Source organism: Citrus clementina, unplaced genomic scaffold, assembly GCF_000493195.1.
Source record: "Citrus clementina cultivar Clemenules unplaced genomic scaffold, Citrus_clementina_v1.0 scaffold_5, whole genome shotgun sequence".
NCBI lineage: Eukaryota > Viridiplantae > Streptophyta > Magnoliopsida > Sapindales > Rutaceae > Citrus > Citrus x clementina.
This window is the reverse complement of record NW_006262201.1, coordinates 7,122,405-7,194,493: the sequence shown is the minus strand read 5'-3', so window position 1 is coordinate 7,194,493 and position 72,089 is coordinate 7,122,405. Positions and strand designations below refer to the sequence as shown.

The window sequence follows — 72,089 nt, the reverse complement described above, 5'->3', positions numbered from 1 at the left end:
CATGAAACATTTATTCTCCTCTCTTATTAATGCCTAGCTGATTACTGAGTCTGACATTGTCAAATAAATATATAAATTCTCTCTTGGTATTGGTTTAGAGAGAATTGGGGGACTCCCCATATATATTTTTTTTCAATTTTTGTAATGCTTTCTCACATTCATTTGTCCATACTAGATTTTTTTCCCCTGAAAGAGTTTTAAAGAATGGCAATCACTTATCTATTACTCGCAAAATGAAGTAACTCAAAGTAGCAATTCTCCCTATCAGTCTTTGGATATTTTTTTTATTGTCTTTGGTGATTCCATATCCAACAGAGACTGAATCTTCTCTGGATTAGCTTCCATTCCTCGCTGACCAACCGTGCATCCTACGAATTTTTTAAGGATACTCCAAAAGCATATTTACTTGGGCTCAACTTCATATTAAAATACTTCTGAATCTTGAATGCTCCCTCTAAGTCTGTGATGTGATCCCCCATCTTTAATTTTGCTTATAACAAGCATGTTATCTACATATATTTATATATTTCTTCTAATATGTCAATCAAATATTTTGTTGACTAATCTTTGTTTGTAACGGATGTTTTTCCCTATCAAGATGGTGCATCTGAACTTGGTTATAACCTTAATATGCATCTATAAATGAAAGAAACTCATGCCCTGCAGTAGCACTAACTAGCTGATCGATCTTGGATAGAAGAAAACTATCTTTGGGACACGCTTTATTCAGGTCAATAAAGTCTATGCAAATTCTTCACTTTCCATTTGGTTTCTTGACTATCACTACATTGGCTAGCCATTTAGGATAGTGTACTTCTTTGATAAATCCTGCAATCACTACTAGAAAAATGAGTTTTACTGACACTAATTTAGCGTCAGTAATTACTTTTATTGACACTTGTTAATTGTGTAAGTGTTGTTCAAGCCAGAACACACTGACACTAATTTTTGGTGCCAGTGATTTTTGTGTCAGTAATTTGTTTCACTATAGTATCACTAAAATAATGACACGATGATGTTGGTATTTAGTGATACTATTTACACGTCAGTAATTTATTATTTTAAATAGGTAGTGTCAGTATTTAGTAATGTTATGCTGCTTTCGGTTAATAGTATATTTTTATTTTAATTATATTTTTTGTGTTTGTTGTACAACCAAAAGAAAACTCGAAATATATTTATTATTAAATATCTTGCAACACAATTCATATAATAAGCATCTCAAATAGATCACATAAATTCACACAATTCAACTACATCACTATATGTAAAAGACTTAACATAAGTATCAAATTAAATTTTCAACAATCTCTAAACAACAAGTGCTAACTACTACTCTACTAAGTTTCCAACCTAAAGTAAAAAAAAAAAAAAAGCACAAGGTCACTCAAGATCCATCCACGGCTTCATTTTTTTCCCACCTACAAATGCATAAAATCAATTAGTATACTGTGAAAAATAAATCTTAGTTATTTTGAAGCAAAAATACTCATAAATTACTTCAATATGGAAGAGTAGGATTAAAAGAAGCAAGTTAAGGAATCAGAAAAAGAAATTGTAGAATCTACACGTTCCCAAGTTAATTACAGCCTGCAATAATGATACCAAAATTGCTTCACCAAAAGTATAAAGAGAACACTTAATAAGTACATCAATATTCAGTAATGATGACATGAACGATGGTGTCTACAACTTGACGAGCATAAGTTATTTTTTTTGTAATCTATTTCATTGTCTAAATTTAAAGTAAACAATACTATAATATATGATCAAATACATTAAGTTAACAAGCACTATAACATTTATAGTGCCCACATTCAACGATGATCAGTTGGACCGAAAGCCATAAATTGAAAAAAAAAAAGATATTTAATGAGCTTAAAGAGGAAAAATAAAAATTAAAAAAATTTAAACGACTAGTGAAGAAATTAACCAAGCCGAGATGAAAAACAAAAATAGAAGGCCACTATAAGCCAAACATTACAAATCAGGTTGCTTTTTAAGACATGAACCCAGTTTCCAATTACAGTACTTTGTAATTAAATTGACGAAAGAAAGGAAAGTGGAGCAAAAATTAGATTCAAGTATGGGTCAAGTAAAAAAGTAAAAGATAAAAATCAGATTCCGTGCAAACCTGGGTTTCAAACGATTAGCAAAGGAACAACTTCTTCTTTCTTCAATCTAAGATTCTTCTTCGAACATGGAATACTAACAAAATACAATTAGTAATTCATAAACATATAGTAAAATGAGATAGGTATTTTTTTAGAGGAGATTGAGAAATACATATTTGATTGAACAAAGAAAAAACAAAAAAAAAAATGGACTAGGTTTCCTCAAAGAAAAGCAAAATGGGAAAATAGGGGCATAGTCTATAGAAAAACCAACCCACCGCCCTTGGAGAACCATCCTTCTTCTGAGCAAAAATCTATACAAGATTAGCCCAAACCTCCAATATAGTAAAATAGGTTCGACGGACTATTTCTAATCTTTCATTTGCAAAGTAAAACTAAAATTAGAATTGTCTACTAACAACCTTCCTATAGTTTGCCCACTATATTATTACTATATTATTAGATGTTCTCAATTAAACATGTGAATAATATATATATATTATTTTCATAAAAGGTAATTAATAGAGAAACTTCTCTGTAGTATTTTCATACCTGTGCCAAAACAGAGAAGAGAAAGAAATGGTGTCTGACCTCGGTGGTAAAGGAACCCCTATGGTAAAGGAACGAACATGGATGAAAAATAAACTTGTGCAAACGGAGCCACTAGCATTTTGCAAGAATTAAAGATTTTGGGTGAAATCCTCTCTTATAAACACTTATTTGTATTGGGAGCATGCATACTTCCGAGTATGATATAATTCTATAAAATTTAGACTCCCGATAGATAGATAACACGTATTAGCATTAATTAAATGGAAGCATCAACAATAATCAATAAATCATTATGGAAAAAAAATTAAAAATGAAAGGAGCTGAGGCACACCATTGTGATGCAAGATTGACAATCAAAAGAACCTTTCCCTTGTAGATGCTAAGATCAACATCCTGTCCCTTAGCATCCTGCAAATAAGATAAATTTTTATAAAAATTAAAAAATATATCTGTCAAATCCCAAATTGAATTAAAAATCAAAAAAAGGGAAAGAAAATGAAAGGAACACAAATAATAAAAATAAAGCTGAATTTAACAATGAAATCTTGAACAGAAGTTTTCAATTGGCTTGTCATTATATGATCCGATTTCAAAGTGAAAAAACAAGGCCTTGAAACCAAAGAAATCGGCTTAGTTTTTTATGGTCTCAAAAGGGTTTGCTTATAATTCCAAGTAAAATGTTTTGTCAAAAAAGCTGAAGCTTATCGTGGCGGCAGAGGAGCGGCAGCGGTGACCAAGACGAGCAGTAGCAGCGACGTACACGAATGATAGCAGCGACGTACAGAAACGTAATTAACAGATTAACTCCTCTGCAGTATTTTCATATCTGTGCCAAAAGAGAGAAGAGAAAGAAATGGTTCTTAATCTCGGCGGTAAAGGAACGGTGGCTGGCTAGGCTGAAGTTGATGTGACGGCATAAAAGCGGTAGCAGCGACGTACTGAAAGGTGGCTAGCTAGTCGTCGGTGGCTGAAGCTTGACAACAGCAGAGCAAAGGCGGCAGTGACGTCAAGGAACGATAGCCGACAGCAGTGAAAGTCGAGGAGCAGCGGCCGGCAGCAACTTAAGAAGTGGTGTGTTTGATTAGGTTAGATTTAGGGTTTCTTATTTTCATTTTATACTTTGAAAAATTATATAGTGTAGTTGTTCACATTGTAATTTAATAAAACAACAAACTATAAGTCGACACGTGGTCAAGTAAAATTATTATTATTAACAACGAATTACAAGTTGTCATGTGGCAAAATAAAAAATATTATTCTTAAAACTATTATTATTATTATTATTATTATTATTATTATTATTATTGTCCACAAAGTAATTGTGTAAAATTTAATTAAATAAAAAAATTAATCAAATTGAAATTTTAAAAACACATGCATCAATGGTTTGCACTCTAAACTTACAAATTTCAAGTTTAGAGATCTTGAGTTCGAGTTCAAATTAAAACAAAATTAATATTATTATTTTTTTATCACTGATGCTTTAGTATCAATAATCATTGACTTTTAAGCTACTGACACCTTAGTATCAATGATTTATGATACATACTTGTTAAAGGCGAAAAATTGTCCAAATGTACACCATTTCTGACACTTTTTACTAAGTGTCAGAAACAAAGTGTCAGTAAATGTCATTTTTGTAGTAGTGAATCAGTAGCATATCAACTTCTTCTGCAATTGCTTTATATCTTTATGATTAAAATACCTTCTTTTTTAGTATGCTGGTTTATAATCAAAATTAACATTAAGTCAATGGACTATTAGCCAGGGGTCTACACCAGGCATATCTTCATAGGACCATGCAAATGTGTCAAAGTTTGTTTTAAGGAAGTCTTCCATTCGTGCTCTTTTTTTGGGAGTTAACACTTGAGCAACCAAGGTAGCCTTATTCTGATCTCCTTGCTGGAAGCTAAACAATATCTAATTATTCTACTAGTGAGCCTCTTTACTTACTTTTCCTCTTTTGGGTCAAGTATGATCTGTAGGCTTTTATGCTTACCTCTCTCACCTTTCATGGCTGTGGTAGAGCATCTTCAAGACTCCTCTTTATTAGTTCTTAAGATTTCAACTCTTACTTTAGTAGGAAACTTTACCATTAGATGGTAGGTTGAAGTGACTACTCCAAACATGTTCAATGCTAGTCTACCTAAGATGACATTGTATATCGACGGATGTTCTAGTACTAAGAAATTTACCATCTTGGTAACTTGGTGGGGGGTTTCCTAATAATATATGTAACTCTATGTTGCCTAAAGGAATCAAACACTTTCCTCCAAAATGAATTAAAGGCGTGCATATTGACTTTAATCTCTCTATTCCAATTTCTATTATATCAAATACTGCTGCATACAGAATATCTATTGAACTTCTACTAGGACTCTATAGACTTCCTATTTGCTAAGGGTATTGAAATCATTAGAGCATCATCTTACCTTCTTATCTATAAATGTGATGTTTTTGTGCTTATTTTGGCTTCTTTTTCAAACTTTTTCATCAAATCTATAAGGAAAACCTAGGTGCGTTTCTGACTGCCCTGGCATGAGAGTTTTTAGCCCTATTAGATTTTCCTCCACCCAAGGTCCCACCAAATATGGTTCTTATAGGTGTATTACCCATTATCTCTTAGTTCTCAACCATGTAAATATTGCTATTTTTTGCATAACACTAGGTAGAGCCTCATCAGAAATTCTTTTACTATCTTTTTTAACAGATTCTTTAAGGTATCTTGTCTAGATCAGGGATTCCTTTTCTTCTTTGAGATCAAAACAATTTTCAGTGTTGTGAAGATGATCTTGCTAGAATCTACAGTATTTCCTTGAGTTTCTGCAACAAATCTGAACTTCTTGTTTGCATCAGTAGCTGCTCTCTTAACACATTGAGTAGTCTGTATTCGGGGTATTGCTTTGTAGAATCCTTGGACCCATGTTATTTAGTGGTCTACTTGTTCTCTTTCTGTTTTCAATAAGTTCCTTTTTCTTCTTTCTTTTTACTCCTGACTTTTGTGAATCTAGGCCAGTGCTCCTTTTTACATCTATTAAATCATCTATATTGGAGTATTTTTGCACTCTCGATAACAACACCGTGAAGGTTCTTAGTGCATTTTTTACGAGTAACTAATGAAACCTCCCTGATTGCAAACTGGCCATAATGGCAGTTGATGTGTATTTTCTCTAAGCTATGGATGTCAATGTCAAGTGTACACAACAAGTAATTTAATGATAAGTATTCGAGATCATCTCTACAGTGATTGATGCTATCATATTTGCTACAGGAATCTTTAATAATGCAATTTTTATTATAAATTAAGATAAGACAATTAATAGCTTCAAATCGGTACCTTGCTCAGCCGGTGAGGTGGTCGGAATCGGCGGCTGGAGTCGGGTCAAGGACGCGGGTTTGGGTCAGGTCGAGTCAAACCCAGTCAACAACTCTCTCTCTCTCTCTCTCTCTCTCTCTCTCTCTCTCTCCTCTTCTCAATTTATAGTACCGACCTTTTTTTTTTTTGCTTAATACAATTTAAGCTAATACTAGACCCTTGATGAAAATAAAATCCGACTACCCAACTTTTTAATCCCACTTGATTTACATCGTGACAAAATTAAATTTAATGAAAACACAATCCATTTATTAACTCAACCGAAATCCATTAATTCATAATAAGAAATTGAGCCACGTCAAGATTATCTGTAACAATTTGTAACCAATCTAACGACTTTAAAATTAATACCGAAATGAAAAATACATAATACACTTAATTAGGAAAACTTAAGGTGTATATGTTACAAATTATCCTTCCTTAAATGTGGAATCATTTTGAGTTGTCATTGATCTTTAACTCTAGATGGTTAAGTCTAAACAAAAGTATGTCACTCTGATACCAAATGAAATAATAACTAGGCAACCCAAGAAGGAGGGTGAATTGAGATTTTTAAAACTTAAGCTAAACAAACCACACAACAATTCAATCTATTACCTTAATAAAATAAAAAAAATAAATTTAATAAAGCACAATAATAAAAGAGTAATGGAAGAGAGAGCAAACACGTGATTTTTACGTGGTTCGGCTAATTGTACCTATGTCCATGCCTCCAAGCTCACCGAGCTTGAAGATTTCACTAAGCAAGCCTTCAAGGCTTCAACAACTCTTACAATTTACTTCCAAGGTGTCAATAAACCTTTAAAACAAGATATTATTCCCAATCTCTTAACTCAAGTATATCCCAACACTTACAACTTCTCAAGGATAAAGATTACAAATGAAATTTCTCTCACACAATGTGTTTGATTACAAATGAATGCTCAATGTGTGAATCAAAGAAACAAAAACAAGTTTAAAGCTCAATAATGGATGTACACTCAATAGCAAGCTCAATGATAATGGTTGAATCACTTTTTGTTTGAATTTGATTGACCCATTTTATAGATGGAGCTGAAAACTAGTCATTATTGACTTTCTGCACATAGTCGGATCGCCGTTTAGCATTTATCGGATCGTCGTGTTGACTTGAGTATGTGATCGTTGTGCCAAAATTCAAATTGTCGGATCGCCGTTATCAAAATGTCATATTACCGTTATCGCTCCAAAATCCTGTCCAAAGACATCGGTTATCCGTTTGACATAAACGGTTTACCATTTGTAAGATGACTGCTCTCTGGACTGTTATCAATAACCATTATCTGAGATTTACTCTCTAGAATGCAATCGGATTACCATCTTCAATAAATGGTTTTCCATTGTCTAAGATTTACTCTCTAGAATGCAATCAGTTTACCGTTATCCATAATCGGTTTATTGTTATATGAGATTTACTCTCTGGAATGCAATCGGTTTACCGTTATCCATAAACGGTTTACTATTATCTGAGATTTACTCTCTAGAATGCAATTGGTTCACTGTTATTCATAAACAGTTTATTGTTATCTAGAAACTTACTCTTTGGAATGCAAACGATTTATCGTTTTCTAATAAATGGTTAACCGTTTATTTCTAGAATGTTATTCTATGCTTCGAATATTATAAGGCTTAAAAATTTTGATCTGATTAACAAAAATTTTCAAACTTATCAATTTAAAACATGTTTGTTATCATCATTATTATATATACAAATAAGTTAACAAATTGCGTTACCAATCCTTTGTCTATGATATCTTTTTGTTCTAGTAGTAATGAGTTAAATGTTGTTAGTTTTGTTGAGTCAGATAGTAGGGGTTTCAGGACAACAAAAGAAATCAATCTCTGGTATCTTAGGTTGGGGCATCCAAACATGTCAATCCATCTTAATATGCTTTCTTACTAGAGTAATGATGGGCGTCCCAAATCTTTTCCCAAATTCCGTCCCAATGATATATCATTAATTGATTGGTTAATAATTTTTTACAATATGCAAGTGAATTGATTATATTATCCTCACCAACTAAAAGATGGGGTATTTCTTGGGATAAAAAATTTGGGATATGTACCACTAGTCAAGTAAATACAGTATAGTTGCCTCTGGTTTATGTAAAAAATCAAAACGTTATGTTTCACTTAAAAGTTGAAATTATGAATTTGCCTCTATGGATTAATTAAATGCTTCAAGTTCAAGTTCAATTTTTATTTGATATGATTTGTTACTAAAAGTTAATTGACATTTGCGCGAAGAAGATGAATTATTACTGAAATTTAATTGACAATTGCATAAAGATGAAGCGCAATTTATCATTAGAGTTTGAGAGTGATTGACTTAGAAGCTAAGAAATAAGTTTAAAACTACCTTTAGTCTAAAAACGTCAGATTTTGGCCGCAAAAAAATTAATCTTATCCTTATAATTCTTTAAATGCAGTTGTCCAGATCTCCTACAAAGACTAAGAATTACGAGAAGATCCAAATTCTATATTAATTAATTGTGCGAATTACGTGGGGACATTGGATCCCATGGCTCACTGACCATGATCATTACCTAAAACTTGTAGATAAAAAGCAGATAAAATTGAAAAAGTTATATAAAGCTTGTCGTCAATAATTCATGATTATCGGTAACAACTAATATGTTCATGATGACAGATTATTGAGATATAAATTGGCACTTTGTAACAATTTCAGATTTGCGTCCTTACGGAATTGTGGTTCTCAAATTGAAGTCTATATTAATTAAAAGACTTTGTGATTTACTTACTTTGGTATAATTAGGATTCATGTCTTTTATTTTAGGGAGAATACTTAAGGAATATTAACTCTACTGTGACTTGTCATGGCAGTATAACTCTTCGCTATGAATAGATGCATCCTTCACATGAAAGACAGTTTCGCCACAGGAGCAATAACTCTATTTTTAAAATAAACTAGATTAAGCTTAACTATAAATTTAGCTATAATTTTCAAATTATTTTTTACCAGTCGTTTTCAACACCAAGGGTGACTTGACTTACGAGATTTCCATTTCATTAAGAGCCTGGGCATAAGCAATTGAGGGCAGACATAAACGTCAAAGTAATTTCTGAAAAACCTAATAAACATGTTTTTAACTTCCTCATTTTTTCCCCAAAAAACACAAGACTGTATTTTATAGCATAATCAAATTTTTTGAGATCCTCTTATAATTTTAATTTTTCTAAAGATATGAAAAAGGTTTAGCCCCATTTCGGCTGCAATAGCAGAAAGCCTGTCTGCAGCATCCATAGCCATACGTGCGAGTACTCAATTTCTTTGATTTGAATTTGTTTGATGAAGTGAAGACGCTTACCGAGCCTCCATTTACAGAGTGGTAGAGTAGTATCGCCATGCAGTACGAATTGCTAGGATTGAATTTACATTGAACTTGCCTTATTAAACAATAAAACTCATTGTTTTACTGGCTAATCAGAATTCTAAAACTAACAGACAATTAGCCAACAAACTTTGAATTAAAAAAAAAAAAAGAGAGAGAGAAAAGTCTCCTCTTTCTCATATTTCTGGGTCACGCAAACAAAATTTGATAATTGATCTGCGAGATCATTTATTATTGTTATCTATTTTTACCATCATTCTAGGGACCAAAATTGAATTGAGAATAAGAAAAAGGAACGATTATTTATGTATGTAAAATAAATTGTAAACTAGCAGCATAAAGTTAAATTGCAGATACGCAACTATAAGAAATTTAATTCTAGTCGGACATAAAATTTTTTTTAAAGAAATTAAGTTATTTCGATTACCGGGCTGATGCATATTTAATATTTAATTCATTTTTAATATTTCATGAATGGTACAAGAAATAAATTATCCGAATTTTTTAATATTTCCAATCCTTTCCGTCCTAAAATTTCTTTTTTGCTCAAATTTACTCGTCAAAGTTCTTGGTCCGTGAGAGAGAAGAAAAAATGTGAAAGGGAGAAGAACATCAGAAGAAGCACCAGCAAGATGATAAGAAGTTAACGTCGGTTTTGGAATTACAGCCAAAAATATTATGCGATTTGGTGCGTAACAAGGAAAGCTCAAAGTAAAGTAAATCCTAAGTATAAAAAAATATGAATGACATGTGCCGTGATATCTTACAAAATTCAGAAAAAAAAAATTAGATTAAGAGAGGATCCGAATCAAACAGCCTTCTAATTTCAGTCAATGAATATTAATAATTAAAATGTAATTGAATAGGATGAAAACGCCAGATATTAAGTCCTCAATTTTCTTGATGAAGATATTATAGTGGGGAATTTTTCAAACAAAATACTACCAGACTTTAAAGATGGAACCATGCAAGTAGCATGAGAGCAGATTCTAGGAGTGGAGGTGACAAAATTACCCGGTCTCCAAGTCCAATGGGAAGTGGTCATATACCAAATGGCCTTTAAAATAGTGCAGCTTTTTTCATTCTTTTTCCTTTACCAAAATGATGATTAATTAATTAATCTTTGATGACAACGTCTTACAAATGAAAGCAATACTTCCGTTAATCACAAAGTGAATACATTTGTAATTTCTACAACCACATCATTTTTATCTAGAGCTAGGATTTGTGGTTGAATTGAAACTTAGTGCCAAAGTCTTGCAATGGACGCATACAATTAATCAATTGTGTAAATAAGTATATTAACGGCTATAATTCAATTGTGTGAATTACCTAGGAGCATATTTGCAATAATTGAATATACTTTTTTACTCTTGATGGGGTAAAAAAGTATGCATTTCTCAATAAATCATTTGTTGGCAATAATTCAATACAAGATAAGAAGGAAACAGCAATAAAAGGAGAAATTTTTATATGGTAAGTGTTATGTCTGAGTGGTAGACCTGTCGGTGTCAGAGCGAGACTCAATACCTTTTTTAATAATAAATTTAATAGGTCACAAAATAAGACCTATTGTTAGTGACATCTTGAGATCCAGTACGACAGAGCAGCTTTGGACCATCATGTCATTTAGAAAATATGGCCAGAAAATGCCAGAAATGTTCTAGCTTTTCTCGATCTTACGGCTACAAGCCTATAATAATTTGTAAAATTGTAAGATTTTCTTTTAATTGGTAAATTTCCCCATGCATGTATTTGTTTTTCTCTTTTTCTTGAAAGTCGAAGCATCATTGTTTTTGGTGTATGATATACCAAGCACCTCACCGTTCTCCCCAGATTATCTTAGAAGGGAGCTATTAGGCTTGAGACGAGACCGATTCTATGGATTGTGTACGGTATTGATATTAGTGAGGTCTACTACCTGAGGCTATTCTTGTTTGAGAACCCATTTTGAACAATCTGGATTTTATCCAGTCGCTTGAATTCTTCTATTGATCATAAATATTTCAGATTGAATCCCCTTGCTTTCTATCTCTCAGATAGGGATCTTTTTCTTTAAATTATTATTATTATTATTATTTTGGTGTAAACCATCCGATATCCGGCGACCGTATTAGGTCCTGACTAATCCGAATTCAGAGTGTAGTCACAATTAAGACTCTTTACCCCTCCCAAATGGTGTGTTTAGTGGGGATCGAACCCGAGAGCTCTTCTCACAAACTCAGCCTGCGCTACCAACTGAGTCACAACTATTTGGTTTTAAATTAATTTTTTTAATTATCGTATCTACGTTGGGGTTTATTCAATAAGAAATCAAGGTTATTTTTAGAATTATAGGGATTTAATGAGAAAGTTTACAATCTTTATACAATTTTAATGGGATAAGTAAAGAAAAGGTGTTTGAAGACATATTCAAGGGGGTGCCAAAAGTTCAACTCCATTAAATTAATCTGAATTTCCAAGAATTTAAAGGTTGACGATGGGTTGAAGCCGCTCACGGGCCTTAATAAGTTCTGCCCTGTAGTTGAAGGTTAAATATTGAACCCAATATTTATTCTCAATTGATGTGGTAAGATGGTGTGGATCCACTTATGTATGAATCTAATCCTGATATCATGTAAAAACTCATGAGCTCAACTCATATTAAAAAAAAGTTTTAAAAAAACAATCGATTAATTGTAAAATTAGTTTATAAATCAGAAAAAAAATTATTTTAATGATCGATTGAAATCATTGTAAAATTTTTTAAGTAGTTTTATTACATAATGAAGGTGTTCTTATCTTCAAATGCTGGAGAACGTCGGATTTGCTCTTGTCTTTAAGCAAGAGACTATTCTGCTCCTTCATTTATTTAAAAAGATAAAACGATATTTTAGGAGGATGATTTAAAATTAATCATTTATCTTAGATCTTTAATAGTGATTAATGTAATTAATGAAAAAATAATTGGTTGAATTAAAATTAAAATTTAAGGTAGTTTTAAGATATCATAAAAATTTTGTAATTATTATTTACAATTTCTATATTATTTTAGGTCGTTGGAGGATAATCTCTATTTTAAAAAATTTTAATTTTTGTGTCACTGGCTGCTTCCTCGGCGTTCATTGAATATGATTTATTTGTCCTATTCGAATGTCTTTACTAACACAAGTAGGCTCCAAAACGACAATGAAATAATTAATTTGTATCGAGCAACAACTGATCAACCTCGAGCGTCTAATCACTATATCCAAATAGACCAGGCATTAGCCTTCTAAACAAATATAAATGGTATATGCGTTAAAGAAAGTGTTGGATCTAAAACTTTTTTTTCGATGTATTAAATTATTTGGTATCTGAAGATTACATTGGATCTCGACTAATACAGATTCGAGCCGGGTAAGACCGCTAGGGTGGCAAAGCTCTGCCAACAAATATTTAACCCAGCTGTATTCTGAAGTTTTGAAGCGAGAACCTTAGTTAAGATAGAACAACATGTTGGTGGATTTTCGAATATGGAAGCAAATAACAGCAAGAGAATTTGATATGATTTGAGACGTGTTTGCACACTTTCCTTTAAGGTTTTATTTGCCCTCACAACTCTTGGTTTGCTATAGAGTTTAATGGCAAATTACCCCCAAGATATAACAAATCCTGAATACAATCTCTAGCAAATAAGATTGTATTCCAGAACACAAAAGAAATCTGTAAAAATCTGATTATCATCTAATGTGTGTGTCTATTTTAATGAAGAAGATGTTTATTTGAAAGAATACAACCATTAGAAATGGTACTTCTTCAATGACACTCTTTGGTTTGAAATTTTCATCCATTTACACTTCAAATTTTCAAGCCTGCTAACCGTTTTTCCAGTTGATGCGAAAACACACTCTCTAGAAGAAAACGGTTAGCCGTTTTCTCAATAACGACGAACCGTTTTATTCCAGAATGTCAAAATATGTTGCTTTCTGGAAATAAACGATTAGCCGTTTTCTCCAAACGGTTAGCCTTTTTCTCCAAACGGTTAGTCGTTTTCTGTAGAACAGAAAATATGCTCTCTGGAAGAAAATGGTTAGCCGCTTTCTCAGAAAACAGCTTGCCGTTTCCTGTAGAATCAAAAACCTACTCTCTGGACAAAAATGGCTAGCCGTTTTATCCAAAACGGTTAACCGTTTTCTTTCTAAATTTCAAACCATAAAATATTACAATCTCACTTACAATCCCCCACTAGATTGTGAAATGCAAGTTATACAACCCAAGAAGGGGGGTGAATTGGGTTTTTAAAATTTATGCTAAACAATTCGCACAACAATTAAATCTAATGCCTTAATGGAATTGAAAACGATAAATTCAATCAAGCACAATAATAAAAGAGTAAGAGAAGAGAAGAGAAACACACGGATTTTTACGTGGTTCGGTAATCCCCACCTACGTCCACGCCTCCAAGCTCACCCGGCTTGAGGATTTCACTATCCAAGTCTCCCAAGACTTCAAATGTTTACAATTGACTTCCAAGGTGTCAATGGACCTTTACAATCAAGAGATTATCTCCCCAATCTCTTCACCCCAAGTGTTTCTCATACTTGTACACTCACAATTTGATGAGAAATGAAAATTACAACAACAAAACTCTCTTTAATAGTGGATAAACAAATTATAACTCAATGATGATTCAATAAATAATGATTTGCGAAATGGAAGCTCAATATATGTTATATAATCTTATTTATACTTGTATTAGTTCTTAAAATAAAGTTGGAGTTGAGTTTTTATAGTTAAAGCCCGAAAATTAGCCGTTATAGGCAAATTCCAGCGCCCAAGCAGTTAACCGCTTAATTTATCCGGCTAGCCGCTCATGAACAGTGATATTATCGTTAAATTTGAATTTTGCTATAGTACTACTATTTATGAAATTCCATTTTGTCCTAAAACTTTTTGTAATTATAATCTAGCCCAAAATGTTATAAAACTTTACAAATAAGTCCAATTTTAGAATTTCTAAATAATCATTATCATTTCAAAACTTTCTAAAATTATGATATGACCCCAAATATATTATTACTTTTCAAAGAGATCCTTTTTCAAAATTTTAACATAATGCCCATATTTTCAAAGTTTTCAAAACATTTCACTTTATTCCAAAATGTTCATAAATTATAATATGGCACAAAATATTTCAAATGTTTGCAAAAAGGTCCAACTCCGAAATTTAAAATAATACTTATTAAAATCAACAATTGCAAAAATTTTCATTTAAGTCCAAATTACTCAAATCCACAAAATACTCTACCTTATAAAAATAAAACCTTTTAGTTTATGAAAAATAATTATTTAAATTAATCTTTTGAGCTTCTCAAATGCTAAATCATGCATCAATTAAATCATACCGGCTTTACAAGAATTTATCGCAATAATTTGTCCGTTGAGCTCTAAATTTTATTCTTGATTTTGTCTTTGTCCGTTGAGTGTCTTAAGCCTGATTTCACTTGATTCACTTGCATAAATATTACCCTTCAAAAACTAGTGAAAAATGAGAAATATAATATTTATTAAATCGCTTAAGACACATGTTTGTTATCATCAAAATTACATAATGTGTAACCCTTTAGGCTAACAATCTCCCCCTTTTTGATGATGACAAACATCTCATGTATTTTGACATTTATACTTCCCCTTAATACATGGCATATATAATTCAACAAATAAATCAAATTCAAAACAAAAACTCCCCCTGAATATATGATTTATAACAATTTGTACTCCCCCTTAATATTTCAAAATTATGCACAAATACTTCAAGATCAAAATACATATTATATGTCTCCATATTCAAAATACATGATCTCTCCCCCTTCATCATCAAAATTACTATAAATTCATGCTAAGACCGATAATATGTCAATGGTTAATTGAGAAACATATAATAACCAAACATCCAATTAACCATAAAATGATCATGAACAATCATTCCATCAATTACCAAATCAACACCTCATAACATAAAATTATCATATAAAACAACCATGTAATCAAATCATCATTATAATCAAAATAATACTCAAAGTGCATATTATTCTCCTCCTTTTGACAACATCGAAATGATATATTACTTTGTCTCTCCCTTTGGACAACAAAAAAGTTCAAAATGCATATTATCCAAAATCATATTATATGCTCCCCTAAATATATGGCCAATTGAAAATTTTAACCAAAAAGATTTTATCTAAAAACATATCATATTTATCTCCCTCTTCATCATAAAAAAGAAAAGATAGATAGATGGAATTCAAACAAGATCATCAAAAAAATAATCCAATGAAGATATTACCCATTTTGTGCGAGCAAAAATTTCGACAAAGTCTCCCCTTAAAAATGAACAAATCCTCAAATACGCAACATGGTTAAAAATACTTCCATATAAGCTTAAACAATTATAACAAACCAACAACTCCATCAATTCATCAAGCAACACACATATATGTTGGAGAAAAAGATCAGTTTTTAAATTTTTTATAAAACCTTTTAAGATCGCTCTCATACAATATATAAGAATTTGTAATCTAGAAATCGTACCTTGAAAATCCGATTTGGCTTTTTCCGTTGAAGTGATTTAGGCTCCCAGATCACGATCCATCACCACCACGCCTGTTAGATCACGATCCGTCACCACCACGCTTGTTAGATCACGAACTGTCACCAATGATCTTCCAGGTTATGACTCAGATTTGATCTGCACTTGATGTGTGGGCGTTTTTATCACTACCAAAGCAACTAGCCCAAGAAATTTTTTCTCTCAACGATAGAGAGAAAAATCTTTTTCTCTTATATGTATAAAGTGGCTGCCCGAAAATAAGCCCTTTTAAATTTCTATCTAGTGGAAACCTTAGGCTCCATATTTATTTTTTAATTCTATTAAATCTCTTTTGATTTAAATTAAAAAATAATTAAAACAAAAGTCATGTTACTTGCTCTTGTGTTATAGGGGCCAACCTTGTAAAATAACACAAGGGCCCTTACACTCAAGCATATTAATGGAGCCTCCCACTAAATAATATATTTAGGCTTTTGACCTAAATAACTAATTATTTTGCTTATTAATCCAGTAGTGGTGCAGTCAATTAAATGAGCTAACCCGGGGATCATTTGGGAACATACAATAGTGGCTATAATAATTAGGCCTGTAATTAAACTAGCCCAATTATTTAATTCCAAATCTACTCCACTAAAAGATTAGAACTGACCTCCATAATTGTATGCTCGAATAATAATTCGTCCCAAGCCACATTGATTTCTTTACTGCATAATCTTTTGTACCACATCATTAATTCTATGATCATTAATTAAATCGATATCTCTATCTCAACTGTCCAATCGATTTAATTACATCTTATTCCTTGATACTTACTTGTTTTCTCTAATGATCATTTTCAACATACTAAATATGTTGACACACTCTGGCCAGAGAATTCTATGATCAAGTGCCGAAAACCCATCAAGAGATGTGTTATACAAATTCTATATTGTTAATCTATAACTTCAATACTCATAATTGCGCCCATCAAGATATCGGGCAATCTTGACCACAAGTGTGTGTCGTGCTCATTGGTAACTCAAATGGAATAAAAATTACAATCATGAAATCATAACTAACTCAAGATTAAGATTACAGTAAAATCAATGCCTATGAGATTTAATAAGTCTGACAGTCATTTCAAGGTTAATTAAATCTCATATGTGATCCAGCTCAATGTAGTCAAACTACATCAGTAAATTCATATATGATTAAGACAAATCATTCAATGAATTTACTACAGTCTAAACTTAAATAAAGTGCCCAACTTTATTTATCAACTGCGAACTAAATTTATTTAATCATAAGATAACTTGTATTTATATCTTCTGTAAATCTACATGGTGATCACATAAATACATATAATATGATTAAATGGACTTTAATCAAACTATTAATGCATTTAAGATATTTGAATAAAATACCTCATTTATTTTATTAATCAGAAAAATTGTTTATCACAATTAAATAAACGTATGTGCTTTTAAAGAGCATATTTTCCCAACAATAATCATCAATCATCAATCATCAAGAAATCAATTTTAATAGTATTAATAACATGATTAGAGATATTAATAAATTTCATCATCCCAAGTTCATGCCGAATTTTTGAAAATTATTTTTTGCAAAGAGGTTTTGATTTGTTTACCAAGTTGGCATGCAAAAGTTATAAGAACGTATTATCAACTATCCAAGCTCAATAATTACTAATCACATTTTAGAAATCAAGACAACTAAACTCATCAAAGATCTAATGTGACATTTCAGTATAACTTAACAAATCTTATATCCTTAAAATTTTCTAAGTATATGTATTTTTTTTTTCGATATCATTTACAACAAGTAATGCATATTCAACAATACATCGATAAAGTATAAAAAATGCATCCATTCACCAATCATAGATTGCGTACGTAAAGAATAAGTACATAATGACAATATATGGATCATCAAAATCAACAACGTGATCAAGATAAGTCATCATTATAAGTTAAAAGGATAAATGATCAAATTCATAAGTACAATAAGTCTTATATGCCAATTTTATAAATGAATGATGATATAACACAATTAATGGCACAAGAATTCACACATACATAAGTGATGAACAATTAATGTTTTAAGTGATGGATAATGATTTAGAAATATCAAGCGAGCAAGAAAAACATAAAGATAATGGATTTTAGTGAGATAAATATTTGTGTTTTGGCTTCTTGGAGAGAGTGTGATGAACAAATAAGGAAGATGAATAAGTGACATGAAACATGATGATAGACAATTAAAAGGATGAAATCAAAGATCATATAATCATCAAAATCAAACAAAGGTATTATGATAAGTTGACATGCTACCATCATATATATCTATCCATGCATCATGATTACACACAATAATAATTTAATTATGTAAACGTACTAGCATACTTTCGCAAATTCAAGCTATTATCCATCCATCATTATCTATTCAACAAAATCATTATGGAAAGAATTGTTACCAAAGCAATTAAATCATCTTACTCATAATTTTCTCTTAGATCATGATCAAGTGATTATCCTCACAAGCTTTCATCAAGAAATTCTCCACCATTTCTTGATTATGGTACCTATAAAAAAAAATTCAAGTTGTGTCTTTTGGTACCCAAATACTCTTGGGTTCTTGAGTGTTAGATTTGGTTCCTTTTGGAACCCAAATACATTTGACTCCATAATATACATTTCTCTTAACTGGACATCTAAAACTCATATGACCATTTTGATTGCAATAATGACATACAATTTGATCATTAATGGAGGTATTCTTCACAAAATAGTTCTTATAATACTTTTATTTCAAATTAGGCTTATAGTCAATACCTCCTTTGTCAAACACACATTTTTGTGAATTAAGCAAGTTATCTAGCATCTTTTGCCCATTTGTAAATTTTAAGACAATCTCATTTAACTCATTGCTCTTCTTTTTAAGTACTTCATTTTCTTTCATTAATTCATCAACATGGGATTTCTCATGCTCATATGAAGTACTTTGTTTACATTTAAATGATGCAATCCTATCATGTAACATTTCATTATCTAATTCCAATTCTTTGATCTTTTCATTTAATGAAACATTGCATTTTTGCATGGCATCCTTTTCATTTGTAAGTTCTAGCAATTTCTTTTTAAGGCATGCATTTTTTTTTACCAATTTTCATCAACTCATCATGCATTTCTTTGAAAGCATCATATAATTCATCATAGGTTGGATCACTTACCTCATTGAGATCATCATCATCTCTTATTGCCATAAGTGCTAGGTTTGATACTTCTTGCGACTCTTCTTCATCACTTGAATCTTCATCGCTATCATCCAAAGTAGCAACCATAGCTTTCTTCTTGAGTTTGTTGAGAAGTGGGCATTCTGATCTTATATGGCCAGGCTTTTTGCATTCATAGCATATGATTACCTCTTTCTTCTCTTTTTGGTTCTTAAGGTTTCTAAATTTTCTTCGATCACCGGTTTTCTTGAAAAAATTTCTGAACCTCCTTGCTAGCATAGCCAACTCATCATCATCCGGCTCAATTTTCCCATCACTCTTATATTTTATGGCTTTGAGAGCAATGCTTTTCTTCTTTTCCTCATTTCCTCTTTCGGCTGCCAAATCTTCCTCATAAGAAATAAGAGAACCAATTAAATTATCAATGGGTAAGATATTCAAATCTTTGGCTTCCTCAATGGCAGTCCTTTTTGCTCTCCATTCCTTAGGTAGCGACCTAATGATTTTCTTAACTTTCTCGCTATTTGAAAAGGTCTTTCCTAGGGCTCGTAGAGTGTTCACTATGTCCGTAAATCTAGTATACATAGAATACACACTCTCGTTTTGTTCCATTTGAAACAATTTATATTGTCGAGTATACCTACTAATTTTGGACTCTTTCACTTGATTCGTGCCTTCATAAACAACTTCAAGTTTGTGCCAAATTTCATTAGCACTTTCACAACTAGACAGTCTATGAAACTCTTTCTTATCTAGTGCACAAAACAAGGCATTCATAACTTTGAAATTTAGAGAAGATTTTCTCTTTTCCAATTCATTCCATTCCCGTGAAGGTTTTGGAATATCTTCCGTGACTTCATTTTTAGTCAAGGGCATAAATGGACAATCACATACAACTTCCCAAATTTCATAATCTAGTGCTTGTAAATAAATTCTCATCCTAGTTTTCCAATATGGGTAGTCATTTCCGTCAAAGAATGGTGGTCTAGTTGTGGATTGTCTTTCCCTAAAGGTTGAATCATTTTGGGTTGCCATGGATCTTTTACTCTAGACGGTTAAGTCCTAACAAGAGAACCAAGCTCTGATACCAAATGAAATGCAAGTTATACAACCCAAGAAGGGGGTGAATTGGGTTTTTAAAATTTATGTTAAACAATTTGCACAACAATTAAATCTAATGCCTTAATGGAATTGAAAACGATAAATTCAATCAAGCACAATAATAAAAGAGTAAGAGAAGAGAAAATAAACACACAGATTTTTACGTGGTTCGGCAATCTCCGGCTATGTCCACGCCTCCAAGCTCACCCGGCTTGAGAATTTCACTATCCAAGCCTCCTAAGGTTTCAAATGTTTACAACTGACTTCCAAGGTGTTAATGGACCTTTACAATCAAGAGATTATTTCTTCAATCTCTTCACCCCAAGTGTTTCTCACACTTGTACACTCACAATTTGATGGGAAATGAAAATTACAACAACGAAACTCTCTTTAACAGTGGATAAACAAATTATAGCTCAATGATGATTCAATAAATGATGATTCAATAAATGATGATTTGCAAAATGGAAGCTCAATATATGTTATATGATCTTATTTATGCTTGTATTAGTCCTTAAAATAAAATTAGAGTTGAGTTTTTATAGTTAAAGCCTGAAAACTAGCCGTTATAGGCAAATTCCAACGCCCAAGTAGTTAACCGCTTGATTTATCCGGCTAGCCACTTATGAACAATGATATTACCGTTAAATTTGAATTTTGCTCCAGTACCACTATTTACAAAATTACATTTTACCCTAAAACTTTTTGTAATTATAATATAGCCCAAAATGTTATAAAACTTTATAAATAGGTCCAATTTTAGAATTTCTAAATAATAATTATCATTTCAAAACTTTTTGAAATTATGATATGACCCCAAATATATTATTACTTTTCAAAGAGATCCTTTTTCAAAATTTTAACATAATGCCCATATTTTTCAAAGTTTTCAAAACCTTTCACTTTAGTCCAAAATGTTCATAAATTATAATATGGCACAAAACATTTCAAATGTTTGCAAAAAGGTCCAACTCTGAAATTTAAAATAATACTTATTAAAATCAAAGATTGCAAAACTTTTCATTTAAGTCTAAATTACTCAAATCCATAAAATACTCTACCTTATAAAAATAAAACCTTTTAGTTTATAAAAAGTAATTATTTAAATTAATCTTTTGAGCTTCTCAAATGCTAAATCATGCATCAATTAAATCATACCGGCTTTACAAGAATTTATTGCAATAATTTGTCCGTTGAGCTCTAAATTTTATTCTTGATTTTGCCATTGTCTGTTGAGTGTCTTGAGCCTGATTTCACTTGATTCACTTGCATAAATATTACCCTTCAAAAAATAGTTAAATATGTGAAATATAATATTTATTAAATCGCTTAATACACATGTTTGTTATCATCAAAATTACATAATGTGTAGCCCTTTAGGCTAACAGATTGTAATATTATACCAGATTTAGCAATGATAAACTTATACATACAAAAATGTATCTTTCGATTTTAACCTTTAATTAGCGAATGTATCTCAAAACATTTACAAGACAATAGTGTGAAAAGCATTAAACTTTGTCTCTCAAGTAAATACCAGAGATAAATCACATATAAGCTATCCCAGATATCAAAGTTATGTTCCAATATTTAGCACTATTCCAGCCTTGTGCTCTATCTTGGATTCATGAACATTTACAAGATTAAACCATGATCTTGTTAGAACCGGCACCATTCATTATGTTCACTTATGTGAAGTTTCAAATCATGTCTTTAGCTATTATAAGACTTGAACTTCATTAAGAGTAAATACTCAACCTCATCCTCGTAGCTGTTAGAGTGCAATTTATGCACTAGTTTTGCATTGTTTACTTCCTTTAATATCTTTGTTTTGCACTTAATAATAGTGATTTACTTGTGTTTTTTTTTTATAGGTGCAATTCTATTGATTAGTGCTAAAATTGAGCTACAAGATGATGTTTGAGGATGATTGTTTTCCTGGAGAAATTATGAGCTTCAGAAGAACTTTATTAATAAGGCGTGGGCGCGTGCTGTCAACTAAGGACCTGCAGTTTTTATTTTAACGTGTTTTGTCTTTTTGGTTATTTTTGTAATTTTGAGCTTAATATTTAGATAATATTTTAGATATTAGTATTTTATTTTTGGAAAAACTCTATAAGAGAAAGAAGACATGAAAAAAAAGTGGAGATTTTTTAGGAGGGAAGAAAAGAAACCCTAGATCTAAATTTTTATCTTCTCTCTATGAAGAACTAAACCTATTATTCTGGTTGAAGGTTAATAAAGCTTTGATTCAACATTACTGTGAGATCTTTCTTATGCTTTAATTGTTTTATTGCTTTTTGGGTAATTGTTTATTCTCTAAATTATTGTCATGATTATGTTTGTTAATTAGATAATTGGCCACTATTTAATTATCAACTTAATCTATTATCAATTAAAAGATTCATCGTATGAAGATTTTAATGTTTGTGACAAATAGCATAGCAGTGCGTTGTGTTATGAGAATAAACAATCTAATTTAAATGAACCATCGTATGCGTTTGTTGATTAGGATTTGGGTCTCTCTGGTTTTTCAGGCTATCAATTGATTAAATCCTATGATTGTATCTAGGGTTGTCTATTGATTAGGGAAGTAACCAATGGTCTTACCTTGGTTATCGACTAGTTAAGGAGAGATTGGCTATTAGAGGGTCTCAGTAGCTATAACAACAATTTGTTATTACCCATTTAACTATGGAATAGCTGTATAACTACTACATAGTTGGGTTACTGTCATTGGTGACTTTATTAATGAAAGGTTTCAATCCCATTCCAAAAGATGTATCGTTAACTAAGTCTCTTGAAGGACCTTTTGTTAAAGGATTCGCTAGGTTCTTATTAGTCCTAACGTAAACAATATTAATAACACCATTTACTATTAATTGTTTCACATATTCATGTCTCAAGCTAATATATCTAGACACTACTAGAAAAATAGGCTACCATGACAAAGAATATCTGTCATCCGACCCCTCTTATGACAGAGTTTCCATCTGTCATTGTAGCCCCTCTCACATATCTATGAAGTAGCATGTGGAAGTATTTCAAAATGACTAGAGAAAGACTTGCTCTAGAACTATGAAAATTAGCATATAAAAAGAAATAGAAAAACACTAAATAAACAAACCACCCAAAGATTTCATCACATAAAGCAAGGGAAAATTATGTGCGATTTCATCACATGAAGCAAGGGAAAAATTAATATCACATCCCACTTCACAAAACTCATTACATACCTTACCTCAAGGCATTACCTCAAGAACAAATACTCTAAAAAATCACAAATATCATTTGGCCTGGAACGATCAGCAGAAAATAAAAACGTTAACAAAGTGCTGCAGCAACGATATCAGAACAATTTCAAACTTAGATAGATTCTCACTTGGGGAGTCCAATATTCTCATCAAACCTTCGACTTTTATAAAATTTCACCAGATGGAGCAAACCAACAATTTCCAGTACAATAGTGCGTATATATCATATATCAATATTGAGAACTGGTAAGTGCAACATGGTCCACAAACCAAAACATTGAGAACTAATAAAGCACAATACGTGACAAATCAAATAAAAAAAATATCTTCCAAAAAGTTCAACATGTCAATTAAGAGAAAAATTATAGGATTCATATCAGTGCATCCATAAATGGCCTAGTTTCTCTGTCAAGAAGTTAGTCATAAGCACAAGTCAAAATAAATCATTTCACTGAAATGCTAGAAGACCAAGCAAATAAGCACAATCACCACCACACAAAGCATTTGCATTTCCAAAAATGTAGTTCACAAAGATTTTACAGAAGATATCTTTCTAATAGAAAAACACAAGCACCAATCAATTGTAATGGGTTTGAGAAATACCAAAGTAGTTTTCACAGTTGAAGAATAGTCTCTCACAAAAATTCACTTTATACAAATACCTCTAGTGGATAGATTTTGCATACATTTTGGTGGACCTACCATGTGCTCAATATATTTAATAAATAAAGGTGAGAATAATAACAATACCTTAGATGTTGTATTAGCTAAGGCAAACTTTGCTTCAATCCGAACTCTCCAAAAGGCCTAGAAACAACAGAAAAATTCCTTAATTGTATTTCATTAAGAGTAAGTCAAATCAAAATCACATATACCTCTAAATTTGGTTAACTTGTCACTAAGGAAATTATTAGTGTGCCAACAAAATTGAAAGAAAGATGGGGCAGAATGTCTAGACTGCTGTAATTGCACGTGCTTGAGCAACAACATCTCCATTCTTCTCTAATTGATTTATCTGATAAATCATAACAGTCATGTAAGATTGTTATCCAATTAATTAAGTAAACAATGTTAAAAGTTTGTATGGCCACCATCTACTCAATAAAGAACAATGAAGAAGTAAAAACAGAGAAGCCATCACTCCACACTCAAAAAATTTCTCTCACTTTCTCGCCAGCCAAACACTCATTTTCCTCTCTCAAAACTTCGTCTTACCACTCAAAACCCACTAAATTTTAGCTCAAATTCTGCCAAAATTTTACCCTAATTCGAAGATGTAGTAGCTAACTCGCTGTCTTTCTCACGTCGCCAACTCCTCGTAGTACAATCTTCTCCGATCCGACTCCACGTAAATAGCACGCTACCACTTGCGTGTCACGGAATCGTTCCACGAAGGCCATAAAGCGGAGTCATTGGCACGTTAGTCCACGAACTTGAAGTCAGTCCTATAAGGCCATGGAGCGGCTTTATTTGTTTTCCTTTTTTTGGCATAATTTTAGGAATTTTGATAAATTTATGGTGATTGTTGTCTCTTCAAAAAAAAAAAAAAGAACTAATCACTTACCTCTCCCGAAAGAAGTCAGTAACAGTGGCTTGAACAACTGATCTTCTTCAAGTTCGAGTGGGGATGAAGATAACGACAAAGACGAACAACAACAATTTGTTGTCGGCAAGTGTGATGGTGTATTTTTGTGTGATTCGGTTTGGATGTAGAAATTAGGGTTTTCTATGTGAAGTTCAAAGGAGTGTCCAACACTTAGAATTTTTTTTAAAGGCTTCAAGACACGGTGTCGTTTAATGCCCAGATTGGCCAATCTTAAACTCACCGTTTCATTACTATATAATATGCTATCATGTGTAAGTGACAGATAAAGAAACTATCACAAATCTATCATGCCTTATTGATATATGAAAATTCTATCACATATGTGTCATATTTTTGTGATAAATGACTAATTTTCTAATATCTATCACAAAAATTCTGTCATAGTAGCCTGTTTTTCTAGTAGTGAGACTTTCCATTATACACTTTATTATAAGCTCTAGACAATGTAGCTTCACTATCGCAGTACAAAGAAATAGATGGCATCGGTTGTGGTCACAACATTATATTAAACAACAAATTTCTCAGCCATTCTGCTTCCTTGCCTGCAGCTGCAAGTGCTATAAACTCACTTTCCATTGTAGAGTGAGCAATGCATGTTTGTTTCTTTGAAGCCCAAGAAACGGCTCCTCCAGCAATTGTAAAAATCCAACCAGAAGTGGATTTATTATCTCTTGTATTGGTTACCCAACTAGCATCTGAATATCCTTCCAGTACTTCAGGATAATCATTATAAAACAAACCCAAATTAATGGTCCTTTTAAGATAATCAAGTAACCTACCAATTGCTTTCCAGTGTTCAACACTAGGGTTACTCGTGAATTTTGACATTTTACAAACCGCAAAGGCTATATCCGGCCTTGTACAATGCATAGCATACATCAAGCTACCAATAACACTGGCATATTCTAGATGTACTACTGCTCGGCCTGAATTCTCTAATAATTTAATACTAGAATCATATGGGGTATTGGCTTCTTTAAATTTCAAATAATTGAATTTAAGAAGCACTTTCTCTATATAATGAGATTGACACAACGAGTAACCCCCACTATGTTTCTTTACTTTGACACCTAAGATAATATCTACTTCACTAAGGTCTTTCATCTTAAATTGTGAAGTTAAATACTTCTTTGTATCATTTACTCATTGCATATTTGTTCCAAAGATAAGCAAGTCATCAATATACAAGATATGATCACACTAAAATCATTCGTAAATTTAAAATATATACATTTATCAATATTATTATGTTTAAAACCATGAGATAAGATTACCGAATCAAACTTCTCATGCCATTGTTTTGGTGCTTGCTTTAAACCATAAAGCGACTTGACTAACTTGCATACATTTCTCTCATTTCCAGGCAAAACAAATCCTTCAGGTTGTTCCATATAGATTTCTTCATCAAGATCATCATTAAGAAAAGCGGTTTTAACATCCATTTGATGCACATACAAATTGTTCAATGAAGCAATTGCAAATAGCACTCTTATATATGTTAACCTTGCCACCGGAGCATATGTATCGAAATAATCAATACCATTTCTTTGCTTAAACCCTTTGGCTACTAATCTAGCCTAAAAGTTTACAAAGAACCATTACTATTGTACGTTCTTCTAAACACCCATTTGTTGCTAATTGATTTAAATCCTGGAGGAATATCAACCAAGACCCATGTTTGATTTGACATGATCAAATCCATTTCATCATTTACCGCCTCTCTCCAAAAGAAAGCGTCTCTAGAAGACATAGCTTCGCTAAATGTCTTTGGATCCTTTTCAGTATTTAACAACAATGGTACTTTGTTAAGTACATTCTTTCTATCCCCTTCAACTAAGAAGAGTAATGCTTGTGATGAAATAAAATCCGGAGCTAAACTCTTTTATTTCTTTTCACGTTGACTCCTCCTTGGTTCGAAAGATGTCATAGACTCTTTTCTTTTATTGTTATTAATAGAGGTACCAGGTGTATTACTACATGGTTGATCAATGATTGATTCTAATTCAATATTTAAATCATGTTGAAATTTATTTTCAATAAATTCAACATCTCTAGATTCTACAATAGCATTAGAATCTAAATTTAGCAATCTATAAGCCTTGGAATTTTCAGCATATCATATGAAAACACTTTTCATACCTCTAGCACGTAACTTTGATGATTTAGGGTCATGTATTTTATAAAAGGCTAAACAACCCCGGACCCTTAAATAAATCAAGTTTGGTTTTCTTCATTTCCAAATTTCATAAGGAGATACATGTGTTTTCAAAGATGTGATTCTATTATGAATATGACATGCAGTGAGTAATGCTTGCCCCCATAAATTGTTTGGTAGTTTTGCATTAAGAATCATGGAATTTATCATATCCGTAAAGATCCTATTTTTCCTTTCAGCTAAACCATTTTGTTGAGGAGTAAATGGAGTTGATCTTTAGTGAATAATTCTAAATTCTTCACAATAATTATCAAACTCAATTGAGAAATATTCATCACCTCTATCACTTCGAACCATCTTGATTTTCTTATCTTTTTGGTTCTCAACTTCAGCTTTGAAAATTTTAAATTTATCAAAAGATTCATCTTTTGTTCTAAGTAAATACACATAAGTGTATCTAGAACAATCATCAATAAAAGTGATAAAGTACCTCTTACCTCCTCTTGTTAAAATGTCATTATACTCACAAATATCGGTATGTATTAAATCCAATATTTTAGTATTTCGTTCGGCTTTAAGAAAATGTTTCTTAGTTAATTTAGCTTGGATGCAGATCAAACCCCTAGTTTTATTCATTCAGATTTTTCAATAAAACTTATCATTATTTAGAACCCTTTATTTCTTTTATTAATCTACTTTCAATGTTTCTGCTTTGTCAAATATTAATTGTTTAAAAATTTTTATTAGTAACCAATCACAAGAAAAGATTTGTACTTTATTTTCATGTTCTAAATTCTCAAGGATCAAGATGTGATACTGTATAAGCTCTACCCTCAATCACTTTTGCAGTATGAAGAGTCAAGCGTGTTCTCTAAGAAGCCTTTGATTCTAAGAAATGAATTGGACAAATGATTGTGAGACCCTACCCTAAACCATTAATACAATCTATATTAAATTGTTAAAGTAATATATGAAATGAAATATTCTTCTTTCTAGTTTTTAGATTCAACATGATAGAGTCATAGCATTAAGTTCGGTCTTAATGTGATTAGTAAAACATCAGTTATCATAAGCATAATATTGCATATTATTTAAAATCATTTGCATTTCATTATTAATAACATTACAAATATTTCAAGAATAAAGATTTACTATTGAGCTAATTTTTTTTATTGAGTTCTGAATAAATAGTTGTTAGGTAAGAGAATTAAAAAAATTTTAAAAATACAAACTATTAATTCAGTGCTCAGTAATAATTTTGATAAAATAAAATTCAAATGCTGCAAACAGTGGGGCAATTTAATGGACTGCCATAAGAAGATCCTCATCTACATCTTAAGCTATTTTTGGAAGTGAACGGTGCTTCCAAGATTGCTGGAGCATTGCAAAAAGCATTGAGACTAAGATTTTTCCCGTTTTCTTTGAGAGATCGTGCAAGAGCATAATTGAATTCTCTACCACCAGATTCTATCACTACATGGAATGACTTGGCTGATAAATTTTTGATGAAATACTTCCCGCCAACCAAGAATGTAAAATTGAGGAATGAGATTACATCTTTCCATCAACTTGAAGATAAGAGCTTGTATGATGCATGGAAAAGATTTAAGGAGTTACTCAGAAGATGTCCTCATCATGGTATTCCTTGTTGTATACAGTTGGAAACTTTTTTATAATGGTCTTAACCCAAGCACTAGATTAATGGTGGACGCTTAAGCAAATGGGGCCTTGTTATCTAAGTCTTACAATGAGGCTTATGAAATTTTGGAGAGGATAGCCAACAATAACTATCAGTGGTGATCAACCAAACAAGCTGCAGCAAGAGGAACAACATGAGTCCATAACGTAGATGCATTGACAGCATTGTTAGCCCAAGTAACTTCATTAACAAAGATGGTAAAGGCTATGACTACTGCTCCAGCAACTGTTAACCAAATTTCTAATGTGCCTTGCGTTTATTGTAGAGAAGGGCATTTATTTGACAATTGTTCTAGTAATCCAGCTTTGGTTAACTATATGAGTAGCTTCAACAGACAGAACCAGAGCAATCCATATTCAAACACTTACAAACCTGGATGGAGACATCATCCGGACTTTTCATGGAGTTATCATAACCAGACTGCACCCAGTGGATTTTATCAGCAAAATCAAGAGCAAAGAAGCATCAACAATGATCAACTCAGCTCCCTTGAAGCTTTGATTAAGGATTATATTGTGGAGAATGAAGCAGTTGTCCAAAGCCATACTATATCTTTGAGGAACTTGGAAAATCAAATTAGACAACTTGCTACAGTGTTGAGCAACAGACCTCAAGGTAGTTTACCCAGTGATACAGAGGACCCAAAAAGAAAATGGAAAGAGCACTGTAAAGTGATTAACTTAAGATCTGTAAAGGATGTTCATATTCCCATTGGTGTACTAAAATGAAGATTTGAGTCCACTTTAATCCAGAGAAAAACTCAAATTGAAGAAGAGCCACAATCCTCTACTTTATAGCACACTGGAGAGAGCAGCCAAGCTACAGCATCTATTGAAAATGATTATCCAACACCTGTGGATAACGATGCTGCAGCACCAACCCAGAACATGGTAAAAGAGAAATAGTTTGCACAACCTACTGTAGCACAACAGTTTAGGCACCCACCACCATTTCCTCAAAGGTTCCAGAGACAGCAACAAGACAAGCAGTTCAGCAAATCTTAGGAGTGCTGAAACATCTACATATCGATATCCCTTTTGTGGAAGGTCTAGAGCAAATGCCGAATTATGCAAAAAATTTTAAGGATATTTTGACAAAGAAAAGAAGACTTGGAGAATTTGAAACAGTTGCTCTAACACAAGAGTGTAGCCGAATACTTCAGAGTAAGAAACCGTAGAAGATGAAGGATCCAGGAAGCTTCACAATCCTTTGCTCCATAGGCACTAAATACAGTGGCAAAGCACTTTGTGATCTGAGAGCTAGTATAAATCTCAAGCCTTTATCAATGTTTAAGCAATTGGGAGTTGGTGAATGTAGACCAATAACAGTGACTCTACAACTTGCTGACCGATCTCATGCCTATCCAGAAGGGAAGATTGAAGATGAGTTGGTGAAGGTGGATAAATTTATTTTTCCAGTGGATTTCATTGTGCTAGACTTTGAGGCAGACAAAGAAGTGCCAATCATTCTAGGGAGACTTTTCTTAGCCACAGGAAACACTCTCATTAATGTTCAAAAGGGAGAATTAACCATGAGGGTGAATGATCAGCACGTTACATTCAATGTACTAGATGCCATAAGGAGTCCTGATGAGGTTGTAGATTGTAATTTTATCGGTGCTGTAGATTTTGTTGTAGCAAAGAGATTACACAGTTGCTGCAGTAAGGAAGAAATCAATGTTGTAACATTTGAAGAACTTGATGATGAAGATCATGGAGCAGCTAACATAGCATGGTCAGGGGAGAAGCAACCCTTCAGAATTGACGAGCAAATCCAGCAAAGGGAACTCACTCCAGACCAACAAGAATTCAAGGTTAACGGGCTGATAGTAAAGCATTATATGGGAGATGATGTGAACAGCCTAAAGAAGGATCGGTTCTTGAAGGATCCAGGTTGAGCAAACAAGAAAGGTCATGCTGAAAGACCTAAAATCAAGCACTAATTGGGAGGCAACCTAATAAGGGAAGTTGTTTCAAGTTTTTAAGGCATTGAATTTAGCTTTTAAATTATTTAATTTGTCTTTTTTTTATTTTAAGTGTGCACCTAATTTTTTTGTCTTTGTGTTAAATTGCAGCAAGTAAAAAAAAATGTGGGCAAAAAGAGCATGAAGGAATTGTTGCAGCATCACTTACAGCATGACATATAATAGAAGATTCTCAAACAACAGAGGCATTTCTTGCTTTTGCATCAGCAAATGGATTGATCACATTTTATGATAAGGAGAGTTTGAGAAGTGGATCAAAGAAGAAGTGGCCCTTTACAGCCTGTGCTGCAGCAGTGCTTCCAGCAACAGGGGAGTACCCCTGCCCGCTAGTTTATTTTACTTCTTTCTGCAAAACTTTTCTTTCATTTAGTTTTAATTTTCTGATTTATTCTGCATGTCCTTTTATTTAGTGTATGCATGTCTGGTTTATGTGGCTTTGCTTTGTGTGCTTGTGAGGACACAGCCCCACTCAAGTTTGGGGAGGTTGTGTTTCTGAGTGCATGTGTTTATGCTTGTGTTGTGTGTTGTGTGAAGCTCTGTTATCTAATATTTGTGTATGGATTTGAAAACCTAATGAAGATAAATTGAGTGTTATTCAGTATTTATGAGAATGCCAAGTAGAGATAGTTATAGATGGAGGTTGAAATTCTGTCCCGACACTTAGACTTTAGTTGAGTTTTATGAGAATGCTGTAGCAGAGCCAGGAAAACCCAAAAAGAGTAGAAAATATCTCAAGTTTGGGGGAAAATTTTTGTTAGACTATGCCTGTTATAATATAAATTCTGCTCCAATGATTTAAGTTGCTGAGTAACCAGGGTTGAGTATACACCCCATATGCAGACTTGAGTCTAAAGGCAAAAAGAGCTATGAGCAGTGCTGCAGGAATTGTATATAAAAAAAAGCACAAAAAAAGCAAAAAAAATATAGTGATGAAGGAATGAAAAATAAAGAGGTCCGCTGCCTAGGATACTGAGTAACAACAGAGAAAATTCCGCGCGGGATACTTGTTAATTGCGATCTGCAGTTTCCTAATCTGACTTATGCGCGCTCTAGGCTTTTGTTTACCCTAATTTTCAGCTATAAAAGAATCACACATCATAAGAGAGGGAGGGGGCCGTCACCCAAGGAGAAAAACACCAAGAAACAAAAGAAAAACAAGATTCAAGAGAGAGATCAAGGGCTGCACAAGAGGAAAAATTGCAGAGATCAATTGGGAGCTGAATCCTTCTTATCTTTCTCTTGTTTTCGAGTTTTCTATTTATTCATGGGGATGTGTTTTATGGCCAAAACTTTGTTCTTTATTTTTCTTTTGCAAATCATGAACTAAATTTATTTTTAGTTGAGTGATAAACAATCTTGATGATTTATTGACTGAAAATATTAGTTGCTGCATGTTTGCTGTAGCATTTTGTTTTGATAGCATTTCTTTTTATTCCTTATTTCAGTTGATCACCCATTTAATGATACAAGTTAGGAGAAAGCCACAAAAGGACTTATCTTAGTAGAACATATCAGAGCAATACTTGATTTTAGATTGGGTTTCCTGGATTGAGTTTAATTTATCCCAAGAGGGTCATACTTAATCTAAAATTAGTGATGAACTAGACATAGAGATTCACCTTGTAGGGTAAATATAACCTAAGTGTGTAATGCTATATCTTATATGGGCATAACAACTTATCACTGTTAGGTTGCATATAGATATAAGATATCCAACATGCGAAAGCTGAGGATACATAAGGATTTTTCCCAGTGCTGTAGCAAATGCTATAGCAACTGAGCCAACCATTAGAAAATAGTCAAGACCATTAAGAGAGTTTATTCACTCAACTACTCTTTATTCCCAATGGTTTTATCCTTGAGTTTGACGTGATAATTTACTTTGTTGCATTTTATTTATTGTGTTTTTATTTTAATTAGTATATTAGTTTCATTAATTGTTTTATTTTAATTTAGAACAAAATCTGCACTGTTAAAATTGTTGTAGCAAGTATGATAACATCAATCCCTATTGAGACGATCTTAAATACTTATCACTTTATTACTTGTTGTGTACGCTTGTACATTGACACTAATAGCATTTGAATTCATACCAACAGTCTTCTCTCGTTGTCGGAGCTTTCTTCTCTTTTCTTTGGATTGACTTCCATCTTGAGAAGTTGCTCTTCGATTGCTTGTTTCTTTTTTAGTTTTTCTTCATAGGCTTGCAACCTTCCTTGAAGTTGCTTGATCGTCATATCTTTCAGATCTTTTGTTTCCTCAATTGTCACAACAATATGGTCAAACTTCGAGTCTACTGATCGAAGTATCTTTTCAATGATCCTTATCTCTTTTAACTCCTCGCCATTTCTTCTTAATTCATTGGAAACGGTCACAACCCAAGTAAAGTAGTCAAAAATTGACTCTAATGCCTTCATGTATAAGGAATCAAATTCTCCTCATAATGTTTGGAGACGTCTCTAGTTTCTCTCATGTTTCTTTTGAGAAGGTTGCACCAGCAATCTTTTTAAAAGCATTTTCATCTAATTATTGAAAGATAAAATATTTTGCTTTATTCTCTTTCTTCTTCAAGTCTTTTAAATTCTCCTTTTGCGTCGTAGTTAAAGTGGCTTTATTTTCTGGCACAATAAAGCATTTCTTCACGACATTCCACACGTCATATGCACCTAATCGATCACTTCATTTTAATACTCCAGTTGTCGAACTTACTTCCCTTTAATTGTGGAACTTGAAATGACATCATGCCACCATTTTTCATAATTCACAAACTAAGCGAGAATATGGGGATTTTGAATGCACGGATGAATCCGGAACGTCGAAAAACCTTGGGAGGGACTCGAGTCAACTTTCGGTCAATGGTCAACGTAGGTCAACAGTCAACGTTTCTGCTTAGTTGACTTGGCTCGGGGTGGCTCGGTTTGGATTGGGTCGGCTCAATTCTACTTGGTTTGGTTCGGTTCAACTTGGTTCAACTCGGTGAGTTGACTCAGCTTCTCGATAGAAAATTTCCGATGGCGAGTGTGGGCGCGTCCAGTCTTTGATCAGGCTGATATTTACAACGTCGCGTTCCTCACATTGAGATTTCGATTTGATATATTATACGACTATATATAGCATCGAACACTAGCTCTGATACCACTTTGTTAGAGAATTAACAAATTAAACACTCAAAAACACACTATTTTATTTCTTCAACAATACTACTCACCACTACAACTCTTATTTTTTACTCTCTACAACTTAGAGATTTTGTTACTTTACTTGATACTTAAACCAAACGAGAGAGGGGGTATTTATACATGAAACAAACTAATCACAACCATTCATTTATTCAACTACTACACAAATCTTCACCATTCATTAAAACCTACCACTCACCTACTTCACCTACCATGCCTAACATAAATAATTCAAATATCACCCACCATACCTACTCATGGAATCTTTCAATGATTGGGCTTAAATTTATTTATCTTGGATCAAGTTTATGATCCAATAGCTTACTCTTGCATAAATCCTTTGCTTTTTTTTTTTTTTTTGGTGCAGTTTTTGTGAGTTATTTTGGAACTAATAATTTAATTTACGAATATATTTTTGTCTTGTCAATAATAACATTTAATTTGCAATTGCCGGGGATCCCTATATTCCCTAGTATTGGCTCGAGGAGAGCTTGGCAACAACTACCGCAACGAATCTATGACAAGTTTTATCGCAACAATTACTTGTTAATTGATTTCTTTACATTTGATGTGGAATAACATATCATATTATATCAATGTTAAAGTTATATATTAAGATTTCTAACATAATCAAATGCAGATAGAAGCAATTAATTGACAAGCAATACACCAACTGGAAAAGCTAAACTGTGAGAAGAATTTGTTGAGAGTGAGTAGTAGAAATATGGTAAGATTATTATAGGATCATCCAAGAGGACCAAGACCAAAAATATGTCAATACATTCAATTATTGAATATAAATTATGACTATATTTGGTATTGAGGTGTTACGATTAAAAAAATGATGAAATATGATAATATGTAATAATTTTAAAAGTTATTATAATTTTTTTTTATAAATAAAATTAACTTAGTTTCTAAATTATAGTAGTAATACTCTTAGTGTTAGACTTTAAAATCTACACTTTCTAACCACAATTAACCTGGGCAAATCTATAAAAACAAGCGTAATAGATTTTTTTTTTATTTCTAGAAAATAAAAATGCATGTGATGTGTAATTTATAAGGATTTGAAGTTACAGCAGCAGAGGACAGAAAATAAATTTATAAAGGAGAATAGCTTTAGGAAATAATTTGTCTGCATCCTTTATTCAAACAGCTTTAGGCATTTTATAAGAGCCAATTGAAAACATATGATCTACAGTATTAACTACATTAAGAACAAAAAAAGACACTCTAGAAAATAACACATGAAATACGAGAAATAAAAGGAAATATGGGCAATATAGCACAGGTAGTTAATAGACGACGTCTCAAGCACCCATTTATTTCAAAGAAACTTATTACTAAGTCGTAGACTCCTCTTCTCAAGCATGGCTATGGTACGTTGGAAGCTTGTTAAATGCATGGCTTGTTGCTCGTCTCTAGGATGCATGGGCAAGCACTCTACTTATAGAACTCCATAACCCAGAAATTACCAGTAACAAGATCAAATCTGATCCCACTAAAACCAGCGCCAGTAGCCAGGGTCATGAATTCATGCTTTGTTCTCTCCTTTCCACCGGGATTTTGAGTCATCATAAGCACGTCAATATGGGAATTTGATTTTGATTCAATGCTTGTATTAGGAACTTCTGGAAGCATTAACTCCACAACGATTACCTTTCCATCTTCTGGAACGCTTTTGTAGCAATTCTTCAACAACTTCAAGCAATGTTCATCGTCCCAATCGTGCAGTATCCACTATAAAAAATTCTCAAGTTAACCAAATTATTGTCTGTAAAAATTTAATTTAAGGAACTCCTCATAATATGTCCGCCAATTAAATTAGAAACTTACCTTCAGAAAAATGGCGTCACCTTTTGGAACACTTTGAAACATATCACCCGCTACATGCTCAATATCTGTAAATATTAAACAAATAAGAAATTGGACAATTAGAATTATGCCACTCTATGTTCATAAAGAAGATGTCTGTTGCTCAAACTTAATTACGCCAATGTTATGGAAGTTCCTAGTATACAGGCACACACACCGATGCCCTCATTTTTTTTTTAAATACAGAAATGATGCCCTCATTATATATATAATAAGAGTTCCTGCACTTTATTAAAGTGCAAGAAAATTGTTACGGGATATGGTATAACAGTGTAATGTCCCGATAAGCACTTGTATATATAATATGAGATTAATAATCATACGTGGATGTAGTGGGGCATGCTCAATAACATGAGGCTGGTCGAAATTGATGCCCTTAATATAGGGGTACTTGGAAGTGATGGCTTGAAGAGTAACGCCGAGATTGCCACCAACATCGACCAGTTGCTTGATGTTGGCGAAGCCCTTGTAAGATTCAAGAATGTTGCTCATAATCAGAGAGGTATGGTTATACATTGCTGTGTTAAAATGTTTATTGAACCTAGGGTCCACTCGTCCGTACTCAAATGCATGCATTCCATGGGCTCGATTAAATGGAATTCCTCCTTCAAGAATAGCATCTTTGAGATGGGACCTATATAAATCCCCAAAAAAATAAATCATCATGCATCGTATTCATATAAGCTCCACCATGTATGCATGGTCTAGCTGATCATTTACTGAGAAAAAGAGAGAAATAGAATTTAATTAATTAATTAATTAATTACCAGCTCTCCAGAAAGACCTTGTCCTGAATCATTTGCAATGCGGGGCCTAGTGAGACGCCATCTTTGTTAGGCACATAGTATTTGGAGACAGAATTTAAACTATATCGTCTCCGGGCACCAGAACCATCAAGTGAGCACTCAACAACACTGTAGCTAGCCAGAAGCCTGAGAATCCGATCCAGCATCGTGGGTGCGTCTTTGTTCTTGGTGGGCAACTGGGCTGCAATATCTGAAGCAGAGAGCTTTGCACCAGGACCAGCTTTGTCTATGATCTGGAAAATGCCTAGCTCATACACCGCTTGCATGGCCATGGGTAGCACTGTACCCATCGCCAATTGATTAGCATATGCAAAGCTTTGGTCTCTTTCTCCATCAACTATAGAACCCATTTTAAGTTTCTTGAATTTCTTCTACGCTTTGAGGGGTTTCTTATTTGGCCAGCGGGTTTGAAATAAAGACTTGTTCATTCAAAGCTAACAAGAGAAGCATGCCAACCATGTGTTTTCTACAGTATCCAATCACAATCCTACATTCACGGGATATGGGTGGTACTTAAGTAGCAAATCAAATAATAATGCATGGTTGGTACTTAAGTATAACGGATCGACGGTGGAGTTTTTATCGTACATATGATTAGGTAAGATTAACGGCTACGGTTAAATTGCGTATTCGAAACGTGGGTGCACGAGTGGGTCCACAGAATAAATAATAGTTCATAAGAAGACAAACAAAGTAGTAATGCGAATCACGTGTGAGGTGGAATGGGTCCACAAATTAAGTAAGATTAAAGCGAGCTTGAGCAATTGCATATCCTAGTAGCAGTCTCGCAGATTGCAACAATAAATATGGATACTATGGCCAATGGGCCGAGCCGGCACCAATTGTCGGCCCACAAGGGCTCGTGGGTCGTGTTGTGCCGTGCCCATATTTTTTTTAATTGAGCCCGGCACGGCCCACGGCACGAGCCCTCTCGTGCCGTGCCGTGGGCTGTGCCCAAAAAAAGCCCACCAATTTTTTTTTTTTTGCGTGCTTAAAAAAGCCCACGTGTCTAACGTGCTTTATTCAAGTCCACGTGCCTGACGTGTTTTTTTAAGTCCACTAACATAATAATAATAATAATAATAATAATAATATTCAAAATCATAATCATATTAATTTTTATTAAGAGAGCAATTAACATTTTTCTTGTGTATAAAATGAAAAATATTTCATTCACAAATGAAACATATCTCTATTAAATATTAATTAAGTTATGATTTAATATTAATATGAAAAATATTTTATTATTAATTTTGTAAAAAAATTATTTTTTATTTATAATATATAAATTTATGATATTTATAATCTTATTTATTAAAATCATGATATTTAGTTATTTACTTATTCATTTAATAAATTATAAACGTAAATAAATAATTAAATAAATATCATAAATAAAATTAAATAACATTATTCATTTAATAAATATCATAAATAAAATTATGATATTTATAATTTTATTTATTAAAATCATGATATTTACTTATTCATTTAATAAATTATAAACATAAAAGATTAGAATATTTATTTAAACTAAGATTTAATGATTTAAATTAATTTTTAAAAGTCTATGCTAAAAAATATATTAAAACATTTAATTTCAAGATATTGTACTTTAATTTCATAACATTTTATATTTACTTTTTGTTAAAAAAATTTACTTAGATATATTTTGGCCCACGTGCTAGCCCACTAATGAACCGTGCTTATTACGTGCTTTTTCGCGTGCCGTGCTTTGGCCCATCTCTTATCGTGCCGTGCTTTAAAGCCCGCGTGCCTAAAATTCTAAGCCCGGCACGGCCCACGTGCCGTGCCTCGTGCCTCACCGAAACGTGCTCGTGCCGTGCCGTGCCGTACGGACACGTGCCGTGCCACGTGCTGCCCGGCCCATTGGCCATCTTTATGTAAAATAGCAAGATAAAATGTGGCCAGAATGCGATTAGTGGCAGAGCCGCTAATAGAATAGTGGGAGCAGTTGCCTCTGGTCTGTCTAAAAAATCCAACGGCGTGACTATGTTGGAACGGCACCACGGTGAAACATTGATCATAATAAAATAATTATAGGATAAATATTAAATTTATAGTTACTAGTTACTACAATGATATGTCAGTTATTATTAGTGTTCTACAATAGAAACCACTGACAAAATTCAAAGAATATGTTTTATTTAGAAGTTGAAATTATAAATTTGCCTCTTTGGATTAATTAAATGCATCAAATTCAAGTTCATATTTATTTTAAAATCACACATAAATCTAGTCCAATTTCATAATTTAAATGCCCAAAACCTAATTAATTCCATTAAAAACAAGATTTAAGATCTATTATATTTGATATTATTTAGCAAAAGACTAATTTAATAATAAAAATCCATTGAAATGAAATTTTTTATTTACAAAGGAGAACAAAAATTCATGCTCTTCAATCTTTACGATTTGGCTGCCTTCCCTTAAAGTTCTAGTTCCTTAGAATAGGTGATAAGAAAACAAGGGAAAAAATAGGATCATTCTCAATTTCATTGTTTAGTTTAATATATAATTCATCTCTTTTTTCCTTATTTATTTTCCCCATTCTCCTTATCTCTCATCTCCTCTTATTTTATTTCTTCAAACTAAACATGCTATTAAGACATATGTAAGGAGGAATGCTAAAAAAAATTAGAAAAATAGATAAAGAACACAATAATTTTTTTTTCTTTATATTTTATGTCAGTCATTCTACCCCCACTAATTTGATTTTCTGACTATGTTATTGACTGCAAAACGATTTAGATGTCTAATAGGAAGAATTTGACAATCAGAAACTAAGTTTGACACTCTGGTTCAACATCCATGGTTGTTTAATAACTTGTGTGTGTATGAACAAATGAGATGCGTTCAGGCAGTTTTAAATATTTATCCTCCATCTAAAATGGTAATTTTTCTTTTCCATTATTCAAGAAATTAAAAGGGTTTTTCATTAATTTTGTAATAAAATTATTTATTGATTTAGGATATAATGAGTGATTTAATGAGTTCAAATATACTCACCCGCAACAGTTTTACGCGATAATAAATTGATAGAATAAATAAAAAAAAAATCTTAGTCTTTAGATAAGAAATTGAATGAGTAATGAAAGCATTAACACTCCTTAGCTCATTTGTATCTTACTTTGATCCATAAATGTCTTTCATGCATAACGATTTCAGGAATCTTTGGGAGATAGGCTACCAGTACTTACATAAAGATGAGCCCTTTAATATGTGCAAATAAAATTAAGAAGCCAATCTTTGTGATCCGTTGAGAAACTAATAACGATCTTTTAATTAACTGATTATTTACATAATCCAATATCTTCAAAAGAAATTGAAATAATCTCATTTTGACTTTGAGCAAGATTGTTAATGTTCATTATCTTGTAACTTATTTTTATTTGCATTTGCACAACATGATGCAGCTTATTTTTGCATATGCACAACAAGTTGCAATCAGACACTTTATATGCTATTGTGTAGGTTTAATTTTTCTAAACATGCTTGTGAGCTGCAAATTGAATAATTTGCAACCTGTGAATTATTGATGCAAAGTCTAGGGGCTGGAAATTATGGTAAATCAATTTCATTAATTGATGCAGCATTACAGGTGCCACCCATGTGCTAATAAGTTTAGTAATACAGGACTGGACTGATTTCTTGAATCAGAGCAATTAGGTCTTTAGACTCGTATTGAACACTTAGATTCAGAGTCACGAGAGTTATAGCAGCTTCTCTGTAACATTGTCTTTAGAGCAGTATAAATCCCTATAATATTAATACTAGTATCTCAATTGGTGAGTGGAATTCATTTCTGAATGTATTGATCCTTGTTAAGTGGGTCAAGATTCATCAAAGATTGCTTTATATCAATTACACGAATTACGTGGTTCCCATCCGATGCCAATAATTGATTACAGGGGAAAACTAACCGCAATTATCAAGTGCAGTCTTTTCTTTCGCATCTCATTGCTACAATAATTTTGTAAATTACAAAAGTTCCTTTTAGTCTTTTTCGTCTTGGACATAGCCAATGAAAGATAGTCTTGGAAATGAAAATTTCTAACTCCCAATGTCATTTTAAAAAAAAACTATTCCATCAAAAGTTTATTTTCTAACACATAAAAGAAAAAGAAATCTTCAACTCAAGGTGATTAAATTTTGATTGTTTAAATGTTTGAATTTACATGATTGACAATGGTTCTTAATTTTTTTATAATTTTATAATTTTTTTCCTTTGTTTATGTAAGTGTAAGACAACGAAGAAAAATTATTTATTTCAACTTTATTGAGACCTCCTCGTTAAAATAATTAAAAAAAAAACCTATCTTAGCCGGTCGAAGAATTTGTACAATAAAATCATTGATGGATCATTGTTATTTTCAATAATCGAATTAGCTAGGAATGATAAACACATGGATCAATATGAGCTAATGAAAGAAGGAAAATGATGTATGCCCCGCGTCAAATCCTGGGTCAAACCCCAAAACTAAACAAACGGCGTCGTTTTGTTTTGTTTTTTTTTCTTTTCTTTTTTGCTTCTCCAAAATGTTGCCGTTTCACTTATCATTTGCCAAATGAAGATACAATATCTGCGTCTCTCTTCCTCTTCATTTGACTTAACAGCTGCTTTTCTCTTCATCCTCTTCGTCTTAAGCTGTTAGCTTTCTATTACAAAGAACGCACCCATTTATCAGATTTCTTTGCGCCTACATTTTCCTTGAAGGTTTCTCAGCAGCCAAACAAATGCAAAGCAAATTGCAGAAGAAGCACATTTTGTTCCAATGAAAAATGTACGGAAATATTTTAAATCTGAAACAAATCTTTGTCGCCAGTCTCAACATTTTTGTAATTAATAGAAATTTATCTTTCATCTTATGTTCAGCAATAATATATTCAAGAATCTTGTCCATCTTCTTATGAATTTTCTGCACTTTAGACTTCACCCCAGTTACAGAACGAAGAAATTTAAGAGAAGGGTACAAATCAGTAATGACAAATCCTGCAGCAAGCGGCAATATTTCCTCAACAAGTGGAACTAAAATCATCTTGATCTTTGCACTTGTTACCAAATGCTGCCCTAGAAATAATAGCACTAGTCACATCCCTCAGAGGAAGAAATGAATTCAACAAGATTTAATGCCTCTTCTACTCTTATTAATCTGAATGATTGCGCGCGATTTCTACTTGAGAGCTCGAATACCGTAATCTTCCTCAGGTTTCGCCAGTAATCGTTACAAGGAGAGAAGGACATACTTGAAGTTGAAAGATAATTACCTCAAAATGAAGGCTCGCAATTCGAGCAACAAATTAGATCAAAGGAATCGGCACTAAGCAAGAAGTGAGCTCAAAGATTCCGAAACACAAACGTAAATTCACAAAAATGCAAATCTATGATGAACGCCAAGATCAAAATTTACGAAGAAAGGGAGCTGAAAAAATAAATGAAACGTGAAATTAGATGACAATGGATCTGCTTATTCAAAGGAGACAATGAAATTGTTACTAGAGACAGCTAGAGAGAGAGAGAGAGAGAGAGAGAGAGAGAGCCACCAAAAATATCTGCCACGAAGAAAGCCACGGAGAAACGAAGAGGAAGAGATTTACGGTGCAACTCTATTTCAACTAAGTCTAAGAATGAATGGAGTCACTTGGAAATGGTAAATGAAACGGCAACGTTTTGAAGAAGTAAAAAAAAAAAAAACAATACAAAACGATGCCGTTTTGTTTAATTTCGGGATTTGACCCGAGACAAATATCAGTACTCATGAAAGAAATAGGAGGTTGCTACGTTGCAGAATCTGTAACATACACCCCCAATGAGAGGAGCACACATGTCTTGAGGGGAGAGAAAAGCCAGCAAATGGGTGTATGTTGGAGTTGGCTAAAGCTGGATCTGTAAGTTACAGAATCCGTAACTTAGCCAGCTCCAAAGAAATAAAGTCACTAACGTCTTATTAGAAAACTAATGCCTGGTTGGTGCTTGCATACAACGGATCGACGGCGGAATTTTTATCGTACATACAGTTACGTATGATTAACGGCTACGGTTAAATTGCATATTCGAAACGTGGGTGCATGAATGGGTCCGCAGAGAAAATAATTGCACATAAGAAGACAAACAAAGTAGTATGGCCCAGTCGCAGTCTCGAAGATCGCAAAAGTAAATGTGGTGCATAAGTAGAGCTGGCAAAATGAGTCATCGGATCGTGTTCGTATCGTGTCAGTTTTGTATCGTGTTAAATTTAGGTCGACCTAAATTTGACCCATTTAATAATCGTGTCAAAATATTGAAACCCAAACCCAACACGAAAAAATAATCGAGTTACCCAATAACCCGCTTAATATCTATATATTAAACAAAAATTACATCAAATATTTACACTTTATCATACATATGTAACATACATACATCCATACATACATATATAATTTATCAATATTATAAAATATACATATCTACTAAAATATTACACACACTATTGAGGTTTTAATTATATATATGTAAATAATATTATATATCAATATTATAAAATATACATGTTTATCAATATTTTATACATTTACACAATTAAAGTTCTAAATGTATTTAAAATTTTATAAATAAAATATTGTGTCTATATTCATTCTTTTAAAGAAAAAAAAATCATCTCTAATATTTGAGTTTGATGACAAGAATCTGTAAATTATTTTAAAATAGAAAATATAATCGGGTCATTGATCGGGTAAATAGGTCAAGAATTTTAACCCTAACCCGACACGGAAAAAAATTGTGTTGACCCGGACCCAACCCATTTAATAATCGTGTTAAATTCGACGACCCATACCCATTTATTAGTGTCGTGTTCGTGTCGGATAATCGGATCGTGTCAAATTTTACCAGCTCTACATAATAGCAAGATCAAATGTGGCTAGAATGGCTCCAAAATTTTGGCAGGATCATGGCTGAGCTTCAGGATGGATAACAGCAAGACAAAATGAGGCCAGAACCGCAGCCCGGTCAAAATGTCTAATTGAGTCTTTTCTTCATTCAAAATATCATTTCACTCGGAATTGCTAAAAAAAATTTATAATCAAAGATAGTTCGGTGAAATGGGCATTTCATAATGATAATATGCTAATTTTTGTCAATAAAAAATATTTAAATTTAAATTATATTATAAGGCTGTTGACCTTATGGGTGCCCAATGAATATCCTTTAGATTATAAATGGATGAAGTTAAATAGTTTATTATTCATTTTTTATTTCCAATTAGTTGTCAAAGGAATATGAAAACTTTAATTTGAAAGCTCCATAATCCAACGGCTGGCTGTATTTGCATCTTGAATGAGGAAGATTCATTCTTAGTTGAAAATTTAATATAAGAGACTTTATTGGTAAATACACATTTTATAAGAATAAGAATTAGAAACGGCATTTCAACTTTAATAGGGTCTGCCTACTGTGTTGTTTAATAAGGCAAACTTTAAGAGTCAAACAAACAAACTTTAATAGGGTCCGTCTACTGTGCAACAGTTGCACGGTAGATAAACTTTGTCCTTTTCTAGTTTAGCCAATAAATTTAATGGCTAAAGTGTTCAACGGCTTAAATGTGTTCAATTGGTTATTAACACTTAAGTTTCTACTATTTATTATAAAATCATAAAAATTAAACGTTTTTAAATATTTACTTAAGGCAAAATAATAATAATGACAATAGTATTACTTTAAATAAAAAAAATCTATAAAGTTTAATAATGCTGATGATGATGATGCTGACAACATTAATAATAATATAATAATTAAAATAATAACTTTAATAATTTTTAATAATATTACTATTAATAAAATAATAATAATAATAATTAAAATAATAAAGTTAATATATTTTAATAATAGTAATAAAAATAATAAATAATAATAATAACTTAATTAAAGTAATTGTAACCATTAAAATAATAAAATTAATTAATTTCATAATAATAATAATAATTAATGACAGCAATAATAATACATAATAATTAAAATAATAAATTAATAAATTTTAATGATAATAATAATATTAATAGTGATGACATTTATGGTAGTAATAATTATACATGACAATAATTAAAATATTAAAATTAAAAATTTTAAGAATATTACTATTAATAAAATAATAATAACAATAATTAATAATAATTGAAATAATAAAGTTAATATATTTTAATAAAAAATAATAATGACTTAATTATTAATAAAAAAATAATAATGACTTAATTAAATTAATTGTAACAATTAAAATAATAAAATTAATTAATTTCATAATAATAATTAATGACAGTAATAAGGATTTTTCTATAATGTTGTATGTGCTTTTACAGCATTAATAGTGCAGTTATTATAGACCCTTAGATTTGAGTTATTTAATCTTAGTCATTCATTTAATATAATAAATAAATAAATAATTAAATAAAAGCTAGTAACTTGTAAGTTGTAGGTAAATATTAGTTTTTTAATTTTAAATTAATATTAAATTTATAGCATTTAATATAAGTTATCAGAACGAGATGCATGTAATCCAAGTTGATCATCGAGTTCATGATCATGACCCTGCTACTTGGTCAATTGAGATCTTTTCGACAGTACCACATGAAAATTCATTTTGTGGAGGAGCTGCTGAAGTTGTACATGAAGAAACATAATCCAATCTCTCTGGCCCGGCCGGTACATTTCTCCAGGTCGCCGCCCACCAGGGTCTGGCTGCGTTGGCAGTCGAATTTGGCGGTGGCATTCTCTGCTGGAGAACGGGAAAATTCTCTTGTGCTCCGTGAACTCTGTAGTGCAGCTCGATTCATTGCCTGCTGTGGTGATTATATCTTAGAACGTAGAGGCAAAGCTAAATTGGCTTGCTCAGATTATGACAGGAGCAGGAGGTATTGCCACTGCCAGTAGATTTATAAATGGTATGAAAAAAACTACATTAATAAGTGCGCAAGATCGTATGAGAAGGAACTCGTCGAGCTGGAGATGATCAAATCAAGGAAGGCATTGAAGGGCGAGGCGGAGAGAAGGAGAACGGAATCAGAGGCTGAGATGACTCAGATGACAATGCAAACTCAATTGCAGATCGTCCTTTGTTGAGGGGATGAATTTGAGTCGAAAGAGAAAGCGCGATGAAGAAGATGAATCACGAGTTTCTTAGAGGTAAAATTCTTGAACATGTCAATGGTTAATCATTCAGGAACTTGAGACACACTTCAAGAATCCAATTTCCTTCAAGAACATGAGAGAAAAAACCGATGGTTAAATTTTATGAGATAAATAAAGAGATTGTATTTTATCAACTTTTTATCTCTTTTTTTTAATCTAAAACAACCTTTTCAACCGGTTTGTTAACTGATTATAGCATTTTTTAAATGATTAAATTTTTCATTAATAAAAATAATGTGTACCGTTAATTAGATCTAATGGCATATATTTCTTACACTATTGATGCTGTAAAAAAATTACGGTATCATAGAGGGACCCAGTAATAATAATACATAATAATTAAAATAATAAATTTTAATGATAATAATAATAATAATAATAATAATATTATTATTATTATTATTATTAATGATGACATTTATGGTAGTAATAATAATACATGACAATAATTAAAATATTAAATTTAATAATTTTAATAATATTACTATTAATAAAATAATAATAATAATAACAATAATTAATAATGATTAAAATAATTAAAATAATAAAGTTAATATATTTTAATAATAGTAATAAAAATAGTAAAATTAATAAATAATAATAATGACTTAATTAAAGTAATTGTAACAATAAAATAATAAAATAATAAATTTTAATGATAATAATAATATTAATAATGATGACATTTATGGTAGTAATAATAATACATGACAATAATTAAAATAATAAATTTTAATAATAATAAAAATAAAATATTTTTATTTTATAAAATAATAATAATAATACATGACATTTTGTAACATTTAGTGTTCATTCAATATTTTTATAAAATATAGGTATTGGGATGTAATTAATTGAAAAAGACAAAACGGTATGGTGCAAGTTGCACCGTGCAACCGTTGCACCGTAGTTTCATCCACTTTAATGATTGATCTGCAAGATCAATTATCATCATCATTCTGGGGACCAAAATTAAACGGAGATTAAGAATAGAGGAAAGATTATTTGTAATTAAGTTGCTTTTGCAAGTTCTTGTTTAACTATTATTGAATGACAATTTCCCGCTGGGCCACCAAAAAGAAATACTATATTGCCTAGGCCCAGGTGTTTTGTGTTTCGTAATCAATAAGATTTTGTAACGTAGCAAATCAAATAATAATTCACGGTTGGTACTTACATATAACGGATCGACGGCAGATTTTCATCGCACATACGATTAGGTAAGATTAACGGCTACAGTTAAATTGCATGTCCGAAACGTGGGTGCATGAATGGGTCCACGGAATAAATAATAGCACATAAAAAGACAAACAGAGTAATAATACCAATCACGTGGAAGATAAAATGGGTCCGCAAATTAGGTAGGGTTAAAGCGGAGTCTGGTAGATTGCAAATATATAAATATGGTGCGTAATGGCAGAATGCGACTTGTGGCAGAGCCGCTAAGAGAACAGTGGGAGCAGTTGCCTTTGGCCTATCGGAAAAATCCAACGGTCCGGCTATGTTGGTTGTGCTCCATGGCAGAGCATCGACGGCAATCGTATAATTATAAAAATAAATATTAAATTTGTAATTATTGTTATATTTTGTTGGTCATCATTAGTACCCTAGATGCAACTACTCTACCGTAGTAGCCACTGCTAAAATTCAAAAGGTATGTTTTACTTAGAAGTTGAAATTATAAATTTGCTTCTTTTGATTAATTAAATGCATCAAATTCAAGTTCAACTTTATTTTAAAATCACACACAAATCTTGTCCAGTTTCATAATTTGAAAGCCCAAAACCTAATTAAATCCATTAAAAACAAGATTTAAGATCTAATATATTTGTTCCGATTTAGCAAATGTTTAATTTAATATTAAAAATCCATCAAAATGAAAATTTTTATTTAAAAAAGAGAACAAAAATTTCTGCTTGTCAATCTTTACAATTTAACTGCCTTCTCTTAAAGTTCTGGTTCCTAGAGCAGGAGATTATAAAATGAGAGCAAAATAGAGTCATTCTCAATTTCATTATTTAGTTTAATAGAGAATTCATCTATTTTTCCCTTATTTATTTCCCCCATTCTCCTTATCTCTCATATCCTCTTGTTTTATTTCATCATACTAAATATGTTATTAAGATATATGTAAGGAGAAATACTAAAAAAATTAGAAAAATAGATAAATAAGACGGTAAATTTTTTCTTTCTTTATATTTTATGCCGGTCATTTTACCCCCACTAATTTCATTTTCTGTCTACGTCACTGACTGTAAAACGGTCTAGAGGTCTAATGGGAAGAATTTGACAATTAGAAACTAAGTTTGACACTCTGGTTTAGCATCCATGGTTGTTTAATAACTTATGTTTGTATGAACAAATAAGATGCGTTAAGGCTGTTTTGAATATTTATCCTCCATCTAGAATGGTAATTTTACTTTTTGGGTATCCAAGAAATTAAAAGGGGTTTTAAGTAATTTTGTAATAAAATTATTTATTGATTTAGGGTATAAAGACTGATTTAATGAGTTCAAATATACTCACCCGTAATTTTTTATGCAATAATAAATTGATAGAATAAAAAAATAAAAGAATCTTAGTTGTTAAATAGGAAATTGAATATTAATAAATGCATTATCACTCCTTAGTTAATATGTTTCTTACTTTGATGCATATATTCTTGGGATTGTGTGCCCTTTAAATCATATTGATTTATTTATTTTCTAATTAATATGATACTTGAGACATTTTAAGATATCTTTAATTTGCGAAAAAAATTTTGAATAAAGTTCGTTTAATCATATTATATGTATTTTATACGATCATTATATAGATTCACATAAGACATAAATACAAGTTATCTTATGATTAAATAAATTAAATTCGTTGTTAATAAATAGAGTTTGACGCTTTATTTATGTTTAGACTATAGTAAATTCATTGAATGATTTGTCTTAATCATGTATAAATGACACATGTCAATGGATCATTAAAAGCTTAGGAGGATTAGGAAAGAAAAATGCCTAGGAGAGAATTTGAATTCTTTTTTATTAGTAAATTAATTACACCAATCAGTTAATGAAGACCACATAATTTAAGATAAAATTTTGGGATAGAATTTTAAGAAACCACCTACCAGTCCAAAACATAGATCATATTTATTGCAACACCAAATTTTAAAACAATTATACAATATCTATAATAAAAAAAAATTTACTAATTCACCTACAATTTCTTTCAGGTCCTCTAAAAACAAAATTATAACCAGAAGATGGTCCAGAGAGTGTTGCATTTTGCAACCAAAACAATTACTTGCATATGTACGTATTATTGTTACTTGCAGCTTCTCGAGTCACAAAATTAATATCATAATAAACAAGATTGCTGAAATAGGCTGCATGATTATATTGGCCAACTGGTTTATAACGACAACCCATTGAAGGGCTAATTCCGTCAAATGAACTCCCGTCATCAGCTCGCCATGCTACATGTATAGCTATATCTATGGAAAATACCCACTACAATTAATTTTTTCTCCACGTAAAGTCCCTGTTCTTCCATTCTATAAAAATAAAAATGTCCTCAGCCAATTACAAATTTCACCTAGAGATGCAAATATATACAACGAAAGAGAAGCATGTCTTTGACTTTAGAAGTATTAGGATATTGTTGAAGAATCCGGCCAGTACTATGGAGAATCACAAATGTCCAAAATACAACCCAAATGTCAAAGAGCCCTACCCACGGGCGGATATTGTCGGTATTTCGCAGCTCCAAAATACAACCCAAATATCTTCATGCCGCTCTTCTTCCTAAGCACGATTTACCTGCAGAATAAACCAAGTCTTTGAATGTCGAAGTTGCAAAGAAAAGTATTAATTGTTTAGCGTAGAGTTTCGGAGAAAACAATAGAGTATATAATATATCCAAAGATAAAGAAAAATAGCTCATTTATATATAATTCATAGTCATATGTTACAGATCTAGAATGAAGATTTGTAGCCCCTACAGCCTTAAGTTAAAATGGTTGCTAACATAACAACTCGAAAGATATCAATTAATTTATACTTACAAAAAGTGTACTACGCTCTCTGACTAGGTCTTGCGCACTTGTATCATCTGTAGTGTCCATGTTACAACTGGATTATATTATTAAGTCTTGTAATGGACAAGACATAAATTTAATGTCAATTTAATCAATAACAGCAGAAAAAGTAAAAAACAATAGCAAATAATAATGAACATAGTAATGGTGATGATGAATGCGTGAAATCGACTACTTGTAAGGCACAAAATCTGCCACAGCCGAGTGAATTTTTCACTCAAAATTCATAAATGCCTACTTGTTTAATATAGGGAAAATAATAATAATAATAATAATAATAATAATAATAATTATTATTATTATTATTATTATAATTATTATTATTATTGTTGTTGTTGTTGTTGTTGTTGTTGTTGTGCTTGGTAACCAAATCCAAGAGAGAAATTAGAGAGTCGAAAGAGAGAAAGATGCGATTAGCAGACGAGAGAAGATGAGAGAGAAAATTTCATGTGGCCCATACAAACGGAAACCGAACTCAACCAATTAGATAATTTAGTTTGATTTTTAATTCCAAACTTAGCCGTGATTAAGTAATTAATTTGTTAGCTCTAGTTCTAACAATAAGTGAAGAAGAGGATCTTGTTGGATGCCCGAAATGCTATAACAGAGTAATGTTAGCTTTGTATGGGCCACATGAAAACTTTTAAGAGACTATATTTAATAAACCGTAAGCAAACTCAATTCTTATAAGTATTTGAAATATATATAATTAACATAATTTAGAAATAATGATCTATTCATAAATATTGAGTCAATCAATTTTTATGTTAATTAACAACCAATTTTTCTTAATCACTGATTAAGATAAAGACAATCAAATGTTTGACTGATTATTTTGTTTCATCAATATTATTTTGGTCTTATTATTCTCCCTCAAGATGGCAAGAAAATTTAAACTCCTAGCTTCTCTTTAAAATTGTAAATCCTTAATTTTTATTTATGGTTTCTTCTAAGTATCATGCAATAAATTAGCATTTATTTGATGCTTATTCAGGAAATCTTCAAATTATTTCTATGTAATTTTTTTTATATTTTTTTAAACTGCGAAAAATGATAAATAAATTCTTTTGATCAAGGAACTCTTTTAAAGATAGTTTGATAGTAGTGCTGTTTTAAGTTTATATTCTTAGTCCAGTAATTATTATCTCCGGTATGAGATATTTTCCTTAAAAGAGTCTATTTTATATGATTTTACAAATAAAAAGCCAGTAATTTAAGTTTGTATTCTTTCAAGAAATAATAATTATAAAGGACGCCATAGTTCTCTTCCAAAAGAGAGCTGAAAAAAGAAAATTGTACCTATTGTACATTTGGCAATCAGCTATTTTTTGTTCTAAAATATTTTAATTTAGAGCAATATTCGTTCTGAAAACAATCATAAAGATTCGTTTAAAGGAAGAATTGTCTTCATACGTTGGATAACATAATTCCAAATTGAAAATCTTTTTTTATTTGGTGTAGCAGTGGGCAGTTGCAAAGCGAAAACAATTTAAGTAGTATTTGTCTTTTTTGTCTGAAATTTGAATGTGTCTAAATTTTTTTCAAGTTTGAATGGGTCTGAATACGAAAATTTGAATCACATGTTTGTTTTTCATTTTTTAATATCTGAATGTAAGTGGCATCTTATTTGTTTTTATAATAGAAAACATCTTAAACTTAGTTCTTTGACATTTACGTCCTTGTAAATCAAAATAAAAAAAGGGGATTCTATTTTATAGATTAGGAAATAAGTTATTTTATAGAGATATTTATGGAATATAATATTTACTAATCATTCAGACATTTTTCCATTTAGATAAAGTAAAAAAATCTTACTTTTTCTATTCAGATGTAAATATCTAAAAATCAAACATAAGTTACAAAAAACAAATAAGCAAATTTTAAAAAAGGTCTGAAATTAATAAAATTTTGAACTTTAGACAGTTAATAAACTACCTTCTTATCTTGAATTTGAATAATATTTTTCCTTCTTTTGTTCTCTATAATTCCATAGAAGAGTTAACTTTATATTCAATTATGGTTACATTAGTTTACTTTGCTTTTCTATAGGATGAATGCTTGCTTAATCTCTATATTTTCGGCTAAAGATCTACTTAGTCTTTTTATTTTAAGAAATTCCTCAAAACATCCCTGCTATTGAACATGTGACACTTATGCCTTATTTTGCTTTGCTTTTAAAATAATAGCATCCAACAATATTCTTGGGCACATTAATTAATCTACTACACAAAAAGCTTATTAACCAATTAACCTTAAAAATAAATTAAAAGTAAATGTATGTTATGAAATTATTATAATATATGTGGATGTTCATCAAAGCAACCTTCGATCTCCTCACAAGTAACTTTCCATCTTTTATAACTCTCATTATCTCCCTAATCTGAGGATTGTCATCTCTTATAATTATGAGGTATTACTTACTACTTTATGCTTGTATCACTATAAAAGCAAGCCTTTGCTTCTTATTTGTATATATTTGAGATTGAATAAAATTCCCCTCCAGACATTGTGTCTCTTATTTGCCTTCTTTATTTCTCTTGCTATATTGTTGCACTCCCAATTGATAAATGATATAACACATTATCAACACGAGTCTCTAGCCATTAAGAGGTAATATGATAATATCCCTCCTTTGATCTTACTCACAAGGCTATGAATTAAACTATCTTGATTTGTCTAAAATCATATACATATGTTGTTTATGTATTTTTATAATTTAAGAATAATGGATCTATGAAGTTGTTCCTTACTTCCTTTATTAATGATTACATATATTTTATGAGATTTGGATTCCAACATTTATTTAATGTTCCAATGATTGATTTTGTTATTGTTTGATTTTTCTTATTATAATATTCAATTGCTATTATATATTTTCTATTCTTGAAATTCAAAATATTCATCCTGAAGTATGAATATTATAATATATAATGAAAGAAAATTAAGAATGCATCTCTAAGGATCGCACTATACATAATGAAGATTTTCTTTCAAAATATGTTCCTGAAGGACTATTCCAAAATTATGATGTTATTCACTAACATCTTGTTCATGAAGGATTCACTATATAAGTGTATATTTCACATGTTCATGAAGGACTACACAAATATTATGAGTTTATGTATAAATAATGTAAGGCTACATACAAATTTCCTTTTCCATATGAAGCAAAATTGTTTCTTTGAAGGAAAAAATATGATATTGAGGAAAAAACTATGACAAGCACATGGGATGAGGTATATTCATATCCCATTCAAGTTCCTGTTGGACCCATCATAAGAGCTCGTGCAAAAAAATTCAAAAAATTGCTTAATGGGTTGATTTAAGCAACTTGAGCTCAATCAAATTCGTGGAGGCCCGTCGAAGAAATCGCACATGATATTCAGACCACTAAATACGTGATTAAGGCTTTTTAAGTTTTCACATAATCATTTCTATGAAATCAGCAAGTTGGTTTGCACATTATGGCTAGAAAATATATTATTTACCTTATCAGATGCTTTCTCGTTTGGAAAATATACTACTTTCCTTTTAGGATACTTTCCCATTTCTTGAGTAGGCAAGTGGCAAAACGAATCAATTATTTCTCTTTTAATTGCCTTGTTTCCATTTTTAATTGATGCAAGGCAGTTAAGCCAATAAGGATTCTGGTTTGATTTAGTTTCTTTCCTTATTTGCTTTAAATTAGGATTCTGATTTGATTTTGGTTTAGGATTTATTTCTTAAAATTCTTATAAACCAACCCTATCTAATGTACTTGTATCCAATAAGAAAGACATAAATTTTGATGCAATTGGTGAGAAAGCTAATTCTCTTTGGTTCTTAAATTAACCCTTTGAACTTATCGGATTTCTGTGGCGTTCAAACTCTTAACTTATCAATCAGATCATCCATAGCTGATTGTGGCGTCATCACATACCAAGGTTCGTACTTTCATTGAGATCAAATCGCGATTCCATTCAATTTTATATTTGGTTTCAATCTCTTCTAAAAAAAAAAAAAATTGCTTTCAATCTTAGAGACTAAATTGGTTAGGGTCATGTTAGTTCTTAATAGGGTTCATATAAGTTCCACAGCCAAATAGAAGAAGAGATCCAAAAAGAGCATATGTGGTTGCAGTTGACGGTGAGAATAGTAGAGCTTGGTACCTTGACAGTGGTGCTACAAATCATGTAACCAGTGCTATTGGAAGCATGAGCTTTAATTCAGAATATCAAGGTAATGATGAGCTAGTATTGGAAATGGTGATAAGCTTTTGATTTCTCATATTGGATACTCTATATTGCTCACTTATGATCCGCACAAACAGATTAAACTAAATAGCTCGTTGTCTGTGCCTAGCGTTACTAAGAACCTTATTAATGTCTCAAAATTGTTCCGTGATAATGATATTGATGTTGTGCTTCAAAAATCTATTTGCTTTAGCCAAGTGAAAATCCTAGTGAAAGGAGTGACTAAAGATAGGCTATATGAGCTATTGTGCATGAGTAGCGCAAGATTGAATGTGATGTTGAGTTACCTCTATCTTTAGAGTATGAGTCAATAAATTGCAATAGCAATCCTTTGTCTATGATATCTTTTTGTTCTAGCAGTAATGAGTTAAATGTTGCCAATGTTGTTGAGTCAAATAGTAGGGATTTCAAGACAACAAAAGAAATTGATCTCTTGCATCTTAGGCTGGGGCATCCAAACATGTTAGTCCATCTTAATATGCTTTCTTACTAAAGTAATGATAGACGTCCTAAATTTTTTTTCCAAATTCCATCCCAATGAAAATGACATGTTATTCATTGATTGGTTGATAATTTTTTATAATATCTAAGTGAATTAATTATATTATCCTCATCAACCAAATGATGTGGCATTTCTTAGGATAAAAAATTTGGGATATATACCACTAGTCAAGTAAATATTGTACAATTACCTTTAGTTTATGTAAAAAATCCAAAGGATATGTCTTATTTAAAAGTTGAAATTATAAATTTACCTTTCTGGATTAATAAAATGCATCAAGTTCAAGTTCAAATTTATTTTAAAATCACATTAGAATCTTATCTATTTATAAATTCTGTCTCCAGTTGTATAATTTAAATGCCCAAAACCTAATTAAATCCATTAAAAGCAAGGTCTAAGATCTATTATATTTGAGCCAATTTAGCAAATGTCCAATTTAATATTAAAAATCCATCAAAATGAAAATTATTATTTAAAAAAGAGAACAAGATTTTTTATTTTTTTCTTGTTTAAAATGTCCGATTTCAATAATTTTGAATCATACATCATTAAATCTTACTCGAATTTAGGCCCACTAAGATTTAATTAAGGATAATTCTCTATTTCGAAAGTGAAATTTCCATCAATAACTTATTTGATATAATAAATATGCATGTCTGACTATACATAGATTGGAGGTGAGTGCACTGTACATAATGAATAAAAAAGATGCGAGCCTTCGGGAATAAATCACGTTCCCATTAACTGTATAGAAACTAACTGTATATTAATTAGTAATTAATTTCTTACTGAAAAATGAATGGAAAAGGGGATTGAGTCTGGTACTGATGTTGGTGAGGTCTACTACCTGAGGCTTATCTCGTTTGAGAACCCATTTTCAACAATCTGAATTTTCTCCAGTCACTTGAATTCTTCTATTGATCACAAATAGAATAATGCAGCTTTTATTTTTCTTATTAGTTTCCTAAAAAAAAAAAAAGAAAACAATTTGTTGATATTGATGATGTTTCTGTGGCTTATGAAGCTGCAAGTAACATTACAAGATATCGTAGAGGTGGAAGAAATGATAGTTCTGGGTTACAGAATGACACACTATAATATCCCCAATGGAGGACCAGGAGGACGTTATGAATAAATGATTAAAATGTAACTATCATATGATTGAAAGTAATAGTGTTTTTTATACAACAAATTTTTGAGTTTGTTTCAAAAAAAGTAAAATATTTAGGAAGAGATATCGTCATTAAAACCGACGTGTATAGACTAATATAACCAATATGTTGACACACACAATAACTTTTATTGATTTATTTCCTTTTTCAAGAAAATACTTAGCTCAAAAAGATATCTTGTACATCTCAAGAAATCTTATAAGTTGAACTAAACCAGACTAAGACATTGCCATGATTGATAGGTAATAGTATACCTATCATTTATTTAATTAAACAAAACAGAAAAAAAAAAAAGCAGTGCTGCACTTAACCCATGTAGTCGGGATTTCTTCCATATTGAGGGATATTAAGAAGATCAAGATTATCGTTCATGACATCATCATCAGCAATACTGGCCGCTGGAATGAGAAAACCCTCTGACCAGTTATTACCTGAAAATTTCATATAAAAAATTTAATTTATATCTGCATATACTAAAATAAGAAGTATAAACGATATATATTAAAATAAAGTTGGCCTATAAACCTGCGCAGGTAGTTTCCATGTTCTTCAAATCACAAAGATCTCTGCTTACGGGAATCAAAGTTCGAGAGTAGTTAAGTTGCTTTTTCGAGTTCTTGCTTCCGGCTTGACAATTTAATGTAATATATACAGATGATTCAAGTATGCCCGGTGTGGATTACGAATAACCGGGTACAGTTCAATTAGACGAATTACGTGGGTCCCATCCGGTGGCAATAATTGATAACAGGGGAACACTAACCGCAATTATCACGTGCAGTCTTTTCTTTCGCATCTCATTGCTACAGTACTTTTGTAAATTACAAAAGTTGCTTTTAATCTGTTTCGTCTTGGACATAGCCAATGAAAGATAGTCTTGGAAATGAAATTTTCTAATTCCCAATTTCATTTTTAAAAAACATTCCATCAAAATTTTATTTTCTAACATATGAAAGAAAAAAGTCTTAAACTCAGAAGTGATAAAATTTTGATTTGTTTAAATATTTGATTTTACATTATTGACATTGGTTCTTAATTTATTTATAATTATATTTTTTTCCTTTATTTTATGTAAGTGCGAGACATAGATGAAAATTTGTTTATTCCAACTTTATCGAGACCTTCTCGTCAAAAACAATAATAAGAAAAACTTATTTTAATCAATAAAAGAATTTGTCCAATAAAATTATTGATAAATAATCGAATTAGCTAGGAATGACAACCAAATAAATCAATATGAGCCAATAAAAGAAATAAAGTCACTAACCTCTTATTAGAAAACTTGACCAGTATTATACACGTCTCCAAATAATTCAAATGAGAAATGCATCTAATTAATTAAGACCAATTTCGAAACATATCTAATTAATTAAGACCAATTTCTAACTTCGTAGTAGATGTCAATAACATAGGCAACCGGGCAATAACATAGGCATGCATAATAAGTTGATACAATCATAGAAAGATTCAGATTTTCTTGTTTTAATTATTATTCAATAATAATTTCGTCCTAATCCAAAAAAAATAATAATGCATATACGGATCGACGGCGGAGTTTTTCTCGTACGGATGGTTAGGTAAGATTAACGGCTACGTTAAATTGCAAAATCGAAACGGGGATGCATGAATGGGTCCACAGCGTAAATGTGTGTTCATAATTTAACTTGTCTGAAGCTTGGCAAGAGATCATGGCTCATATCATTTGAATTTTTGTATGACTAGGATTTGATTTATTTCGAGCTTGCCTTATTAAACAGCAAAATGCATCCTTTTATTGGCCAACAAAGATTCCAAGAGTCACACAAACAAACTTTGATAATTGATCTGCAAGATCAATTATTATTTTTGCTGTCGTCAACATCATCATCATCATCATTATTCTCGGGACCAAATTGAACTGAAAATAAGAACAGAGGAAATATTATTTGTAATTAAGTTGCTTTTGCAAGTTCTTGCTTAATGATTATTCAACAACAATTTCCTCGTGGGCCACCTAAAAAGAATACTATATTGCCTAGGCCCTAGGTGTTGGTGTTTCGTAATCAATACGACTTTGCGACGTAGCTAATCAAATCATGATCATGGTTGGTACTTAAGTATAACGGATCGACGGCGGAGCTTTTATCGTACATAAATTGGGTAAGATTAGCGGCTGCGGTTAAATTGTGTATTCGAAACGTGGGTGCACGAATGGGTCCACATAATAAATAATAGTACATAAGAAGACAAACAAAGTAGTAATGCCAATCACGTGTGAGGTAGAATGGGTCCACAAATTAAGACTAAACCGGAGCTTGAGCATATGCATATCCTAGTCGCAGTCTCGCAGATTGCAAAAATAAATATGGTGCATAATAGCACGATAAAATGTGGCCAGAATGCGATTAGTGGCAGAGCCGCTAAGAGAATAGTGGGAGCAGTTGCCTTTGGAACGGCACTACAGCATAGCATTGATCATAACTGTATAATTATAAAAATAAATATTACATTTATAATTATTATAATGACCTGTCAGTTATTATTAGAAACCACTGGTAAAATTCAAATGATATGTTTTATTTAGAAGTTGAAATTATAAATTTGCCTCTTTGGATTAATTAAATGCATCAAATTCAAGTTCATATTTATTTTAAAATCACACACAAATCTTGTCCACTTTCATAATTTAAATGCCCAAAACGTAATTAATTTCATTAAAAACAAGATTTAAGATCTAATATATTTGATCTGATATAGCGAAAGACTAATTTAATAATAAAAATCCATTAAAATGAAAATTTTTTATTTAAAAAGGAGAACACAAATTCCTGCTCTTTAATCTTTATGATTTGTCTGTCTTTCCTTAAAGTTCTGGTTCCTTAGAGTAAGTGATCAAAAAATGATGGAAAAAATAGGATCATTCTCAATTTTATTATTTAATTTAATATATAATTATATCTCTTTTTCCTTATTTATTGTTCCCATTCTCCTTATCTCTCATCTCTTCTTATTTTATTTCTTCAAATTAAACATGCTATTAAGACATATGTAAGGAGGAATGCTAAAAATATTAGAAAAAAAGATAAAAAAACACAGTAAATTTTTTTCCTTTATATTTTATGTCAGTCATTCTACCCCACTAATTTGATTTTTTGACTATGTTACTGACTGCAAAACGATTAGATGTCCAATATGAAGAAAATTTGACAACCAGAAACTAAGTTTGACACTTTAGTTCAACATCCATGGTTGTTTAATAACTTGTGTGTGTATGAACAAATAAGATGCGTTTAAGGTAGTTTTAAAGATTTATCCTCCATCTAGAATGGTAATTTTACTTTTTTGGTATTCAAGATATTAAAAGGATTTTTCAGTAATTTTGTAATAAAATTATTTATTGATTTAGGATATAGGGAGTGATCTAATGAGTTTAAATATACTCACCCGCAATTGTTTTACGCAATAATAAATTGATAGAATAAAAAATAAAAGAATCTTAGTCTTTAGATAAGAAATTGAATAATTAATGAATGCATTAACATTCCTTAGCTCATTTGTATCTTAGTTTGATGCATATATGTCTTTCATGCGGAATGGTTTCAGGAATCTTTGGGAGCCAGGCTACTAGTACTTACATAGAGATGAGCCCTTTAATATGTGCAAATAAAATTAAGAAACCAATCCAATAACGACCTTTTAATTAACTGATTATTTATATAATCCAATATCTTCAGAAAAAATTCAAATAATCTCATTTTAACTTTGAGCAAGATTGTTAATGTTCATTATATTGTAGCTGATTTTTATTTGCATTTGCACAACATGATGCATCTTAATTTTTTGCGTTGCACAACATGTTGCAATCAGACACTTTATATGCTATTGTATAGGTTTCATTTTTCTAAACATGCCTGTGAGCTGCAAATTGAATAATTTGCAACCTGTGAATTATTGATGCAAAGTCTAGGGGCTGGAAATTCTGGTAAATCAGTTTTATTAATTGATGCACATATTAAAGATAGTCTTGGAGTTCGTTTGGTATTATTTTCACTTTATTGGTATAAAAGAAAAAGAAATCTTCAACTCAAGGTGATGAAATTTTGATTGTTTAAATATTTGAATTTCCATGATTGAAAATGGTTCTTAATTTTTTTATAATTTTATAATTTTTTCCTTTGTTTATGTAAGTGTGAGACAAAGACCAAAATTTATTTATTTCAACTTTATTGAGACCTCCTCATCAAAATAATAATAAAAAAACATCATTTTAGCCGGTCGAAGAATAAAATTATTGATGGATCATTGTTATTTTAAATAATCGAATTAGCTAGGAATGATAAACACATGGATGAATATGAGCTAATAAAAGAAATAAAGTCTTATTAGAAAACTAATGCCTGATTGGTACTTACATATAGCGGATCGACGGCGGAATTTTTATCGTACATATAGTTAGGTATGATTAACGGCTACGGTTAAATTGCATATTCGAGACGTGGGTGCATGAATGGGTCCACAGAGAAAATAATTGCAGATAAGAAGACAAACAAGGAGCATCCACGCGTTGCAGGAGAGAGGAAAAGCTGTAGTTGGTACTCAGCTGAGTCTGCAACTGCAACGTAGCCTTGTCCACAAAAGTAGTAATACCGATCACGTGAAGGTAAAATGGGTCCACAAATTTCGTAAGGTTAAAACGGAGCTTGAGGATATGTTTGACCCAGTCGCAGTCTCGAAGATCGAAAAAGTAAATGTGGTGCATAATAGTAAGATAGAATGTGGCTAGAATGGCTCCAAAACTTTGGCAGGATCATGGCTGAGCTTCAGGACAAAATGAGGCCAGAACTGCAGCCCGGTCTAAATGTCTAATTGAGTCTTTTCCTCCTTCAAAATATCATTTCACTTGGAATTGCTAAATAAATTTTGTAATCAAAGATAGTTCAGTGAAATGGGCATTTCATAATGATAATAGCTAATTTTTGTCAATAAAACATAATTAAATTTAAATTATAGTATAAGACTGTTGGTCTTATGGGTTTCCAATTAGTTTTCAAAATATTCATTTTTTTATTTTATTTCCATTTAGTTTTCAAAGGAATATGAAAACTTTAATTTGAAAGATCCATAATTAAGCATGTTAAATTGCATGTCCGAAACGTGGGTGCATGTATGGGTCCACAAATTAGGGTAGGGTTAAAGCGGTAAAGATAAAATAAATTTTTCTCAATTAATTTCATTAATGACACATGTCAATGGATCATTAAAAATTTAGGAAGAAGAAAAAAAATGTCTAGGAGAGGATCCAGATCCTTTTTTATTACTTAAATTAATTACACCAATCAGTTAATGAAGACCACATAATTTAAGATAGAACTTTAAGATAAACTTTTGGGAAAGAGTTTTAAAAAACCACCTACCAGTCCAAAACATAGATCATATTTATTGCTATACCAAATTTTAAAACAATTATACAATGTCTATAATAAAAAAAAAATTACATTTTACTGAAAACAAAATTATAACCAGAAGATGGTCCAGAAAGTGTTGCATTTTGCAACCAAAACAATTACTTGCATATGTACGAATTATTGTTACTTGCAGCTTCTTGAGTCACAAAATTAATATCATAATAAACAAGATTGCTGAAATAGGCTGCATGATTATATTGGCCAACTGGTTTATAACGACAACCCATTGAAGGGCTAATTCCGTCAAATGAACTCCCGTCATCAGCTCGCCATGCTACATGTATAGCTATATCTATGGAAAATACCCACTACAATTAATTTTTTCTCCACGTAAAGTCCCTGTTCTTCCATTCTATAAAAATAAAAATGTCCTCAGCCAATTACAAATTTCACCTAGAGATGCAAATATATACAACGAAAGAGAAGCATGTCTTTGACTTTAGAAGTATTAGGATATTGTTGAAGAATCCGGCCAGTACTATGGAGAATGACAAATGTCCAAAATACAACCCAAATGTCAAAGAGCCCTCCCCACGGGCGGATATTGTCGGTATTTTGCAGCTCCAAAATACAACCCAAATATCTTCATGCCGCTCTTCTTCCTAAGCACGATTTACCTGAAGAATAAACCAAGTCTTTGAATGTCGAAGTTGCAAAGAAAAGTATTAATTGTTTAGCGTAGAGTTTCGGAGAAAACAATAGAGTATATAATATATCCAAAGATAAAGAAAAATAGCTCATTTATATATAATTCATAGTCAGATGTTACAGATCTAGAATGAAGATTTATAGCCCCTACAGCCTTAATGGGGATATTTAAAAATATTGTAACCACCAAGGAATTATTATTTGCAACCAAAATTAAAAATGGCAAATCCTTTCAATTAAAATAACGTTTCAAAACTTCTCAAAAAAAAAAAAAAATAACGTTTCAAAACCTTTTAAATATCTTCAATTTCATGTTGCGATAAAGAAGAAATCCCAGGGGGTTATTTGCCAAAAGAAATATGACCAAATATTAATTGTTTATAGTAGAGTTTACACAATATACGTTATATTTTATATACGTACATAATGTGGTAAATCTACACAATATATATATAATTAAATAACGTATCCAAATTACAGTATACGTTCATAAGCAGGGGCGGATCCAGGATTTAATATTACCCCGGACTAAATTTTAAAATTTGTATTTTGAAGCGAACATAAAAATTTATAAGTAGAAATAAGTATATTAAATAAGGAGGAATACCAAGAACTTTATCTCTCTAAATATGTACTATAAACAAAAATAATTATAAAAAAAGAGTAGAAAACAAAAGACAACTCAAATATGAAATTATTTTTTAATTATAGAATTTGACATTGCAACCTATAATAACTTGTAATTATATAAGGATTAAAAAATCAATTAAGAATTTTAAATTAAAATAGATCAATACATGTAATTACAATCAATTAAAAATTGCAAGTAAAACTTTTATGCTTGAAGTGAAGTACTAAATTACCCGACTTAATAAATTAAATAATTAAAATTTATTCATCCTTTCAAATTGTAAAAGTATTTTTAATCAAAAGTTTCAATAATAAACTAAACTAAATTCAGCAAAAAGATATTTGGGTGCAGTTGTTTCTTTGTCAGATGCTCTATCTCTCTTTAAAGAACTAGAAGTTGATGATTCTTCTATTAAAAGCTCTTAAAATACTCAAATTTTATTTTCTAACTTGGCCTCTTAGTTAATATAACTAATAAATAAAATCTGAAAATTCACATTAAAATTTTATGAAAATATTGATAATTGTTACTATATGTTATTTCTGTAAGTACTTTTAAGTCTAGTGATGATGTTATATTACATTGACATATATATTTTTTAATTAGAAGCTTTTTAAAATAAATTAAAGCAGTAATAAAATTTTAACACCCTAATGTTTTCAATCTATTCAATAAATATATAATTTAATCATTTTATAAAATAAGTCACTAATTTCAATTGAAAATAATATAATTGACTTAGGGACACATTTATAAATAAAATAAAAACTCTATTATTATATAAAATTAATGAAAACATATGGGTAATTGAGTTAGGGACATATTTAAATATAAAATGAAAACTCTATTGTTATACTAAATTGATGAAAATGTAAGGGTAGTTGAGTTAGGGACATATATGAAAATAAAATGAAAACTCAATTATTTTACTAAATTATTAAAAAAGTAAGGGGTGTAAATGATTTTTTCTAAACTAGACCGGGCTACAGCCCGGTCTAGCCCACGTGCAGGTCCGTCACTGTACATAAGGTGATAAATATACGACTGTATGATAAAATTTCGAGTGGACTTAGATAGCAATTTCTTAATTGTGTTTATCACTGTTTATATAGTAATATATAGAGCTTTTATTTTTAAGGTTCAAGTATTATATTATTTTCCCGAAGATATTTTCACTCTTTTTCTGTTTTCTTTTTTTTTTCTTTTTTTTTTCTATGACAAGGTTTTGGGACTAGGAAATTTGTTGCACCAAGAGTAATAGATTTTTTTTTTTTAATTTTATTAAGAAGATTAGCATCTTCTTAGATCTATTCCACAAAAGCGCTTTGTTTATAAAGACCAAAATACTTTAATTTTTAATGGCAACTCAATCCCCTTCACTTCAACGTAACCAAAATTCGAATACAGAAGTGTTTTTAAAATGGTCGCTAACATAACAACTCGAAAGATATCAATTAATTTATACTTACAAAAAGTGTACTACGCTCTCTGACTAGGTCTTGCTCACTTGTATCATCTGCAGTGTCCATTTTACAACTGGATTCTATTGTTAAGTCTTGTAATGGACAAGACATAAATTTAATGCCAATTTAATCAATAACAGCAGAAAAAGTAAAAAACAATAGCAAATAATAATGAACATAGTAATGGTGATGATGAATGCGTGAAATCGACTACTTGTAATTAAGGCACAAAATCTGCCACAGCCGAGTGAATTTTTCACTCAAAATTCATAAATGACTACTTGTTTAATATAGGGAAAATAATAATAATAATAATAATAATAATTATTATTATTATTATTATAATTATAATAATTATTATTATTGTTGTTGTTGTTGTTGTGGTGCTTGGTAACCAAATCCAAGAGAGAAATTAGAGAATCGAAAGAGAGAAAGATGCGATTAGCAGACGAGAGAAGATGAGAGAGAAAATTTCATGTGGCCCATACAAACGGAAACCGAACTCAACCAATTAGATAATTTAGTTTGATTTTTAATTCCAAACTTAGCCGTGATTAAGTAATTAATTTGTTAGCTCTAGTTCTAACAATAAGTGAAGAAGAGGATCTTGTTGGATGCCCGAAATGCTATAACAGAGTAATGTTAGCTTTGTATGGGCCACATGAAAACTTTTAAGAGACTATATTTAATAAACCGTAAGCAAACTCAATTCTTATAAGTATTTGAAATATATATAATTAACATAATTTAGAAATAATGATCTATTCATAAATATTGAGTCAATCAATTTTTATGTTAATTAACAACCAATTTTTCTTAATCACTGATTAAGATACAGACAATCAAATGTTTGATTGATTATTTTGTTTCATCAATATTATTTTGGTCTTATTATTCTCCCTCAAGATGGCAAGAAAATTTAAACTCCCAGCTTCTCTTTAAAATTGTAAATCCTTAATTTTTATTTATGGTTTCTTCTAAGTATCATGCAATAAATTAGCATTTATTTGATGCTTATTTAGGAAATCTTCAAATTATTTCTACGTAATTTATTTTATTTTTTTAAACTGTGAAAAATGATAAATAAATTCTTTTGATCAAGGAACTCTTTTAAAGATAGTTTGATAGTAGTGCTGTTCTAAGGATCGCACTATACATAATGAAGATTTTCTTTCAAAATATGTTCCTGAAGGACTATTCCAAAATTATGATGTTATTCACTAACATCTTGTTCACGAAGGATTCACTATATAAGTGTATATTTCACATGTTCATGAAGGACTACACAAATATTATGAATTTATGTATAAATCATGTAAGGCTACATACGAATTTCCTTTTCCATATGAAGCAAAATTGTTTCTTTGAAGGAAAAAATATGATATTCAAAAGTATTTGAGTGAATGCGGTCATTAATAAAAGAAAATTATTCGTTTCTACTTTGAATAGTTTCTTCACTTCGTTGGCTTTATTTTCAACCTCTTAGACTTTTAATGACAAATTTTTGCATGCTTATTTTATATTAATAATTTTCAAGAATAGTTTGATATAACAAAATATAGGAATGAACTATAAGTAACATATATATGTACTTGACCCTTTTAATTGATTTGAATTTTTTTGTTGAATTCTTGATGAATGATTCTTTTTATGATTATATTGAATTACCAAAATCTAATTACTATTCACATGTTTGATATCACGAATAGCACTAAATATATTTAGTAAAAGAAGTCAATCTTTGAAGGATTGTAAAAGACTGTGATTTTCTTTTATGATCATGACACTGAAGAAGGTAAAATTTAATATATAAGCTTAATACACACACACAAAAAAGATAACTTCAATAGCTCAACTGATTCTCTCATATGAACTTATGTGGAGAGAAAAATATTTAAAAAAAAAGCATATTAGAGGACACATGATTTTGTAGCACATATATGCTCCTGCAGTAGTAAATCAAGAGTGCAATAAAAATTGATATTATGTTTTCTTTTATTAAAAGACAAAATATGAGTTTTTGATTAAAAAGAAAATCATGACTAATCCAATTCCTTAATGGATTTTTGTTTTTGTACGATTAGTATTGGATATAACCATTATCAAATAACATTTCGAAATCATATTGGTTATAGATCTAAAGGCGGTGGTCATTATACCAAAAAAAAAAAAGAAAAGAAAGAGAAAAAAAAAAGAAGAATAGACACTCTCACTTAGTAACTAGGTCTCTTGGCTCACTAAGCAAAAAGTATTTGCGTCAAACGGTGAGAGATGATCAAAATTGCATGAACTCTTACTTAGTAACCGAGCCTTCTGTCTCAGTAAGCAGAGAGTGGTCGCGTCGAACGGTGAGAGTTCAATTTGTCCAACCCAACTTTTTCTTAGTAACCGAGCCTTTTGCCTCAGTAAGTAAAGAGTGTTCACACAAAACAAATAGAGTTAGTTAAAGAAATAATATAAATAAACCTGCTGCCTATGGAAGAAACTCGAATGAGATGGTAAGAATAAAAAGATTGTTTTATTTTGACGGAACCCCATAATCATTATGTCAAACATTGTTAAGCACTAAAGACAGTTTGCTGAATTTTTGTTTGATGGTTGATTAGCAAATGGGGTGAATGCAATTTTTTGGAAAAGTTCATTTATTTAATAAACATATTTCAGTTTGAATTTTGCTAGATTTCATTGCTTAATTTGTTGAGGACTAACAATAAGCTAGTTGGGTAGTGTGTTGAGTACTGGAGATATGGCATTGAGAATTACAATACTATTCACGTATACAGTACTATTCACATATACGATATTATTCACAATTACGACACTGTTCACCTGTACGATACGATGACGGATATTGACCGATGATATGACATTGACCGATAACGTGGCAGCATCTTATTAAACCAATGATGTGGCAATGATGTGACATTGACTGATAATGTGGCGTTGATCGATGATGTGGCAGGATGTTATTGGACTGAAATACTAATATGGCTTTGATTGATGATGTGGCAATATCTTATTTACAAAATGCTGATGTGGTGTTGATTGATGATGTGTTCCAACCAATCAAAATTTGCCACGTAACGCAATCCTGAGCATCTGAATTGTTTTCATCTGATGGTCTATATTTACCTATTGTATCTATAATTAGAGGGTTCATCCCCCTAATTTGACGTCCCTCAATCCATTTTTTAGTTTCATTTTCTGTAATTCTCTCTCCAGCTTGTGTTTTTTACATATTATAATCAAATTACCATTTTACCCCTTGTTTAATTATGAGGGCTTGTTTAGTTTCAAGCTTGGGTTAAAGGTGAAGAATCAGCACGATCGATGAGCTTAATTAGGTAAGTTTATTTTCTTTTTCTCTCTGATTTATGTGGTCATTTTGACTAATTGTTGACAAACAGTGTATCTTGTCTGGATTTTGCACGGTATACCGGCTCTTTAGTGAAAGATCGTTACTGTCTGGCATAATGAGCACTTAGCACCATCTTAACTAGAGAGAAAATTCCCCTCTAGCATTTTATGGGTCATCTTGACTCATTGTCGACAGAGAGTGTATCAAAGTTATTTATTGGATGGTCTTGCCACCTTGTCGATAGAAGGATTATTATCAATCGGCACAACGTGTTTTTAATACCACACTTAGTGAAAGATCATTACCCTCTGGCACACTGAGCGCTTGATATGATATTTATTAGACTGAGGATCATGAGGAGTGGAAATACCCCCTCATGAATTAATTGGAACTAAAAAGAAAATATTAAACCGATGATGAATGTTGAGTGTGAATCCAGAGACTTAAGCGTTTTATTTGCATTGATTCCATCTTTAATTTATTCCCGCCATTTTATTTTAAATCTTAAGATTAAAAAAATTCACTTCCAACCTTCTCACATATACATGTAGAAAATTAACCCTACACATAATTAAATTTACGTTCTCGTGGGATTGACACTCGCCACCATAAAATCTATTCTACAATAGATTCTTGCGCTTGTGAGTACAATAAATTTGTATGACAATATGCTTGATGAATTGCATGAGTATTGTGTATTTTCTATAATTGATCTGAAAAGTGGATATCATCGTATCAGAATGAAAGAAGGAAATGAATGGAAAACTGCCTTTAAAGTAAAATATAGTTTGTACAAATGGTTAGTCATGCCTTTTGGTCTGACTAATGCTCCAAGCACTTTTATGAGACTTATGAATCATGTTTTGCAAGCTTTTATTGGCAAGTTTTTTGTTATTTATTTTGATGATATCATCATATATAGCAAAAACTTCAACCAACATGAAGTACATTTGAAATCTGTTTTAGATGTGCTTAGAAAAGAAATGTTGTTTGCTACACCGCTTGCCGAAGTAATAAAAAAAGATGTTGGATTCAAGTAGGGAGAAAAACAAGATAACGTGTTTCAAGTATTGGTATAGGCACAATCCTAATGCAGGAGGGACGACTAATTACTTACTTCAATGAGAAACTAAATAAGGCAGCGTTATACTGCCCTACTTACAATAATGAGTTGTATGAATTGGTTCGAGTGTTAGAAATGTGGCAACACTACCTACGACCTAAGGAGTTCGTGATCCACACCGATCATGAGTCTTTGAAACACCTTAAAGGCTAACACAAACTAACAAAAGGCATGCTCGACAGGTAAAATTCATAGAGACATTTCCATATATCATTCGTTACAAACAAGGTAAGGAAAATATTGTTACAGATGCGTTTTCCCGTAGATATGTCTTAATCTTGACACTTAATGCTAAACTGCTTGATTTTGAACATATTAAGGAATTGTATGCTAATGACCATGATCTTAGTGTCGAATACCAAACTTGTGAATAGACCACGATTGGTAAGTGCATTAGGCATGATGGTTACTTATATAGGGGAAAAAAATTGTGTGTGCCTAATTGTTCTTTGACAGGTTTATAAGTGAGAGAAACCCAAGGAGGAGGGTTGATGGGGCATTTTGGAGTCGTAAAGACTTTAGCAGTTTTGCAAGAACACTTCTATTGGCCACATATAAAATGAGATATTGAGAGACTTTGTGGTAGATGTGTCATCTATAGGCAACCCGAATCGAAAGTGAAGCCCTATGGCTTATACACCCCGTTGCCAATACCTAGTGCACCTTATACTTATGTTTCAATGGATTTTGTGCTAGGTTTACCTAGGTCTAAATGAGGGAAAGACTCAATTTTTGTGGTTATGGATAGATTTTCTAAGATAACACATTTTATTCTATACCACAAGACAGATGACGCTTCCAATGTCATTGACCTATTCTCTAGGGAAACTGTGAGGTTGCATAGTATGCCTATGATAATTGTGTCTAATAAGGATGCTAAATTATTAAATTACTTCTGGAAACAATTGTGGGCTAAGTTAAGAACTAAATTGTTGTTTTCAACTACTTGCCAGCCTCAAACTGATGGTAAAACAAAAGTTGTGAATAGAACTTTATTCACACTGTTGCAAGCTATCATTAAAAAGAATGTCCAAATTTGGAAAATTTGTTTGCCACATGTTGTGTTTGCTTATAATTATTCTATTCATTCTACAATTGAGTATTCCCCATTTGCAATTGTTTACGGTTTTAATCCTTTAACTCCATTAGATTTAACTCCATTACTAGTTTCTAAGCGTCTTAACTTAGATGGCAAGAAAAAGACTGAAATTGTTAAGTAGATAAATGAACGTGGCGATTGGGTGTGGTTACACATGCGGAGAACTCAACAATATGTTAAACAAGCCAACAAAGGGCGACACAAGCTAGCCTTTGAACTCGACGATTGGGTATGGTTACACATGCGCAAGGAACGATTTGTGGAACAAATGAAATCTAAATTGTTACCTCGAGGGGATGGCCCATTCCAAGTCTTAGAACGGATCAAACAGAGAACTCAACAATATGCTAAACAAGCCAACAAAGGGCGACACAAGCTAGTCTTTGAACTCAGCGATTGGGTGTAGTTACACATGCGCAAGGAACGATTTCTGGAACAAATGAAATCCAAGTTATTACCTCAAGGGGATGGCCCTTCCAAGTCTTAGAATGGATCAATGATAATGCACACAAGCTAGATTTGCTAGGTAAGTACAACATAAGTGCTGCTTTTAATTTTTTAATTTGAGTTCTTTTGATGCATGTGACAATTTGAGAATAAATCCTCTTCAAGATGAGGGGAATGATGAGATTGAGGACAAAACTGTCACAAGCACATGGGATGAGGTATATTCAGATCCCATTCAAGTTCCTGTTGGACCCATCATAAGAGCTCGTGCAAAAAAATTCAAAAAATCACTTAATGGGTTGATTTAAGCAACTTGAGCTCAATCAAATTCGTGGAGGCCCGTTAAAGAAATCACACATGATATTCAGACCACTAAATAAGTGATTCAGGCTTTTTACGTTTCCACATAATCATTTCCATGAAATCAGCAAGTTGGTTTGCACATTATGGCTAGAAAATATATTATTTACCTTATCAGATGCTTTCTCGTTTGGAAAATATACTACTTTCCTTTTAGGATACTTTCCCATTTCTTGAGTAGGCAAGTGGCAAAATGAATCAATTATTTCTCTTTTAATTGCCTAGTTTCCATTTTTAATTGATGCAAGGCATTTAAGCCAATAAGGATTCTGGTTTGATTTAGTTTCTTTTCTTATTTGCTTTAAATTAGGATTCTGATTTGATTTTGGTTTAGGATTTATTTCTTAAAATTCTTATAAACCAACCCTATCTAAGGTACTTGTATCCAATAAGAAAGACATCAATTTTGATGCAATTGGTGAGAAAGCTAATTCTCTTTGGTTCTTAAACTAACCCTTTGAACTTATCGGATTTCTGTGGTGTTCAAACTCTTGACTTATCAATCAGATCATCCATAGGTGACGGTGGCGTCATCACATACCAAGGTTCGTACTTTCATTGACATCAAATCGCGGTTCCATTCAATTTTAGATTTGGTTTCAATCTCTTCGAAAAAAAAAATTGGTTTCAATCTTAGAGACTAAATTGGTTAGGGTCATGTTAGTTCTAAAGAGGGTTCATATCAGTTCCATAGCCAAATAGAAGAAGAGATCCAAGAAGAGCATATGTGGTTGCAGTTGATGGTGAGAATAGTAGAGCTTGGTACCTTGACAGTGGTGCTACAAATCATGTAACCAGTGCTATTGGAAGCATGAGCTTTAATTCAGAATATCAAGGTAATGACAAGCTACTGTTGGAAATGGTGATAAACTTTTGATTTCTCATATTGAATACTCTATATTGCTCACTTATGATCCGCACAAACAGATTAAACTAAATAGCTCGTTGTTTGTGCCTAGCGTTACTAAGAACCTTATTAGTGTCTCAAAATTGTTCCGTGATAATGATATTGATGTTGTGCTTCAAAAATCTATTTGCTTTAGCCAAGTGAAAATCCTAGTGAAAGGAGTGACTAAAGATAGGCTATATGAGCTATTGTGCATGAGTAGCGCAAGATTGAATGTGATGTTGAGTTACCTCTATCTTTAGAGTATGAGTCAATAAATTGCAATAGCAATCCTTTGTCTATGATATCTTTTTGTTCTAGCAGTAATGAGTTAAATGTTGCCAATGTTGTTGAGTCAAATAGTAGGGATTTCAAGACAACAAAAGAAATTGATCTCTTGCATCTTTGGCTGGGGCATCCAAACATGTTAGTCCATCTTAATATGCTTTCTTACTAAAGTAATGATAGACGTCCTAAATTTTTTTTCCAAATTCCATCCCAATGAAAATGATATGTTATTAATTGATTGGTTGAGAATTTTTTATAATATCTAAGTGAATTTATTATATTATCCT

The 72,089-nt window shown here is 31.5% G+C and overlaps 1 protein-coding gene, 1 long non-coding RNA gene and 1 other non-coding gene across 3 annotated transcripts; all 3 read right to left on the bottom strand.

The window, feature by feature from the left end:
* Window positions 1-28,867: 28,867 nt before the first annotated feature.
* On the bottom strand, window positions 28,868-28,974 carry LOC112098734. Its single transcript, XR_002905843.1, has one exon. It is a non-coding gene; the product is annotated as a small nucleolar RNA R71 (small nucleolar RNA).
* A 6,634-nt stretch (window positions 28,975-35,608) lies between these two features.
* On the bottom strand, window positions 35,609-37,390 carry LOC18041383 (caffeic acid 3-O-methyltransferase). The gene is made up of 4 exons (XM_006431709.2): window positions 36,840-37,390; window positions 36,396-36,706; window positions 36,034-36,098; window positions 35,609-35,937 (listed from the first exon to the last, which is right to left on the bottom strand). Exons 1-4 carry the CDS (start codon window positions 37,226-37,228, stop codon window positions 35,641-35,643), a joined length of 1,062 nt encoding a protein of 353 aa, XP_006431772.1. The 5' UTR covers window positions 37,229-37,390; the 3' UTR covers window positions 35,609-35,640.
* Window positions 37,391-56,152: 18,762 nt separating this feature from the next.
* LOC112098433 lies at window positions 56,153-56,671 on the bottom strand. Its single transcript, XR_002905541.1, has 2 exons — window positions 56,581-56,671; window positions 56,153-56,486 (listed from the first exon to the last, which is right to left on the bottom strand). It is a non-coding gene; the product is annotated as an uncharacterized LOC112098433 (long non-coding RNA).
* Window positions 56,672-72,089: the final 15,418 nt, after the last annotated feature.

Bases quoted from the DNA above. Each gene is read 5' to 3' on its own strand.
- LOC18041383 (XM_006431709.2), bottom strand. From the start codon at position 37,228: ATGGGTTCTATAGTTGATGGAGAAAGAGACCAAAGCTTTGCATATGCT. The intron at 36,707-36,839 runs GTAATTAATTAA...GGATTTATATAG, and splicing joins AAGGTCTTTCTGGAGAGCTG to GTCCCATCTCAAAGATGCTA. The intron at 35,938-36,033 runs GTAAGTTTCTAA...AATTTTTTATAG, and splicing joins GTGACGCCATTTTTCTGAAG to TGGATACTGCACGATTGGGA.